The 72,089-nt window shown below is 44.1% G+C and overlaps 1 non-coding gene across 1 annotated transcript; it reads left to right on the top strand.

Moving 5' to 3' along the window:
• The first annotated feature begins 21,744 nt into the window (after positions 1-21,744).
• On the top strand, positions 21,745-21,826 carry trnas-uga (transfer RNA serine (anticodon UGA)). Its single transcript has one exon. It is a non-coding gene; the product is annotated as a tRNA-Ser (tRNA).
• The last annotated feature ends 50,263 nt before the right edge of the window (positions 21,827-72,089 follow it).

Genomic DNA, 72,089 nt, shown 5'->3' on the forward strand with positions numbered 1-72,089 from the left:
CACATGTTTTCCCCTTCTGCTGTAGTTGTCATGTTCCCCTCCAGCTCGAAAGTCCACCAGCATAATACGCGACTCAAAAGCAGGCTGCGCCAAGTCCTCATATTCCAGACAATTTGCACTTTTCACCGTTTCTCTGAAAGTGAATGGAGATATTTATTTTCCTGTTGATGTGAAATTAGGTTCTACATTGAATCTGCTCGCAGTTTTCTGTTGTTGTTGCGAAAAGTAGGAAAATTGCGATATGAAACTTGGTTACTTTTCCCTAATTTCCATAATTTCTGTCCTGATGAGAGAGGCTGGTGATTGGTCCTCTCGATCCGGTGGAGACATCAGCCCAATTGTTAACCTCATCTAATCGAGACTGTAACTGGTAATCTTCACTTTTCATGGTTCATTGTTAGTCAGTTCTGATTCATGTTACTTGAGCACTTTCCTGGGAGTATTGATGCACTAAGGCACGAGTGCATTGAAAGCACCATTTGGAATTGCCTCGCTGCAATTTGTGTGAGCAGCTCATGACCCAGACGACTCGCTCTGCCTCACAGGCAGCATTCATGAGTCCGTGTGTCTGAAAATAGGTTCTCTTTGTCAGTTCTGCTTCTGTTCATGAGTTGTCAGTTTTCGGTTTCGCTGGAGAGCTGCAGGGGCAACATGATTTGTGAGTATTTTCCACAGCCAAAATCTCCCACTGAGAAGTTGGGAATGTGTCAAGAAGAATGGTCATTGGCAGCCTAAGACCAGAAAAAAATGATTCGTTGCTAGTTTTAAACGAAGCAGCCTGAGGGAGTTATCTCAAATGGGAGAGTACTGACTTTGCATGCGAAAGATTGCGGAGTTGCTAGCTCCGTTCTCCATCCCCTTTTATGGCGGCACCGTGGCTCAGTGGTTTGCACTGCCGCCTCACAGCACGAGTGTTCCATGCTTGATTCCTGTGCGTAGTTTGCACATTCTCCCTGCATCTGCGTGGGTTTCTTCCCACACTCCAAAGATGTGCAAGGCAGGTGAATTTGACATGCTAATTTGCCCATAATGATCGGTGCATTAGTTGGTGGGAAATTTGTCTGGGTGGGTTACTCTTTGGAGGGTCGGTGTGGACTAGTTGCGCTAAAGGGCCTGTTTCCATACTGTAGGGAATCTAATCTAACCATGTTCCAGAAAACCAGCCCAACGCCCTGACCAAGTGATGAGTGCCTATTCAAACTGGTGATCGCCACTGCAGCATCTCAGAGGGTCTGAGCCCGTAAACAACCGCTCTATTTGCCAAATTTTCACGTTTATTCTTTTTCAACTTTCCTGTCTGTATACAGATCAATATGCCTTTGAAATGTTGAGAGTATACCAGACTCCAATACTAAATCTGACAATTCATTCCAAACACGCAAAACAATGTCCTTCAGATCCCTTTTAAGTTTTACCACTCTCCCCTTAAAACATTGTTCCCTTGTTTTGAACTTGCCTGCCTTGGGAAGAAATGTTCATTGACCATTTACTCTACCGTCTCCTTCATATTGATATAAACCTCTGTAAGCCCATCCCTCAGCTCCCAAGCTCCATGGAAAATTTTCACATCCAATTCAGCTTTACGCTACAGTCCAAACACTATAAGCCTTGCAACATCCTCATAAATATTATTGAACTTACGCCAAGTTCGCGATTGAACGGGCGTATGGGTAAGTACCTGAAGTGAGGCGATGCCGAAACACTAATCATGAAAAACGTGGTTACGGGGGTTTGTGTGGCAGCGTGGCAGAGGTGTTCAAGGAGCTGTCTTTAAACTATAACCTCAATCTAGTCATTGATTTGAATTCCCACCACGACCAGAACCACAGGTGAAGTCGAGAACTCTGTTTTTCATGAAAGACCTATAAACATTGAGATGTCAGGATTTGATCTCATATTAGGCTGTTTTTTGACAGGAACTTTCATTAACTAAGGCTGAGGGACTGCTCAAGCTCAACGATTCAAAACTATGCGTGCATTTACTTGACTATTCGAACACAGGAACTCGGACTCATTTTTGTGTGTTTCACAGTTACTCGGTGTAAATTTAAAACAACCTCTGGTTATGCAGAAGAGTTCAAAGCTGGATATTCTCCACTGAAAATGCACAGGAAGAGGCAATGTCTTATTGCTTTTGCTTCGAACTGATAACTTAGCCTCTTCAAACTGACAGGATAACGCGGATCCATCCATCCTCTTGGGCACCTTTAATCGCGTTAATATCCGCAAAGGTAAACTCACACTAAGAGTAATGGGCTCATTGTGGTGAATTGTTAAGGAGTGGTGAGTGCTTCTGAGTGAATAGCGGTCAGTAAATACTGACACTAACATTGAACGTTGCAACACCAGCTCCTCACTCACTTGCTGTCTCATGCCTCCCAGTCATCATTGCCTTTCACATTTTCCCCTCGTCCGTTCCACTTCTCAATTTATTCCCGACCGTTTGCAAGTGTTCCCTTAGAAACTTCAGCTTTAGGAAACGTATTACTGGGATAAAGTCATTACTCAATGTGATGGGATGCACCATCAATCCCTAATTACCCGAGAGATTGAGATTTTGAGTTACTCCGCAGAACCATGGATATCCTCAGTACCGGGGTACAGGCATGATGCCATGAGGCAAGGATTTAGGCCTAGTGACATTGAAGGAACCGCGAGATATTTTCAAGTGTGAAACGCTAGATCCTTGGAGGGGTCATTGCGGTGATAGCATTCACGGGTATTTGGTGCCATTGTCCTTCCAGACAGATGCTGATCGATCACTGAATTGTTCTGGCAGGATCCGTGTGTGTGTTCTGTGTGCAACCAGGATTTAGTTTTCATTCGGATAATTCTCAAGAAGAGAATTAAATCTTCACTTCCTGACTGGAAATTAAAGCCTGTTCTGGGCAATTTAAACTCAGACCCGTATGCAGGGATGTCCATTGATACTGAAGTCGGATTTGGGACCTGACCTGTACAAATTCTTGTGCCTGCTCTTCACGTCATAATCGTCTTCGTCAGCAGTGTGTCTCTCTCCAAGTTTCCAAGTCGGTTCATATTATCATCCTGGGTTTCAATGTAAAGAAGGCAATGCTTGATAATCTGATGTTGTCCAGCAGATATACTGCAGCAAGTTAAGTAAAGACTGATGCTAACACGAGCTCGTTTTGAGCTGTGCTGATGTTGTGGCAGCAAGAAAGGCATCGTTAAACTCGCCTCATTCCGGATGACGGGCTCGAAATGACCAGTGGTTTCTCGCTGAATTAGTTCAAGCTCTGGAATGTAAAAGACTTCAAATATGAAAGTACAGTGAAAGGAAATGGTTCACAGAGTGGGGAATTCCAAGTGAAACAGAGCAGCAATTGTGTTTGCTGATTTTTCACCATGTGAATGCTGTTTCCCTGATGTGGACGTTTACATTACCTATAGACAAACTGTCACAGCGCGAAACCTGGTCTTTGGGTCAGTGACGGAATTGGTAACACGCCTGACATCGAGTTAGGGGATTGTCGGTTCGCATTTAAAATCACGAGGATGCAGCGTGCTAGTCCATTCCTGTTGTCTGTCAGGAAAGGAAGGGTTTGGTTTTGTTGAATTTGCAGTTTCTTTCGTCCACTTCAAATTCTAGCTCAGAGCAACGTCTCTCTTTGTCTGTAGAACTGGCTTTGGTTTAACCAAAATCTGCCTTTTGGCGGTTGAACTTGCATGTTGGAGCGGACAGCTGAAGTGAAGCACAAGGAGCTGGTCAAATCCTGAGAACTCTGCCACTCTCGGGGAATGTGTCTGTGTGTCTCTTTCTGTGGGAGACACGACGTGGGTAATAATGTGTGACTATGTCAAACTTCAATCCCATTGTTGTGTCATCTAAGATCAAAGCGAGAACCTCACTGCCATTTGCACTGGAAACATCAGAAGACATAAGGTTATGGACCAAAGCTGGAAACTGGGAATAGAATAGATGAATGTCTTTCAACCAGACTGCACCATGGGCCAAATGGGATTTTCCATACTGCAAAACTTGAAGACGAGTAGAAAACAATCTGCAGTGAAACTGATCAGAAATGAAAGGGAAAAGCCATTTCATTGAGAGTAAGTGCAAGAGCGTCTGTCTTCATTCCGTGTAATTTCATAGTTAGGATTTGGAACTCTAACCGCCATAGTGTTGGTTCTATTCTCGGACAGGGAATAAACGTTTTATTGTGCACATATATCGTGGTACCAGTATTTCTTACCACTGGTCCGTACCTGGTAATGCTGGGTTTTGTGCTACGTTATCAAAAATCAAAAAGATGCAGGTTTTGGAAATCTGAACTAAAAACGAGAATTGATAGAAAAACCCGCTACACTTGGCAACATCTGTGCAGAAAAGCCGATTTTCTTTTTAGATGGACAGGAAACAAGTTAGTTATAGATTTCTAGATTATACTGTTGGGAAAATGATAATTTTACCTGTCGAATTAGGATATTTATCAAAATCACTCTTGAGCTTACAAACGTCGAATTTACAATCTTAAAAGGACTTAATCAGCTGTCATGCTACTTTCATTTTCCTGAGGTGGTGGAAGGCTATGTTTTAATGGCTACATTTCCTTTTGCTTTCTGTTATTTAGCAGTCACGCCGAATGGAGAATTGTTTCTTTCAGTGTCTACCTCAATATGTGTCTTTGTTTTTTTCTATACGTGTCTCTGTATCCTCCTGGGCCTTTTTCACATTCTCCGACTCTCTGGCTCTCCATATCCCTCATTTCCCATTTCTGCTCATGAAAAGCCTGACATTCAGAGACAGTTTGAGATTCGTGCTGCTGAGAGGCTTTCTGACTCCTGGCTGGAGTCGGTCGAAGTTGTCTCACATTCTCTGGATAATGCGCCTGTCACTTCGACCTGAGGCAAGGAGACATTTCTTCCTCAAAATCTAAAGCCCCTTTCGAAGTTAAAGTTGAATTCCTTATCCAACTGATAGTTGAAGAAGAACAAGGATGCATTTACTGTTGGTGTACAACGAATGAATGGTGACAGCAGAGAATGAGGGTGATCACGTCGTGGTGTCAGTGCCATTACAACAACATTCCCCGGGAATGCTGCACTGTTTCCTGCCTCACCAATTAATTTCCACAAAACTGGGAATGAAGGAATGAGAATAAGAGGATGAGAAGCAGAAGTGCTTGTGGAACTGCGGGAAGAATCTCCAGGTTAAAATAGTAGTTAAAAAGAGCAACATACACTACTGGATTTAAACCTGGAAAATGAAGCCGGAACGCGAAATCAAAATATACAGCAATTCAAACAGGACACAGAGTTTCTCGATGAGCAACACAATACTTGCGAGAAATAACGAGCTTTCAATACAATGAGCAGGCATCAGTGTGATGGGAGGTGCTTTCACCAGCTAAGCCACGGCGCCACGTTAAAAGCCAGATTTGTCGTCCATATGTGCAATGTCTGAACCACTTGATCACAGGAATTCGAAAACGCGTTTTCTGTGTTAGCGTTGCTCAGTATGAATGGCAGTCAAACTCTGCTTGTGCAAAAGCAGACATTTCAATGCTGAGCATGCCCCACTGAAAAGGCACAGAAAAAGACAGTATTCTCTTGCCTTGGCATCCAACAGATATTTTCATCTGTTTAAACTGATAGAATAAAGAGGATGTGCTCATCTCATCTCGCGTCCCATTAACCACGTTAATACACACGCAGGGAATTTCAAACCAAGATGAACAGGCTCATTGGCAGCATTGACAGCAATGGTGTGTGAGTCATTGCGAACAGTGAGAAATAAATGCTGAACCAATAGCACTGACATTGAGCCTTGCACCATCAGTTCCACACTCACATCTTGTGTCATGTCTCCTCGGCATCAGAGCATTTGACTTTAATTATTCTACCCTGCACCTCTCCTCAAATTATTCCCGACCGCTTGCAGTGTCGAATTAGTGCATGCAATTATTAGAAATGCATTTCTGGGACACATTTGTCTTTCAATAGATAAAATTCACTGCCCATCCCTAATTATCCCAAAGATGTAGGGGACGAGTTACTTTTGTTAACTCCTCAAATCCTTAGTATGGAGGTACTGACAAGAAACCGCTAGAGATGGAGTTCCTGGATTGTGGAAAGCAGACCGACCCCAATCTGCTCACGTAACTCACCCAGGGAAGAGCAGATGGACCCCACTCTGTCAATGTAACTCAACCAGGGGACAGAAGTCTGACATCACACGATCAATGTAACTCAACGAGGTAATTATGGCCTGACTGCACTCTGTTAATGTAACTCACCCAGGGAAGAGGAGACTGACGCCACTCTGTCAATGTTAGTCATCCAGCGAATAGCAGACTGACCCAACACTTTATATGTAACCCACCCAGCAAATGGCAGACTAACACGACTCAGTCAGTATAATTTACCCAAGAAAGAGCAGACTGATGCCACTCTGTCAACGTAACTCACTCAGAGAAGAGCAGGCTGTACCCATTCTTCTCTGTCACTCATCCAAGAAAGAGCAGGCTGGTCTGATTCTGTCAATGAAACACAAGCAGGGAGACGAGCCTGACTCCACTCTGTCAAAGTAACTCACTCAGAGAAGAGAAGACTTATTCCATTCTGTCTATGTGAATCATCCAGCGAAGACAGTAATGAAACCACACTTGCTGTTAAACTCAGACAGAGAAGAGCAGACTGTCACGACTTTGAGAAAGTAACACGCCCATGGAGGAGCAGACTGACACCACTCTCTTAACGTAGCTCACCCAGGGAAGAACAGACTGAGTGTATCATTTGCGTATGTTGCTGTACAAGAGTCATTGTTCAAGTACAGCATCAAGGTACACTGGGAGATACCCAAAATGAGTCTCCCCCGATTGGTGCATATACACTTTTCTCCCCTGCAATCCACGATCTGGAATGCTGTGGTCGGTAGCGTGTCAGGCTTGGGGCTGTAGTTAGCCTGGAGTTCGGGTGGTGACACGAGATTTGCCCAAATTGCCCCCCCACTATCAGGGTCAGGCTAGTCGCCTCCCGCGGAAGCAGACAGCTGGCATTTCTCGCCAGGCTCTCAGTAATTTGCTGGGCAGACTACCTCTGGGCTGTGTGCAAACATATATAACAAGTGTAGCCAACATCTAATCTCTCATTTTGTCTAATGAACAAAGCAAATGCTCTGTTCCCTTCACATCTAGCAATGGCCCTGCGCAGCTCCCAACATACTGGCGTCGCATTTACGCCATTTATCTCCAGCAGGCAAATTCCCCTCCTGCTTTAACTTCGCTCTCTAGACACGGCCGTCTCCCTTCGGGGTTCGGGTGTGTCATTAATGACCTTTACCCGGCTTGGGGTTAGGTCCATGATCTGGTTTGATTGGTTGCCATGCCCCAGGGCTCCTATCATCTGTACTACATTCTGCATTGCATCTCGCAGGGCGGGAGTGGGGCGACTGCACCACTATATTCACCTGTCTACAGATGTCGGAGAAGGATCTTTCTATTCCACACCACGAGACTCCCTCATTGCTCTTCTGAGTCTTACTTTGCTCATAGAATATCTATTTCCCATGTCAGGTGCCCCTTTTGCCGTGGTGGCTACTACTAAGTGCAAGTCACTGGCGCGGCATGGATCCCTGCATTAATCTTAATTATCGAATTTATAGTCGTCCTTGTTACTGAACGGCTATGCGTCGCATGTAAAGATCCACTTCGTCCTATCAGTTAAGTTAACTGTCAGCTGCGACATCCCAGACGCTCCTGCCCTTATGAATAGTCCGACCAGGGCGCTTGTCAACAGTGTTAACTTGGGGCAGCCCCACATTTGCTTAAGTCTTCTCATAAATACTAAATTGGTTTTGGTGTTGTGCGATGTCTCCTCAGTCCCAGCTGCACGTTTGTAATGGCTGGCGAGTATCCACGTGGCTGTTCCGGCGATCTTAACAGCTGTCTGTGCTGTAAAGCGTACTTGAAACGGTCACCGCCACCTCTTTGCCTTCCTGCTTTCCCTCCTGAAGTCTTTTGCCACTATTCAGGCTCCTGGTTATAGATCGTACATCTTCCCTTCTGCTGATTGGGGTAGTGCTGTCTTCGCTTGATTCTGTATTTGGACAGAAGTGTAGAGAGTTTCATGCAGTAACACAACATCTCATCCTCACAGTGGCCTGTATTCTGGCTTCCCTGACGTCTCGGGACAATTCCTGTGTTTGGCTGCCTACCAAACAAAATCTCAAACGGACTAAGATTAGCTCTCCCTCTCCTCCTAGATCTCATATACATTAGCATAATTGGAAGTGCCTTTGTCCATGCCACCCCTAGTTCCTCACAGCATTTTGTCAATTTATTTTTAAGGTAGAATTTTCTCTTTCCGCTGCCCTACCGCTCGTTTGGTGGTCGGCACAGTGTTATCTCATGTTTCTTCTTAAATACTCACTAATATGCTGTTGGGCATTATGGAGAAATGGTGTCCCACTGTCACTACTAAGCCTAGAGTGTAGGTTTGCTCGCTGAGCTGTAGATTTGATATCCAGATGTTTCATTACCTGGCTAATGGAGGTTAGGGGGCGAGTGTAGGTTAGGTGGGCTTGGATCGGTGCAACATCGAGAGCAAAAGGGCCTGTACTGCGCTGTATTATTCTATGATCTTTGTTCTAGGTAACATCATCAGTGACGAACTCCAAGTGAAGAGAAACCGTTGTCTCCTGCTTTCTAGTGAAATGTTTGTCCAGGATGGAGTTCGTGGGGTTTGTGGCGATGCCATTTCCTGTTTGTTTTCTGAGGGGTTGATAGATGCTATCTAGATATATATGTCTTTTTTTATGGCGTTGCGGTTGGAGTGCTAGGCCTCAAGGAATTTTCTGGCATGTCTTTGCTTAGCCTGTCCCAGGATAGATGTGTTGTCCCAGTCGAAATGGTGTTTTTGTTTCATCCATGCGAAGGGCTACGAGGGAGAGAGGGTCGTGTCTTTTTGTGGCTAGCTGGTGTTCTGTATCCTGGTAGCTAACTTTCTTCCTGTTTGTCCTACGCAGTGTTTGTGGCAGTCCTTGCATGGAATTTTGTATATGACGTTGGTTTTATCCATGGGTTGCACTGGGTCTTTTAAATTTGTTGGTTTTGTTTGAGACTTTTGGTGGGATTCCGAGGGGTCATATTTGTCTGGCTGCCACGTTTGAGACTTCAGTGATGTATTGAAAGGTCGATAGGGTTTCTGGCTGTGTTAGGTCTACTTGTCGTGGTTTGTTCCTGAGGAATCTGTGGACTGTATTTTTTAAGTATCCGTTCTTCTTGAATACGTTGTATAGGTGCTTCTCCTCTGTTTTCCGAAGTTCGTCTGTGTTGAAATGTGTGGTGCTTCGTTGGAATAGTGTTCTGATACAGCTTCCTTTTTGCGTGTTGGAATAGTTGCTGGTGTAGTTACGTATTTGGTCAGTGTTTGTCGGTTTGCTGTATATGCAGACACACCAGAGAATTCCGAGAGGCCTCACACTCCAATCACAACGCCATAAACAAACACATTGATCGATTTACCATCTGTCAACCCCTCAGAAAACGAATAGGAAATGACATCACCACAAACCTCGAATCCCACTCTTGTCGTTGTTATCAAGGTTTTTCAATTTGTGGGTGGCACGGTGGCACAGCGGTGAGCACTGCTGCCTCGCAGCGCCAGAGATCCGGGTTCAATACCCGCCTCAGGCGACTGACTGTGTGGAGTTTGCACGTTCTCCCCGTGTCTGCGTGGGTTTCCTCCGGGTGCTCCGGTTTCCTCCCACAGTCACAAAGATGTGCAGGTCAGGTGAATTGGCCATGCTAAATTGTCCGTAGTGTTAGGTAAGAGGTAAATGTAGGGGTATGGGTGGGTTGCGCTTCGGCGGGGCGGTGTGGTGTGGACTTGTTGGGCCGAAGGGCCTGTTTCTACACTGTAAGTAATCTAATCTAATCTAAAACCCCAGGAACCCCATCCAGGACAAACATATAAATAGAAAGCAGGAGACAACATATTCGCTTCACTTGGAGGTCGCCACTGATGATGTTACCTAGCCAGGTAATAAAACGTCTGGATAATAAACGTACAGCTCAGCGAGCAAACCTACACCCTAAACCTCGACCGGAGCTATAAACGTTCACAAACCTTAGGACTACTAAGCCTCTCAGGGATGCTCCATCTCGGAATTATTTCAGTTAGGAAGACTTTGGTAACGGCACTGGCAATCTGTTTTGCCGTGGGGAACGCTTGCACCCATTTTGAAAACATATCAACTATTACCAGACAATACCTTTTCCCTTTGCAGGGTGTTAGTTCGCTTAAATCCAGTTATAAATGTTCAAATTGTTTTTGGGATTTCGGAAATGCTACATAACTCATCTGTATTCCCCTCCCCACATTATTGTGGCACAGATAAGACGTCGTTCACAATATTTCTGGAAGTAATGAGTAAATCCCTCAATGTACCACTGTGCTGAAATACTGTCATATCTCCTTTCTTTTGACACATGTTCCTTACCGTGTGTCAGTTTGGCATAGAATTTAATAATGGTCGTGGTAGAAAAGGTTTAGCATTGGGGCCAAACCATACCCCTTACCTCAAATTGCACTCTGCTTTTTCCCACTCAAACGTGTCTTCCAGCCTGGACATCGACTGTGACTCCCGTACGTCTGCTATTTGGGAAAGGATTTTTGTCATTCCCATGTCAAACTGATCATTTACCGGCTGCTGGGCTGCCGTCTTTGCCGCTGAGTCTGCCCTTGCATTTCCTTGAGAAACGGAATCATTATTTTTCGTGTAGGCATCATATTTACACACAGCGATTGATTTAGGCAATACGACCACTTCCAAGAGATCAGAAATCTGATCACGGGTGTGTGATGGGCTTTCCGGTGAAGGTCAAGAAGTCCCTGTATTTCCACAGGATTCCAACATCGTGTGCAACTCCGAATCCGTATCTGCTATTGGTTAAATATTCACTGTGTTTCCCTTAGCCAATTTACATGCCTCAGTCAAGGCGATCAGCTCCGCTGCTTGCGCTGACAGTTGAGAAGCGAGTGATCCCGCTTTGAATACCTCATGGGTAGTTACTAGAGCATGCCCAATAAAATTCTGACCTATCTCCTTGCACCTGAATGCTGTCCCATCCACACAAAAAAAACGCCATATTTAGATTCTGAATTGGTGAATTCTGCAAGTCTTGTCTCGGCAGCACAATTCATTAATTACAGCGATACAATAATGTGGGTCTCCGTCTCCTTCTCTAATGAGAGAATTAGCAGTATTAAGGACGTTACATCGTTTTATTGCAATGTTAGGCTTCTCCAATAACACAGTATTGTATCTGAGTCAACGCGCTGCCGACGTATGTATTGTCTTTTGCTCGGAAAGCAGTAAGGATACTGCATGTGTGATCAGTTTGGTTAAGTCGCCATAGCCGATTATATTCCCTGGACACTGCAACCACAGCTCACAGGCAATCTGATACGCAATCCTGCCGCTACGAGGTCTAGCTTAGCCGAAAAATAAGCTGCCAGCCTGAATTTTCCCCCATGATCCTGCAACAACACAGATGTCATGCAGCCATGTTTCTCATCTGCCGTTTGACAGAAGGCTTGTTTAGATTCGGAATCCCCAGTGTCGGTGTACTTTGAAACGTCTTTTTCAATTCAACTCGGCTGCTGGGATCCATTGCAACGGACCATGGTTCTGCTCCCCTTTTCATGGGCCATGTCACTTCAGGGCGCCTCAAGATTTGTGTAATGTGGGATAAAAGTTCTTCAGTAGGAGCGTATGCCCAAAAAGGATAGCAATTGTTTCTTCATGTGAGGCCTTGGAATTTGCTGAATGACTTGCACTCTGTCTTGACAAATGGCCTTCCCTTGTTCAGATATGAAGTGACTGAAGAACTTCACCTGTTGTTGCATAAATCGAAGCTTTGCGAGACTGACTTTGTGCCCTTCGCTCGTGTAATGCAAGGGAATCCTTCTCACATCGTTCCTCTGTCGGTGCTACTATTCAGCAATCGTCTACAGATTGCAGAAGCGCAGACCCAGGGGTTAAAACAAGAGTCTCCAGTCTCCTGCGGAGAGCCTCATTATATATGGTGGGTCACTCACAGTAACATTGACAAAGTCATGTGAACTCATAAGATTTCCCTTTGAATTAAAAAGCGAACCAGAATTGACTATCTGGATGCACCGTCACACTAAAGAATGTATTTGCTAAATCCACAGCAGGGAACCATTTACTGTCCGGTGGAAATGGAACTAATACAGTATAGGGTTTGGGAACACTTGATGCGCGCGGGACAACACTGTTATTGACTGCCTGCAGGTCTTGAACAAACCTGCATTCCTCCGGTTCACTTGGAATTTTTGTTGCCTTTTTGATCAGAAAAATGGGAGTTCTCACAAGTGAGTTTACACAGGGGATTATCTTCTAGCCTTTAGGAAGGATAGAAAAACTAGAGTAACTACTTCTATGGCCTCGGGTTTTAACTGGGAATTGTGCACTGCAAGGACGATACTCCGACTTCGTGGTTACTCGTATTGGTTCACAACCTCGTATAAGCCCCACATCATGTTTGCCTTTTACCCATAATTCAGTAGGGACCGTTATTAATCTTGGGTCTGAGAAGTTTATGTTAGGGAAACGCCAGGCCAGCCTTCTAGGCTCTTCAGGGCTCGCGGGGGTTACCTCGACTGTTCTATTGCCTGAGTTAGATAAATTAATTTCTTCCTATATGTCCGCACATCTGCATTGAACCACATACCCACATCGTCCCAGAACACTCAGCATTTCGTTCTTTATGCCTTTAGTACCCATGGCCCCAAATCCTGCCAATTGTCACTGGACACCTTTGCCAGTGACACGCGAGGAGCGCAGCCTTCCACATCAAAAATATAGAATTTACTTGCCGTCACAGGTACTTTACATAAATTCACACTGACTGCACATCTGTCATCCCTTCAATAAAATTCGCACAATAACAACTGACCTGGTTTAACCAATCTCCTGAACCAATACTTCTCTTATGGGTGCACAGGGCCATCCTGGTGTATGTGTGCTGTGCAGTGCAGCATATTCCCGCAAAAAAAAATCGATGTTGATATGATTAACATGGTTACCTGCTTCCAGGGCGAGTGAATTGCTTATTGAACTCATTGCTCTCCGGCTTAATCGCCACTCATAGACATACAGAAGGGGTCGTGGGTTGTATTTTACAGTTTACACTTGTGAATCTTCCCTTTGAATTACCTGCAAGCCCGTCGGAGTACTGAGCAAATACAACCCCAGTCTCACTATGAGATCCCGAGCCATCAAATGTAAAGGACAGAATTCCGCTTACAAAATTGAGAATTAGAATATATGCACATTACTGATTTCACACAATATGGGTGCGGTAAAACGCTCTCATATCACGAAGCCTGATGCCTCCATTGAGTTCAGAAACAATCCACTCATCTTTATTGGCGTCAACTCTCTGAACTGTCTTGATTTGAGAAGTGAATGTGCTGGCCATGTATCTACCAAAAAGGTAACTGGTGTACCTTCCACGTATAACATAGAGATAGGCATCGACATAAACGCATCATTGGTTTATTGAATATATTGTCCACACTCCGCAATCTCAATATTCAATATAGAGTTGGGATACATCTCAGTGCCCGTTAGGTTAGTAGAAGTGATTAGCATAAGGGATTCTTCTTAGCCAAATATAAAGGAAAGAGGCTTACCTGTACCTTGTGGCCTGCCCACCTCAACCTCAGTCGTACCCTGTCAGTCACTATGCCGTCCAGCCTCCAGGACCGATTGAGGCTGTCTGTGCGGGCACTGTCTCGACTAGTGGTCCATTGCTCCTCAAACAAAGCACTAGCCAGATCTATCTCTGCAAGCACACTTCCGCGATCCCTTCCTCTTTTGCGAACTCCACCTTTGCCTCTCTCTTTTCCCGCAGTTCCTCACTCCAACGGCTGAACGACCATTTGCATCATAATAAGCTGAGGTTTATGCGATTGCTGTTGCATCTTTAATTTCCGGTTATGGTTCTCTTGAGCCAGCAATTTTTCAGCATGTATCACGTATTGTTCTATCTAATTCAGCTTTCCCGTGTCCCCGGTAATACCCGTATATTTTACCTATTTTGTTGTTTCGTACTTCATTCCATTGATGAAGCTGCTCCTCAGGTCTGCCTCATATGGTGTGATGTCTGCCGTCGCTATGTCCTTGGGTGGTATCAGTCCACAATAGACGTCATCGACTTTCGTGAGGCGCTTAAGGTACTGGGACATTGTCTCAACTTCTTTAGGGATTCTTGCTTCAATTGATTGTGGGTACCTTATGCTATTGGTGATTCAGAAGACCCTGAGGCGGCGACCGTTGACTTGGATCTGATCCAGTCTTAAGACACTGTACAGCTTCATTAGGTTGTTTTCCGTGTGTGTGTGCATGTGCGTTGGTGTTTGTACGTGTACTTGATCTATCCTTTATTCGAGATTTTCTTTCCCTGAAATCAGGCTCAGCCTTCAACATGTTATAAGCACTCCAATTCACAGGTTCTATTTTACCCTTCCGTTTCTCCTTCTCTCTCTCCTCCAACGGTGACCTCAGCATTTGCAACTGCATGTTACTAAAACTTCCTTCCTCCAGAAATCCACATTCCTTGATTTACATTTTTAACTGCTTTACAGAAACTGGGCCATAATTATTTATCATATATTTTATTTTTTCTTGACCATTCCGAGTTGTCTGTCGACCCTCTTTTTGTTCGCTCTTGTTGGAGCCGATTTTCATGGATATTGGAAAAGTGAACATCTCTCTCTGTCTGTCTGTCTGTCTGTCTCTCTCTCTCACGATACCATAATCTTCTCTTTGCCAATATAACTTGTTTTTACCTGCCGAGGTCCCCTCTCATTGGTTGCGACCGCCTCATTGCCTTGGTTTTCACAAACCAAGAACCCACGAAACCGGTACAGCTTTGGCGACTCCAACGTGGCACATGGTGGCTTCAAGTCTATACCGACGTTAATCTTGCTGTCTCTTAAACTCTCTCGAGACGGCAATCCTTTCACTTGAGTTTTACTTGAATATCGCGTGAGAGTTCACTGGTCCCGCTTCCTGGTTCATTTATTCTCTTCGAACGAGTCTCCATGTCGGATTACTTTAGCCACAACTCTTACCCTGACCCTATTCGATTCGGAACGCGACTCTGGAGCGATCCACTTATCCCCAGTTCTCTCATGCAAAGGGGCCAATTCAGTGCTCGAGATGGAGTGAAAGACCTTCAAGGCAGTGGCGCGTACACCTCCTGGGAATCTTCAAAATCTTACCCAGTCGCAGGGTCCCAGGCGAGCCCCCAAGTTTACTGCCGTGGGATTTCAATCGATTCGACTCAAATGCTACCAAGAGCAAAGGAAAAGTTTAATTTTGAAATTTGCAGAGTGGACCCGACACATTTGCAAGACGCCTCATAAAATGGACGCCTGACGGTTTTCACATATTCCCTTTATACTATATATCGCCTTGCCTTATCACACCTCAAGCCAGGAACCTGGATCAGTCGAGTTCCTTTCCACACATGGAGTTGCTTTTTCTACTTCATGGACTGCAGATATAATAGATTATTGGCCTTGAGAGTCAGCTGAAAATTAGGTTGAACTTTACATTTTTTCGGTCTTTTTGCAAAGTTAGGTCCATACTTCTTTGTTTCAAACCGATTTCACAAGAAATGATAATTTTCCATTACAGGGGATCAGGCTGACAGTGACTGAATAAGTGTGATGGAGTGAGGATGACAGTGACACAATGAGGGTGAGGTGTCAGCGTGGTAGTGATGCAGACTATGTGAGTGGATCAGGCCGATATGTACGCAGTTTGGGGGGGTCAGAGTGATTGTGATGCAGTAAGTCTGAGGGATCAGACCGATAGTGACGCAGTAAGTGTGAGGTGGTCAGGGTGATAGTGAAGCACTTCGTGCGAGGGGTCAGTGTGAGAGTGAGGCAGTAAGAGTGAGTGGTCAGTTTGATAGTGACACAGTAATTGGAGAGAGATCAGGCTGATAGGGATGCAGTAAGTGTTACTATGTCAGGCTAATCCTGACGCATAACGTGGGAGAGGACAGGGTGATAGTGACGCAGTAAGTGTGCATGGGTCAGGCAGAGACTGTCGCAGTGAGTGTGAGACAGTCAGGGTGATAGGGTGTGTGCGTTCAGGCTGGCAGTGACACAGTAAGTTGTGAGCATCAGGCTGATAGTGGCCAATAAAAGTGAGGTGTTAGGGGAATAGTGACGCAGTAAGTGTGAGGTGTCAGGCTGTTAGTGATGCGTTAAGTGTGAGGGGTCAGTCTGATAGTGAAGCAGTAAGTGTGGTGGGGTCAGGCTGATAGTGTCACAGTATGTGTGCGGGGTCAGGCTGATAGTGATGCAGTAAATGTCCGTGAGTCAGAGTGATCCTAATGCAGGAAATGTGAGGGAATAGGGTGATAGTGACGCAGTGAGTATGAGGGGGTCAGCGTGATGGTGACGGAGTAAGTGTGAGTGTTCAGGCTGATATTGATGCAGTATGTTGAGGGCGTCAGGCTAATACTGGCCAGTAAGTGTTAAGTGACAGGGTGGCAGTGATGCAGGAAATGTGAGGAGTCAGACTGATAGACACGGTGAAATTGTGAGGGGTCAGGCTGATAGTGATGCAGGAAGTGTGCGAGTGTCAGGCTGATAGTGACGCAGTAAGTGTGTTGGGAGCAGAGTGATAGGAACGCAATAAGTGTGAGCGGCTCTGGATGACAGTGACAGGTCAGTATGAGGGGGAGGATGGTAGTGATCCAGTGAGTGTGAGGTGTCAGGATGACAGTGAAACAGACTGTGTGAATGTGTCATTGTGATGGTGACATGGCAAGTGTGATGGGGTCAGGGTGACAGTGACGCAGTGAGTGTGAGATGTCAGTGTGATAGTGACGCAGAACATTTGAGGGGCCAGGCTTATAGTGACGCAGTATGGGCAAGGGGTCAGGGTGACAGTGATGTAAATGCACTCACAGGGCCAGGTGGTCGTAAAGCTGTAAGTGTGAGTGTCTCAGGCTGATAGTGATGAAGTAAATGCGACGGGGTAAGGTGGATAAGGTTGCAGTAAGAGTGCAGGGGTAGTGCTAGAAGTGACGCAGTAAATCTGAGTGTTGAAGCTGATACTGACGCATTAAGTTTAAGGGGATCAGTCTGACCTTGACGAAGTATGTATGACATTGTCAGGATGATAGTTACGCTGTAAGTGTATGGGGGCACAATGATCTTGATGCAGCAAGAGTGGCGAGTCAGGGTGATAGTGACGCAGTAAGCATGAGTGGGTAAGTCTTATAGTGACGCAGTATATGTGAGGGAGTCAGCCTGGAAGTGGCGCAGTATGTGTGAGATGGTCAGGCTGATATTGATGCAGTCTGACCCCTCACACTTACTGTGTCACTATCAGCCTGACTCCATCACATTTATTGTGTCAGTATCAGACTGACGCAGTTGGGGTCAAAATGATAGTGACGCAATAGGTGTAAGCGGCTCAGGATGATAGTGACACAGTGGGTGTGAGATACCAGTGTGATAGTAACGTAGTAAGTGTAAGTTGTAGGCCCTCAGTGTGATAGTGCCACAGCAAGTGTGGGGTGTCAGGGTGTAAATGACGTCGTAAGTGAGAGAGGGGCATTGCGATAGTGAAGCAGTAAGTGTGAGGGGGTCAGGCTGATAGTGACACAGTCAATGTGACGGGGCAGTGTTTTAGTGACAAGATAAGTGTGAGGCGTCAGTCTGATACTGACACAATAAATGTGATTGAGTCAGGCTGATAGTGATACAGTAAGTGTGAGGAGTCAGACAGATAGTGACACAATAAGAGTAAGGATTCAGGGTGATAGTACATGGGAAGTGTGAGGGCGTGACTGAAAGTGACGCAATAAGTGTGTGGTGGTTAGGCTGATGGTGACGCAGTAAAAATAAGGCCGACAAGGTGAAAATGGCAAAGACTGTGTGAGTGGGTCAAGGTGATAGTGACGCAGTAAATGTGAGGAGGTCAGGGTGAAAGTGACGCAGTAAATGAGAGAGGATCAGAGTGAGAGTGACGCAGTAAGTCTGAGGGGTCAGACTGATATTGACGCACTAAGTGTGAAGGGGTCAAGCTGATAGTGACACAGTCAGTGTGAGGGGAGAGAGTTTTAGTTACACAGTAAGTGCAAGGCGTCAGACTGAAACTGATACAAAAAGTGTGAGTGGTTCAGAGTGATAGTGACGCAGTCAGTGTGATGGGGCAGAGTTTTAGTAACATGGTAAACGTGTGGCGTCAGTCTGATACTGACGCAAAAAGTGTGATGGAGGCAGGCTGATAGTGACGCAGTAGGTTTTAGGAGTGAGGGTGATATTAACATAGGAATTGCGAGGAAGTAACTGATAGTGACGCAATATTTGTGGGGCTGTCAGGCTGATAGTGACGCAGTAAAAATGAGGATGTCAAGGTGGAACTGGTGCAGTAAGTGTGAGGAAGGCAGATGGACAGTGACGCAGTAAGTGTGAGGGGTTCACGCTGATATTGAGGCATGCAAGTGTGAGGGGCTAGGTTGATAGTGACGCTGTGTGCCGGCGGGTCTGGCTGATAACGACGCAGAGAATGTGAGTGTCTCAGTGTGACAGTGACGCATTACGTGTGAGAGGGTCAGGGTGATAATGACAGAGGAAGTGTGAGGTGGTGAGTTTGATAGTGATGCTGTAATTGTGAGCTTGGTCAGCGTGATAGTGAGGGGCTCAGGCTGATAGCGACACAGCAATTGTGAGGAGGTCAGGGTAGTAGTGACGCAAAACGTGTGAGCGGGTCAGGCTAATAGTGATGCAGTGAAGGTGAGAGTGTTGGTGTGCTAGTGACGCAGTAAGTGTGAGCCGCTCAGGATGATAGTGTCACAACATGTGCGAGGTTTCAGGTAGACACCCATGCAGTAAGTGTGACGTGTTCAGGTTGAAAGAGACACAGACACATTGAGGGTGTCAGATTGAAAGTGACACAGGAAATGTGAGGGGACAGGTTGATAGTGACACAGTAAGTGTAAGAGGTCAGGCTGATAATGATATATTAATTGTGATGGAGTCAGGATAATAGTGGTGCAGTGAGTATGAGTTGTCAGGGTGATAGTGACACACACACGGTGTGAGTGGGATAGAGTTATATTGATGCAGCAAGTATGAGGAGGTTAGAGTGATAGTGTGCAGGGTCTGGCTGAAGGTGACGCAAGAAGAGTGAAAGGTTCAGGGTGATCTGGACGCACTAAGTGTGGGGGCTCAAGGTGATAGTGATGCTGTAAGTATGAGTGGGTCAGTCTGATAGTGACACAGTACATTTGAAGGGATCAGGCTGGGAGTGATGCAGTAAGCGTGAGGGGGTCAGGCTGATATTGATGCACTAAGTGAGAGGGTATCAAGGTGATGGTGACGCATGAAGTGTGAGCAGGTTAGAGAGAGAGTGACGCCGTGAGTGAGTGGGGTTTGGCTGATAGGGATGCAGTAGGTGCGCATGTGTCAGGGTGTGAGTGATGCAGGAAGTATGAGGGTGCCAGAAGTATAGTGATGCATCAAGTATGAGGGGGTCAGAGTGATTGTGACGCAGTAATTCTGAGGGGATCAGGGAGATACCAACGCAGTAAGCATGAGGGTGTCAGGCTGTTAGTGACGCTGTCAGTGTGAGTGCCTCAGCCTAATAATGATGAAATAAATTTGAGAGAGTAATTCTGCTTGTCAGGTGATAAGTGTGAGTGAGTCAGGCTGGTAGTGATGCTGTATGTGTGAGTGTTGAAGCTCATAGTGAAGCAGAAGGTGTGAGGTGGTCAGTGTGATTGTGAGGCAGTAAATGTGAGAGGGTCAAGATGATAGTGACATAGTTAGTTTGAGGAGGCAGTGTTGTAGTGACACCGTAAGTGTGAGGCGTCAGTCTGATACTTACATAATAAGTGTGATGGAGTCAGGCTGATAGTGACACAGTAAGTGTAAGGAGTCAGGGTGATAGTAACATAGGAAGTGTAAGGGTGTGACTGATAGTGACAAAGTAAGTGCTTGGCAGTCAGGCTGATAGTGACGCAGTCAAAATGATGGTCTCGAAGTGAAAGTGGCGCAGTAAATGTGAGGGCGCCAGATGGATAGTGATGTAGTAAGTTTGAGGGGTTCACGCTGATATTAAGGCGGTAAGTATGAGGGGTCAGGTCTATAGTGATGCAGTAAGTGTCGGCGGGTCAGGCTGATAGTGATGCATTCAAAGACCAAATATCCAAGGCTCACTGTAGCGCTGATTAGTGAGATTTCTCAAGGCTAAGACAAAAATCAATAGTTCTCATCCTGGTCATAAATCACAATGCTTCATTTTAAAATTCTCCTCTCCTGCTTCTAGATTCACCAATGAGGGAACAAAATTTAATTGCACCACCCTGTTTATCTCTTCAAATATTTTGCAACTCTCAATGAGATTACCTCTCTTGCTTTGAAACTGTTAAAAAAAGGCCGGATTTGCCCAATTAAAATTCAGAGGACTAACGTTCATCCATGATATCAAGGCGAAACACCATTCGTGGTATTCCTCATATGGCATCAGTATCTTTCCTAAATTGAGGATTGTAATTCCTCATACTGTCGTCCAAGTGCGGTCGAACTGAGCCACCATACATTGGAAATAATGCTTCGTTCTCGTGCCCTGAAATCCTTCTGCAGCTTTCACAACAGACTTCTACAACGGCTACTAGACTGCAATGACTTATTAAAAACTTCTCCAAGATGCATTTCTAAACATCTGTACATCAGACTTTCTACTTCAAACCTTCGACAAATAATCTCCACACATCTCCCTCCTGACAAGTATGATAAAGTCAAATCGTTGCTATTTATTAGATCATGAGGGACATGGATAGGTTGACTCGTCACGGTGTTTTCCGGCTGGTGAGGAAGTCAAAATTTAGAAAACATCGGTTTACATTTAGAGGGTAAGGATTTAAAAGGGACGTCAGGGGCAACTTTTTCAGTCGTGTCCAGAATGAGCTGCCAGAGAAATTGTTGTAGACTGGTACAACTGTAACATTTAATGGCATCTGGATGGATATAGAGTAACAAGGTTTTGAGGGATGTGGGCCAAATGTTGGCAAATGGGACCTATTAATTTAGGATAACTGTCCACCATGGTCAAGTTGGAAAGAAGGACCACTTTCCGTGTTGTATTGTTCAAGGACTTGATGACTCTAGAACAACCGCAAAAACTTTGCAAATAATTCCGTCAAGACGATTTCAAGTTCCAAATCTTTGGTTAATCTTCCCCTTTTGCGCTCACAAATTCATTACCTGATGTCAGAACTTACGGATTAGTTGCTGGATCCATTCATGTAAATTGGTTCTGCATTCTTTCTAATTCCGATATTGTTTTTACGAATGTAGCTAGTGTTTATGGACTTAGCATCAATATTTCTAATACCATATTTCGATGAATATTAAAACACAACAGCATATCTAATTTGGCACCAGATGATGAGCAATTGAGTCAAAATCGATCGGACGCAGTGACACAATGATCCTCTCTTCGTGTGGTGTACATCCGTGACTCTATAATTCTACGAAGAATCATTCCCATAACTTCAGCTGTGTCAGAATCTAGTTTGCGGTGAAAGCCTGTCAATCTGCGAAGGTACCGTTCGTCTGGGCATCTGCAAAGGATTTGGCGAAATCTTTGGGTCTTGACAATTTGTTCTTCCAACAAATGAATTCAGTTATTTTACTATGAAAATTAACAGGTGTGCCGCAGCTGTGATGGCCGAGAGGTTAAGGCGTTGGACTTGAAATCCAATGGGGTCGCCTTGCGCAGGTTCGAATCCTGTTCACAGCGTGGAATCTTTTAAAAGTCATTAATTCATTTGCAGAATTTGAATTTCGTGGAGCTTGAGCTTTGCATTCAATCGAAAGTAAATTTTCAACTGTGAAGAATCCGAAGTAATTTCAAGACTGACCCAGTCATCTAATTGAATAAATTATGTGTCGAGACACAAAAAACCACCAACTTTCAACACGAATCAGTGTCAACACATTTGTCGAACTATCATGAAATTTGGATGTTCGGTGGGTGGAATTCAGCAAAACAAGAAGCAATGCAATACATTTACCTGCAGGTGATGACATCTTTTTCAGGATCAGTTGAAAGTCAAGCTGAGAAAGTTCAACCTAATTTACAGCTGACTCTCAAGGCCAATAATCTATTATATCAGCAGTCAATGATTTAGAAAAAAGCAATTCCATGTGTGGAAAGGAACTCGACTGATTCAGGTTCCTGGCTTGCGATGTGAAAAGGCAAGGCGATATCAGCAGAGTAGAATTTTCTGGAAATATTAGAAATGGAATGTTAACGGTCTTCTGCTGTCCACATTCGTAAGAAACTGTGCATTAAGAACTGAAATTGAAAATTAACGATGAAAATCAGACTTAGCCCTCTGTTTGTGGTGTAGCATTGTTCAGAACAATTGGTTGTTGTTGAGGCTAAAATTGACCAAAATAATCGATGGGGAACTTATCCACGGCCTTCGTTGGAGCAGTTGGTGTGGAGAGGTCAGCTTGAAGAACCAAATGCCAATTATTCATCATGGCTGTCTGAATTGCTTAGTTAAACATACTCCCAGTTTAATGAAAAAAAGTTTTGCTATCGGAGCTAGATGTTTTAGTATCAGCATGTTCAGATATGAGAAGACACTCCATGGAGTAGATGTGACTTAAATATTGACTCTAACGTCAGAGATGTTGACACATTTCTGCACCAGAACAGCACTACCATTGGTATCAAATCAAACTGAACAAAGGACTAGTCACTTCGACATTTCCTGTCTGCAGACTCTGCCAATAGACCGTTCAGGCCCGATGTAGGAATAGGGCGTGGTGACATCTGTTCGCAAGTGGATCACTTCATTCTTGCTCACGATCCGTAAACCGTAATTCATTTTGAACTTCTTAGCCATCAGCATGGTAAGTGGTACATAATGCACAGGTTTGCTTCTCGAAAGAAAGAGCGAAATCTTATTCAATGCAGACGCAAATTCAAGTTGTCCCTGGTCGACCAGAAGACAGATGTCGCGAAACAAAGTGAATACAGAAAACAATCAATGTTTTCTGGGAGTCAAAAAGATGTACTGGAAGAACGGAAACATATATTTGGAACTAAAGTCACATACCACTTCCACAGACTAACGGTGTTCTTGAACCGTTATCTTAATTTGACCTTCATGTCCACCATTGCTGCAAAAATTATGTTAACAACTCAGAACTTTGTGTTCTTTGATATTCTCTCCTTCATGTTTCTCTTGATTTTAAAACTCAAACCGAGCAATAGTAATGCGCCCTACTACATTTGCAAAGATCAGAAGAAGATCAATTTATAAGAGAACAGAAATAAAGCTATGTCTGTCTTTCGAGAGAAAACACAGTTACCATTTCGACTCCAAAAAGTCTTCTTCAGAAGTCTGCGCAATGAACTCGAAATAGTAGACCGAAAATGAAAAAAAGATGCCAAAATGCCGCGAATACACCACCCGCAAGTGCCTCAAGTCCTACTCGAATATGCCGGATTACTACCATCAACATCAGTGGAGAACGGATGAACCAAATGCCAATTATTCATCATGGCTGTCTGACTTTACAAACTACGTCATAACAGGTTGACAACTGCTCATTCTGCAGTTGTCAACCTGTTATGACGTAGTTTGTAAAGTCAGAAATCTGATTCGGTAAAAAGCGGGATGAGAGCGGGATATAGGAAGTCTGAAAAAAGCAAGTGCGTGCTTTGCTTTGAAGAAGGTTGGCAGTGATGAAAATGGAAATTAACTACAGTAAGGGGGGCTGAATTAATACTCAGAATCGTTGCAACACACAGGGACGCAATTCTTTTTGCTAGGTTTCTGTTCTGCCATTTTATAATCACGACTGCTGTCGGGTTTGGTTTCCATTCCAGGCTTAGGTGACAGCCTGATGGAAGTTTGCACATTCACCCAATTTCTGTGTGGTTTCTCTGGTTTGCTGCCACATTCTAAACATTTGCAGGTTATTTGGAATCGCCATTGAACGCACACGGTTACAGAGACACTGATGTCTCTGTAATAGGAGTGTCTGGATAGGACGTACTTCAATGGATTTTTGTGAACTTAAATGGACAGAATGGGGTTAGTCTGCTGTTTTCTGGGTGAGCTACATAGATAGAGAGGGGTCAGGGTCTTCTTCCCTGAGGGAGATACGTTGACAGAGTTGGGTTAGTTGCTCTTACCTGTGTCAGTCACGCAGATACAGTAGGGTCAGTCTGCCCTTCCCTGGGCGAATTTCTTTCACAGAGTGGTGACAGTCTGCTCTTCCCTGCCTGAGTGAAATAGAAAGAGCGGGGTCAGTATTATCTTCCCTCGATAATTTATGTTGACAGTCTGGCTTCCGTCTGCTCTTCCCTGGCGAGTTACATTGGTAGTGTGGGTTTAGTGTTCATTCATTGGGTGAGTGCCATAGACAGAATCGGATCAGTCTGCTCTTCCCTGAGGGAATTATATTTATAGAGTGGGGTCAGACTGCTCTTCAGAGAATGACTTATATTGACAGTGTGGGATCAGTCTGCTGAGTTACACTGAGAGTGTGGGGTCAGTCTGCCCTTCCCTGGATGAGTAACACTGACTGAGTGGCGTCAGTTTGCTCTTCCCTCAGTGAGTTACATTGACAGAGTGGCGTCAGGAGTGGCGTTTTTGAGGAGTTGACAGAAGTAACTCGTCCCCTACATCTTTGGGATAATTAGGGATGGGCAGTGAATCTTATCTCATTGAAAGACAACTGTGTCCCAGAAATGCATTTCTAATAATTGCATGTACTAATTCGACACTGCAAGCGGTCGGGAATAATTTGAGGAGAGGTGCAGGGTAGAATAATTAAAGTCAAATGCACTGATGCCGAGGAGACATGACACAAGATGTGAGTGTGGACCTGATGGTGCAAGGCTCAGTGTCAGTGCTATTGGTTCAGCATTTATTTCTCACTGTTCGCAATGACTCACACACCACTGCTGTCAATTCACAACAATGAGCCTGTTCATCTTGGTTTGAAAATCTCTGCGTGTGTATTAACGTGGTGAATGGGAAAAAACGAAGACACATATTGAAGCAGACACTGAAAGAAACAATTCTCCATTCGGCGTGACTGCCAAATAACAGAAAGCAAAAGGAAATGTAGCCATTGAAACATAGCCTTCCACCAGCTCAGGAAAATGAAAGTAGCGTGACAGCTGATTAAGTCCTTTTAAGATTGTAAATTCGACGTTTTTAAGCTCAAGAGTGATTTTGATAAATATCCTGATTCGACAGGTAAGATTATCATTTTCCCAAAAGTATAATCTAGAAATCTATAACTAACCTGTTTCCTGTCCATCTAAAAAAAAATCTGTTTCTCTCCACAGATGTTGCCAGGTGTAGCGGGTTTCTCTATCAATTCTCGTTTTTAGTTCAGCTTTCCAAAACCTGCATCTTTTTTATTTAAGATAACCTGGCACAATACCAAGCATTACTAGGTTCGGACCAGTGGTCAGAAATACTGGTACCACGATATACTTGCACAATAAAACATTCATTCCCTGTCCGAAAATAGAACTAATGTCATGGCAGTTCTAGTTCCAAATCCTACCTACGAGATTACACTGAATGAAGACAGACGCTCTTGCACTTATTCTCAATGAAATGGCTTTTCCCTTTCATTTCTGATCAGTTTCACTGCAGCTTGTTTTCTACTCGTCTTCAAATTTTGCCGAATGGAAAAGCCCATTTGGCCCATGGTGCAGTCTGGTTTAAAGACATTCGTCTATTCCATTCCCAGTTTCCAGCTTTGGTCCATAACCTTATGTGTTCTGATGTTTCCAGTGGAAATGGCCATGAGGTTCTCGCTTTGATCTTATATGACACAACAATGGGATTGATCTTATATGACACAACAAAGTTCCTGGCTAATACGATCAAGATTGTTCTGGCCCCATTTCATAACTTGAACTTATGGACCAGGCCTGTCCTTTTCCATAGCTATTTTCAAACTAATAGTACTGTGGTCACTTTGGCAAAATGCTATCCCACTAACACCTCAGTCCCTTTCCCTAACTTGTTTCCCAAGAGGAGGTCAGGTTTTGCCCCTTTCTCTTTTCAGTCCATTTACATATTGATTGGGAGTTTTCTGGAACCCAATTACCAAATTCCTCACTTGGAAATGCTGAACTCTTGCAGTCCCAGTCTAGGTTTAGAAAGATTAAAAACCCCTACCATAACAGCCCTATCACTATGATTGATATTTGACATCTCCCGACATATTTGTTCCTCAATCTACCACGGATTATTCGGGGTCAGTAGGACACTCGTATCATAGTGATGACCCATTCTTATTTGTCAGTTCCATTAACATAGCTTCACTGGGCAATCCCACAGGAATACCCTCTCTAAGTACTCCTGTGATAATTCATGCAATCAAAACCCACCACCACACGTCCTCTCTTGCCTGCTCTTCGATGCTTCCTGCAGTCTGTCTACCTTGAAACAATGAGCTGCCTGTCCTGCCCCTCCCTCAGCTGTGTTTCTGTAATAACGGTAATATCCCAGTCTCATGTTCCAATCCATGCCCTGATTTCATCTTCCTTAGCTGTCAGGCCCCTTGCATTGAAATAAATGCAGTTTAATCATCAGTTTTCCCCCATTCCCTGCTATGTTCTTGGCTACCTTATCTGTTGAAATTGCTCTGTTTAACTTGTGTACCAGCCTCAATCTTCTTTCTTACCTTACGACTGTTTAAGGTGCAACACCTTGCCAGACTAGTTTATATCCTCTCAGGCAGCTTTAACAATTCGCCCCACCAGGATATGGGTCCCCCTCCCACTCCCAGTTCAGGTGCCTTCTCCATCCGGTCCATCTGTGCAGACACCTTCAGGGATATTTGGATTGTCCACTCAGGTCCCTGTGTTCCTCAGTACTCCGCAGCGACCAACCATTCATTATGGCTGTCCTTCGCTTATCATACCTCCCACAGGGTATTACCTCACATTGATCAGAACTGAACTCTGCTCAGATTATCGTCTTAACGTTATCAGACTGTAGATAGAGACTATCACCCTCACTGTAAACAACATTCCCACCTTTCATGTCATCTGCAAACCGACTAATGATATCTTATGCTTTCACAACAGAGTTATTATTCCACAGAATAACCAACGACGGTTCCTGTACAGATCCCTGTGGCACACTCACTGGTGAATGAGTTTCAAACACAAAGAAGACTATCCACCAATTTTGTATCCAAATTACCAACTTGCCTTGGATCCCATAGGCTCTTTCCTTTTGGACCAGTCTTCCATGTGGGACCTTGTAAAAGGCCTTAATGAACTCCATGTAACCCATATCATCTGCACTGCCTTCTTCAGTATTTTTAGACACCATTTCAAAAAACTAAACTGAATTCCTCAGACAGTATCTTACTTTACCAAATCCGTTATAACTAATCCGAGTTGATCCTTTGCATTCATCCTCAGAGTGGTATCCAATAATTTCCCTCCCCCTGCTGTCAGACTATCTGCTCTGTAATTACCTGGCCTATCCCTTCTGCCCTTCTTGAACAAAGGAAACACATTCGCGATCCTCCAGTCATTCAGCACTTCACCTGTGGCCAGCAAACTATGAAATATATCCGCCAGGGCCCAAGCAATCTCCTTTTTTACATTCCATAGCAGCCTGGGATACATTTAATTGGGCACTGGGGATTTCTCCACCTTTATACCTGTGAAAATATTTAATGCCTCCTCCTTATTGAACTTAACATGTTACAGAACCTCACCATCCCGACTGAAATCACTGGCTACAATGCCTTTCTCCTGTGTGAATGCAGATGGGAAGTATTCATTGAAGACCTCACCTACTTCCTCTGGCTCCATGCACAGATTGGCCCTTTGGTTTCTATCAGGCCCCACACTTTCCTCAGTTACCCTCTTATTCCATCTATACTGTTAAAGTTCCTTGTGGCTTTTCCTTTATCGTATCTGACAAGGATATTTGACACCAGGATGGTGTGCTGCCTCCCAGGTACCAGGGTCAAAGATGGCTCTGAGCGGTTACTGAACATTCTGAGGGGGTGGGGGGGGGGGGGGGGTGAACAGCCAGAGGTCACTGTGCACATCGGTCCACATGACAGAGGTAGACAAAGGGATGGGGTCCTGTGAAATGAGTATCAGGTGTTAGGTAAGAAGTTGAAAAGCAGGACCTCAAGGGTAGTGATCTCCAGATTACTCCCAGTCCCACATGCCAGTGAGGATAGACATGGAAAGATAGACCGGTGGAAGTGTGGCTGAGGAGCTGGTGGAGGGGGCAGCGTTTTCAGTTCTTAGAACATTCAGATCTTTTCTGGGGTAGCGGTGACCTGTACAAGGGGATGGGTTGGACATGAACCAGAGGGGCACCAGTATCCATGGGGGAAGATTTGCTAGTTTTACCCTGGTATGTATAAACTAGTTTGGCAGGAGGTTAGGATTCTGAATAAGAGAGGGACCATCGAAAATTCGGGGAAAATACATCAGTCATCAAGAGCAAGTTTCCTATTCCGTGTATCCAGGGACACAGAAAAGGGAGGGAAAAGACTTCTGGATTAAAGTTCATTTATTTCAATGCATGAGGCCTGACTGGTAAGGCAGATGCGCTCAGAGCAGGGATTGGCTCTGGGGACTGGGATATTATAGACATAACAAAGACATGGCTGAGAGAAGGGCAGGACTGGCAGCTCAGTGTTCCACGATACAAAAGCTACAGGTGTGACTGACCTAACAGTGAGGAGAGGGAGTTGTCCTTTAGATATGGGAGGACATAACAGCAGTGCTTAGAGAGGATATCGTTAAAGAGTCATCAAATGAGGGCACATGGTTAGAACTTAGAAACAAAACAGGGGTGATAACTCTGTTGGGACTGTAGTATAGACCCCCAAATAGCCAGCGGCAAGTGGAGGAGCAGAGGTGTAGAGAGATTGGCGATAACAGTCGGAATAATAGAGTAGTATTGGTTGGAGACTTTAATTTTCCAAATATTGACTGGGTCACCCAGACAGTAAAAGGTTTGGACGGAGTACAGTTTGTCAAATGTGTCAAAGAACGTTTCCTAAATCAAGATGCAACTCTAACAAGGCCTAACTGTACTCAGGCGGGTGCAACATTGGACCTCCCCTCAGAAAATGAGGTCGGGCAAGTGACTGAAGTATCAGTCAGAGAGCACTTTTGTGCCTTATGATTGTGCTCCACAACCACGTGATGAAGCAGTGCTCTGAAACCTAGTGCTTCCAAATAAACGTGTTGGACTGTAAATTGGTATTGTGTGATTTTTAACATTGTCCATCCCAGCCCAACACCAGATCCTCCACATCATGCTCCCATCAATTGGGTGAGTCTGTTTGAAGGAAATGGAATGACTGGCAAACGGGAGGGTTTTAAAAGTGTGATCTCAAGAATCCAGGGCAAATATGTCCCTGTTCGGGTGAAGGGAAAAGCGGGCAGGTTCAGGGATTTATGGCTGATGGGTAATATTGAGGTTTTGGTCTGGAAAATGAAAATGGTATACATTGGATTTAAGCTTTACATATCTACCTTACTTACCTCACCAGACTGATTGACACAATCAATCTGTGAAGACCCTACAATTCTCTCAGGTCCCTGCAGCATTCCAATCTGTAGAACCCGCTCCAATGCCTGTGACTCTCCCAATCCAGTTCCTATAAGACTCTCCAACTATGTGACATCCTCCTGTCGCCAGCACACACCCTCTCAATGTAAACTCCTCCCGTCTCTCCATCCATTCACCCATCTCTAAAATCTTCTCCAGCTCTTACACCCCTATCTGTGTAAATGTCACCCTCCCCTACAACCCTTCCCACTTTGACCCAACAGGGGGAGGTTACTAATGCTCCTTTACCTGTGAAACTGGCTCCAACCAAAATTGCTGTTCCTATCTCCTGGAAAATCTGTCCGATTCCACACCCTCCATGTCTAAATCACCCCCAAAACTAAACCTTTCGATATCTATAAACTTGTTTACGCTCGACTTGACTCCATATGTGTGTTTGTTCTTCCAGTCTGTACAACACACATTATCTCTGTAATCTGCTCCATTCCCTAAATAGTCCTTGTCTGTACAAACCAGCCCTGTCCTATCAATATCCTTATCCCTGTAAACTGCTCCATCCCACCCCCAACCTCCCCATCCCTATGAACTCCTGCAGGCCCTATAGCTCTCCACATTTCTGTAACCTCTTGTGGCTCTATGCGCTCCCTATGAAACCAACTGCAGTCCCCACAGCCCTCCCAGTCTGGGTCATCTGCTCCAGATCAGACCATTGCTGTCTCTGTTACCTCTGACAATCCGAGCAACCCTTCCTATTTGTATATCTTCATTCAGACCACATCCACTCCAGCTTTCCAAAACCTCTTCCTGTCATTGTAACTATCTCTATTTATAACACAGAACAGTACAACACGGAACAGGCCCTTCAGCCATCGATGTTCTGCTGACCTTTTATCCTACTCTAAGATTAAACTAACCTACACACTCTTCCCTTTCCTATCATCTGTGTGCCTATCCAGAGTTGGTTAAATGCCCCAAATGTATCTGACTCATGTAGCACCGCTGACAGTGTATTCCACGCACCCACCACTCTCTGTGTAAAGCAGATACCTCTGACATCTCCCCTAAACCTTCCTCCAATTCCCTTCAAATTCTGTCCCCTTGCGATAGCCATTTCTGCCATGAGAAGAAGATGGCTATCCACTCTATCTATGCCTCTCATTACCTTGTGCACCTCTATCAAATCACCATTCTTCTTTGCTCCAATGAGAAAAGCCCTCGCTCCCCCTTCCTTCCCTTCATATAGCATGCCCGCCAGTCCAGGCAACATCCTGGTATATCTCCTCTGCAGCCTTTCAAAAGCTTCCACATCCTTTGTATATTGTGGCAAACAGAACTGAAGACAATATTCCAAATGTGGTCCAACCAGGTCTCTATAGATCTGCAGCACTTCCACTCAATGTCCTGCTAATGAAAGCCAATACGTCATATGCTTTTTCAACAGCCCTATCAACTTAAGGGATCTATGGACGTGGAACCATGATCCCTCTGTTCTTGAATACTGCCAAGAATCGTGCTTTTAATCCTGTAAAGGTTTTCTGCAGAATCCTCCAGTCTTAAACCCTCCCTGTTTGGTAAATTCCTCCAGTACCTACCACACTCAAACTGTGAAACCTCTTCAAGCCCCCCAATCCTCCTTAGCGCTGTAACCTCCTTTATTAGTATCAACTCTCAAAATTACTGAAGCCTCTTTTTTGCTACTGCAATTTTCCTAATATCTGCAAAATCTTCCTGTCTTGATATCCCTCCAGATCTCTGCAAGTCCCGCTACTCTCCAGTGCCCTTTTGGGGAATATTGCAGAGGAAGGAAGAGTAATAGAGTCTGGGCCACATTACAGAGGTTAGAAGGGCTGCGGTACCTGGCGGACGGGTGGCTCAGTGGCACAGTGGTTAGCATTGTTGCCTCATAGCGCCAGAGACCTGGGTTCAATTCCCGCCTCAGGCGACTGACTGTGTGGAGTTTGCACATTTTCCCCGTGTCTACCGGTTTCCTTCCACAATCCCCAAAAAATGTGCAGGTTAGGTCATGCCAAATTGCCCATAGTGTTAGGTGAAGGGGTAAATGTAGGGGATGGGTCTGGGTGGGTTGCTCTTCGGAGGTTCGGTGTGGACTTGTTGGGCCGAAGGGCCTGTTTCCACACTGTAAGTAATTTAATCTAAATGGACGAAGGGACGTGGATTCTACAGGAGATTAGATGTAGCGGGATTCAGAGAAACTGCAGGATCGGACCGAGAGCGGGTTGTGTATCCTAAAGGATGTTGCAATTTGAACAACAGATTTTTTGATCGACCATTCGGCTGATCTTGATGGCCTAATTCTGGAGATCTTTACTAGAATGGGTGAGCGCACCTTCAGATTGCCAGGCTGGGAGATGTGAGATTCAGATGTCAATCTATTTGCCCATTCTGTCTGTGTGCCTGACAGTGACCTGGTGCTGCTCTGGTAGAAAATACTATCCTGCAACTGGTAACCTCCAGGTCTATACGACGGACCAGAGCTCACCTCGTCAAAGCATCATTTGGAAATTTTTAAAGTTTTTTTTTTAAAGTGACTGTTTCATGAGAGGCAGTAATTGGGGAGTATCCGTTTTGAGAGAATGATTTTTTTACATTTAACCCTGACCTATGCAATGGAGTTTCGTGGATTATGTTGTTGTCTGCAGACTGTCACTCAGAGTATCGTATCACCAGGGAATCTGAGTGTAGATGGTCTTTGCTTGGGAGAGTGTGAATTTACCAGTTTATGTCGGCTAGGACACCGTGTTTCTGGAGAATGTTTCACTATTTAAATACCTCACTGAATGGTTCAGGGGTGAGTGCACGGGACCTGAGCACCAGCAACTGAGTAACCTCATGCTGTTTGTATGTGGGGCTTGGCACCAGACTGGGTGAGAGCAGCTCCCTGAGTAAATGACAGGTACGGAGCTTGGGATCCTCCTGCTGTGTTTGACCTTGTGCCATATCGTTATCTCCCTCTCATGAGTGAGCGTGTCATGTTCTCCAGTCCTGACAGTGTCCACTCCCTGTAAACCCTTCCAGCTGTTGAACATCTCCCTTCTCTCTCAATCCCTCCAGCCCTTCCAACCTGGCCTTCGTCTCGTATCTCCTGAAATCCCAAACCACCTTGCTCTTTGTTATCCATTGCATTGCTTTGAGGGAACAAAGGTTTGGGCCAGTGAAGGAAAGATAACTCCCTTCTCCATTTTTTGTCAAACAGAGTCTGCTTGTTTGTCTCTCTCCCATAAGGGGAAAGAAGCATCCTTTCAGCATCCACCCTGTCCATTCCCTTGAGGATCTGTACATATTAATAAGGACAACTGTCCTCCTGATGACCCTGATTGGCACAGCATCGAAGTTTATGTTCTCTATTTTCTGCAACCATTTCCTTTTGCTCTATCCCCCCATTATTGTGAACCCTCCCCCAGTCTGGAAAGTGCTCCAACCAAATAATTACTGAGAATGCTCCAATCTCCCTATCTCTGTAAATCCTCATTTTCCTACAATTCTCCTGGTCTGTGTAAACCCCTCCAGCTTCTCCAGTCCATCCAAATTATTCCATCTCCTACAGCCATCACCATCTCTGTGTCCTCCAGTCACTACATTTTTCCAGGCCTCTACAAACCGCTCCAGCCCCTTCACATCTGCCAATCTCTGCAAGGTCCTGCAGTTCCACAAAACATACCTCTATGTGGAACTTCCATCAGAGACCACTAGCTTCCGTATCTCTGTAATCCCCTGCTGATCCCTCGATCTCTGTTTCCAGCTTCAGTCCTTACAATCCTACTTCCATGTACAACATCATCAAATCCTTGCAATCCTCCCGATCTCTGGAACCTCCTGCAGACCTTGTAACTCCTTTACAATCTCTGACTTCCTGCAGTAATTTGAAACTTCCGCAGTTCGATAGCGTCTCCAGTCTCCATGCCCCTGTCGATCATGGTGAGCTGCTCCAAACCTCTCAAACCTTCCTGCCTGTGTCAATCATCAAGTTGATACAACTCTTGTCAAGTCTGTAGTGTCCTGCAGACCCTACAATCCTCACTGTTTTTGAGAATTCTGCCTACCACTGGTACTCTCTTTATCTGTGTAAATGCCTCCAGTCATTACAACCCATTTACTGTGTGGCATCCACCAGATCCTAAAGCCATCGCTACGTGTGTAACCTCCTTAAGGTCTATATCCTCCAACTTGCTGAAACACATTCTCAGCATTGCAACCGCCATTATTTCTTAACATTGTTTAGTCTCTAAAAGTATCCCGATCAGTGTGATCTCCTCCACTGCGTTCCATACTCCCGGTTTGTGCAATGGGCGACTGTGGTTTTATAAAAGGGGAATATTTTTAAATCCCTTGGATTCTATATTTTGGTGTGACCATAAATGGCAGAATAGATAAGGGTAGGGGAGGCGAGTAGTGGTGGAGAGATATTTGAAATTTCAGAAACATTTTGACAAGTTCCATCAAGGGCTAAAGATTAGCGAGGGAGAGAATAGGGCCCGTGAAAGGTCAATGAGGCTGTCTATGTGGAATCACTGCTGATGGGCGCAGTAATATTTTGCGTTAGAATTTACTGTGGAGAAAGACATGGAAGCTCGGGAACTTGGGAAAATACATAGTGATATCGTGAACAGAGTTCACATTGGAGAACAGGAGGTACTGGATGCCTAAAAATGCAAAAAGTTACATAAAACCTTTGGACACGATCAGTGGTATCCCAGCGCCTTGTGAGAAGCTCGGGAGGAAATTACAGGGCCTCTCCCAGAGATATTTGTGTCATCGACAGCCACTACAGGCCAGTGAGACTGATGGCAGTGGTGGGTAAGATGTTCGAGGAGATTCTGAGATAAACCATCATCATGCATTTGGAAAGGCAAGGATGGATTACCGATAGTCAGCGTGTCTTTGTGCGTGGAAAATCATGTCTCACAAGTGTTGTGGAAGTAGAAAAGCGATAGATCAAGGCAGAGCAGTAGACAATGTCCGCATGAACTTCAGCAATGCCTTTGACAAGATTCTGCATGGCAGAATGGTTAGTAAGTTTAGATCATACATAACCAGGGAGCACTCACCAACTGGATCCAAAATAGGATTGCCAGTAAGAGACAGAGCGTGCTCACAGAGGTTGCTGCTCAAACTACAGGCCTTTGACCAACGGTGTGCCATGGGGTTCGGTGCTGGGTCACTGTTGTGCATCATTTATATAAACGGTTTGGATGATAATACAGGAGTCATGGTTAGCAAGTTTGTGGGTGAGACTGAAATTGGTGGTAAAGTGGACCGTAAAGAGAATTATCTGTGAGTGGGCCAGTGAGGTTAGGAATAGCAAGTAGAAAAATGCACAGTGTTGCACTCTGGTAAAGCAGACCAGGGCTGGACTTGTACAGTTAATGTTCGGGCTCTGGATTGTGTTGTCAATCAGAGACGTAGGGATGTAGGTACACAGTTCTTTGAAAGTGGTGTCACAGGCAAACAGGCTGGTGAAGCAGGCGTTTGCGATGCTTGCCTTCATTGGTCACAGCACTGAGAATAGTAGTTGGGATGTCATGTTTTTGCTGTACAGAACATTAGTGAGGCCATCATAAGAACATTGTTGATTATCTGGAAAAATCCAACGAGTTCATGTATGTCCTTGAGAGAAGGATATCTGACATTGTTACCTGGTCTACCTCACATGTGACTCCAGACCCACGGCAATATGGCTGACTCTGAGATGTTCTCTGGGTAATTAGCAGTGGGGCAAATAATGATGACTCAATCAGTGACATCCTTATCAAATGAATGAATAAATAAAATACGTATGTCCATCCCTACCTCTGCAAACCCCTCCAGCTGTAGCAATCCGTATAGGCTTTGTAACATTGGTCAGGCCCTGGGCACTCTCTGTAACACTCTCAGAACCTCCAGCACCTTCACCGCTCCCTGTACCTATCATATCATTAAACCCTGACAATGCTTAGTCTTCCTAGGCTAATTGATGCCTCTGTCAGCGCCTGTCGTTCTGACGACTGGCTCAGGATCCCAGATCAACAGAATTCTCTGCTCCAGAGAGAGGCAGCAGCACTGGCCAGTGATGGAAGCTACGGGTTTCCAGGTCTCTGTTGGAGTAAGTGCTACTGTACATGAGTCATCCTCACTGCATTAGTCTAATTTCCCATTTCGCCTATTTCGCTGTCTCATGCAGATATCAGGATGTTTCTGACTCAGCCCAATTCTTAACTCTTGTCTCGTCCATAACCACATCAGCCAAAGAGAGATGGAGGGGGAGATCTGGAGCCTTCAGTAAATCCTGCAACTGGTAAGATCACTCACAGTAAACAGCAAAGGGTGGAGGCAGTGACCTTCTGTTTTCAGACCTGGAAGACAGAGCATAGTTACACTACTGGAAAAGGAACAGCAACATTCTAGGCTTCATTCCTACCATCTGGTGAAGGTCCTGCATTCATCACCGCTGTCTTGATGTTCACTGAGAGAGCACAGGGGATCCCAGGCATCATTCCTAGCTCATGCTGTATTAGTGATCTCTGTGATATCCTCCAGTCCCGATAACTCTTCCTCTGTTTGGAATCTCCTTTAGTGCACACAATGCTCTCTGTCACTGTCAGGGTCTCCAATCCCGAACACCCTAATTCCTAAACTTCTCCAGTCGATGCTAAATTCCTTCAGCCTTGTATATTCTGACAGTCCTGACAATCCCTGTAAGCTCCTCCTACCAATGCCACCCTCCATGTCGATGTATTTCCCTTTAACCTCTCCATCCGTCCCTATCTGGGTAAACGTCTCCAGCTCCTACAAACCTACCTTATCGGTGAAAAATTCTTCAATCCATTGAGTTTTCCGCTTCTGTGTAATCTCTTCCAGTCCTGAAATACCTCCCTGTCTTTGTAACTATGTCAGGCTCCTACCTGAGAATCTCACTCCTTGTGTAAGCTCCCAAGGAACCCCTGACCTTAGGAACCCCCTCCACCTGTCAACATCCTCCATGGCTGTGGATACCATCCAGTTCTACCGCCCCTATTATCGAATTTAGTCTTTACAATCCTAATAATGACGATAAACCTTTCCTGTCTAAAACAGATTCAATCTCTGTGAACTCTGTTGGTCCCTACTATTCTCCCTGAGCATGTAATCGCCTTCAGTTACTCCACATCTTTATACCTTTAACTTCCTCCCCATATGACTACAAATTTATATCCGTTAATTTCATGAGCTGCCGTAATTCTCACTGTGACTCTCACCATGTCCCATTCCGAGATCTCTCCATTTCTCTGAAAAGTCCTCCATATTCTTAAAACCCACCCAATCTATGTAAGCTGTTCCAACCTCCACAACTCCCCTTATCTCTGCAAAAACTCTACTGTCAAAGCTGCTCCCATAATCTCAAATCCTCCTGATCTTTCTAACTTCCTTTAGTTGTGAAACTCTCCCCATCTCTGTTATATTATATCCTCCGTGTTGAAAGCCCTCCCTCTCTTTGTATGCTCCTCCAATCCCGACAACTGTCCCAGTCTTTGTAACATTGTCCTGCACCTTGAAACCTCCTGATTTCTGAACCCTCTTCAGGCACTGCACTTACTCTATTTCTGCTACTTTCCCCTGCTCTTAGAAACCTTCATCTGTATGACCCCCAGCTTTCTCTGCAGCCCTCCTTTCTCTCACCATCATCTGCCTCCACAACCCTCCCTACATGTTGGAGAAAATGCAGAGGCATGGAATTCAGGGCGATTTAGCAATTTGGATTAGAAACTGGCTTTCTGGTAAAATGCAGCGAATGGTGGTTGATGGAAAATATTCAGTCTGGAGTCCAGTTACTAATGGTGTGCCACAAAGATCTGTTTTGTGACCACTCCTGTTTGTCATTTCTATAAATGACTTAGACGCAGGCATAGGTGGATGGATTAGTAAATTTGCAGACGACATTAAAGTCGATGGAATAGTGAACAGTGTGGAAGATTGTTACAGGTTGCAGGACGACTTGGATAAACTGCAGAATTGGGCTGAGAGTTGGCAAATGGAGTTCAATGCAGCTAAATGTGAGATGATGCACTTTGGGAAGAATAACAGGAAGGCAAAATACTGGGTCAAAGGAAAGATTCTTGGTAGTGTGGATGTGCAGAGGGATCTTTGAGTCCATGTACATAGATCCCTGAAAGTTGCCACCCAGGTGGATAGTGCTGTTAAGAAGGCAAACCTTGTGTTGGGTTTCATTGGTAGAGGGATGGAGTTCTGGAGCCGCAACATCATGCTGCAACTATACAAAACGCTGGTGCGGCCATACTTGGAATATTGTGTACAGTTCTAGTCACCCCATGACAGGAAGGATGTGGAAGCTTTGGAAAAGGTGCAGAGGAGACTTACCAGGTCGTTGCCTGGCCTGGAGGGAAGGTCTTATCAGGAAAGGCTGAGAGACTTGGGTCTGTTCTCATTGGAAATAAGAAGGCAAAGAAGGGATTTGATAGAGACATACAAGATGATCAGAGGGTTAGATAGGGTAGACAGTGAAAGTCTTCTTTCCTAGGTTGATGACGTCAGCTTGTACGAGAGGCCATAACTACAAATTGAGGGGTGATAGATTTAAGACAGATGTCAGAGGCAGGTTCTTTACGCAGACAGTGATAAGGATGTGGAATGCCCTACCTGCTAATGTAGTCACCTCATCCACATTACGAAGATTTAAATAATTCTTAGATAAGCACATGGATGATTTTGGGATAGTGTGGGGGAATAGGCTGAGAATAGTTCACCGGTCAGCGCAACATCGAGGGCCGAAGGGCCTGTTCTGCGCTGTATTGTTCTATGTTCTGCATCTTTTTCCACTTCCAGCCCCTTCAGCACCTTATATAACTGCAAAGTGCCCATTTGCCAAGACTACTCCGGTTCCTACAATGTCTGTCAGAATCTGAAACCCACCCTCTCTCTAACCTGCAAGTCTCTCTATAATCCATTAACATCTGCAGCCACCAGCACTGTCTGTACCTTTCTTCACTCCTCCAGTCCCATTAAGCTTCACATTCTTGCATTAACTAAAGCCTGTGTATCTTAGTACTATCCTAAAGTTTCCATGTCTCTGCAAACTGCTCCAGTCCCGCCACTACCTCCATAAACATCTACTGCCCCGAAAACCCGCGTTTTCTGTGTAACCTCTTCCAGTCCTGACAACACCCCAATCTATGGAGCCCCTTTAATCTTCCCTTGTTGAGTAATCACTTGAAGCCCCTGCCGATTTCCCAATCTCAGCACTAACCCCGATCTTTGTGATTCTCCAGTTCCCATAAGACTCACTTTCAATGCCAGCCCTACCAATCCCTACATCCATCTGTAACCTCATTTTTCTTCACCAATTCTTCGATCTTAATCTATTTAAATCGCCCCCCAATCCCCCTGATCACAGGAGCCTCTTTCAGTTTGTGCAGCCTTCCCCATCTGTGTAACTGTCTCCAACCCAGTAACCTGGCATTCTCCATTGCCTTCCAATCTATGTAGCCTCCAGAACCTAGAAACCGCCTTATATATGTAAACGTCATCAGTCACTACAGTGTTCCATATCTCTGTTAGTATATACAATACATTTCTCGCTGAAATACCTCCTGTCTGTGCCTCTCAGCCTGCCTACATCTCCCTACATCCATCCCTTTCCCTATCTCCGGAGTATAATCCGGCTCCGTCTATCTCTGTAAATTCCTCCAATCCCCAAACCCTTTTGTCCCACTGACATTCTTGACCAGATGTAACTCTGTTTAACTCTAACATCCTCGAACCCCTATAAGCCTCCCTATCTCTGTAACCTCTATCCATCTGTTCAACCTCCCACTACTGAGGAATAACTCCCTTCATTCGGCAAAAAGCAGATGGAATGAAAGTGAACAGATGTGATGGAACTGTCATTCCGGAGATGTAGCTGCTGAATGAACATCGCTGGGAAGGGAATATTGAAGGTTTGTTGGGATCGAGGCAGACAACAAGTTGTGAGGAAAGGATGAGGTTAGTGCATTAATGAGACAGACATGTGGAACTGAAGTCCAAACTTTAGAGGCTATTTGGCTGGAGCTGAGAATAAGCAAGCAGCAGCAACCGTTAGCAGGAATTCTTTTGTAGGCACCAGACAGTGATGGTAATGTCATTCTGGTTACAGTCAGGACACTGAATATACTTGTAGCAAGGGAAGGACAGTAACTGTGTGTGACAGTAGTCTCCATCCCGACTGGATAACAAATGAGTATCAGGGCTGAAATGGATGGATTCGTGGATTATATACGAGATGGTTTTTTATAACATTATATCAAGGAGCCGTCAACAGAATTGTCTATTGTCAATGAAATCCTGTGTAATATTAAATATCTAATAATCCCAATTTCAAGAGGTTTTGTGCGCGGAGACTCAAAATGTTTTCATGTCAATACTGAGTTTGAGTTCAGACCATGAGATGTAGGAGTAGAATGAGGCCATTTGGCCCATTGAGGATGCTCTGCCCTTCAATCAGTTCATGGCTGACCTGATACTCTTCAACTCTACTTTTCTGCCTTTTCCACAAAACGCTTGTTTCCCTGATTCATTAAAATCTGACCATCTTTGCTGTAAATCTTCTTAAAGACCCAAACTCGACAGCCCCTTGCAGTCAGGAGTTCCCAAAGAGTCCCTACCCTCTGAGTGAAGACATTCCTCCTCCTCTCCATCTTAAACGTGTGAGCCATTGCAGGGATTTTATGCCCTCCGGTTCCAGATTCTCACACAATTGAAAAGGAAGGAAGTGACAAAGATAATTATTGCAGAAGACATGTAAATTGGTGGAGTTGAGGTTCATAAGCATGGATATCCAAGGTTGCAGGAATTTACTAATCAGTTGCAAAGATGTTCGATGATGTGGCAAATTGAGTTTAATTTGAACAAGTGTCAGATGATGGAGTTTAGGATGTCAAATTCAAGAAGAAAGTTAGGATACTGAGGGACATTGATATACAGAAGGATCTTGGTGCAAGTCAGTGACTTCCTGAAAATGGCAACACAAGTGTTTCAGATGAGAAAGAAAACAAATGGAACACTGGTCTTCATCGGTCACAACATTGGTTATTGTGCTTGGCATCTGATGTTGTAATTGTATGAAACTTTTATTTGTCCACATTTAGAATACTGTGTGCAGTTCTCATCTCCACACAATAGGACGAATGTGGAGGCTTTGAAAATGGTGCAAAAGGAGTTTATTAGCACGTTGCCTGTGCTGGGTTTTAAAGGGTGTGTTATGTGTAAGAGGAAATTAAATAAATTTGGATTGTTTTGCGAGGGTATCAGAGGCTGACAGGCGGCCAGGTACAGGAATATAACATTAGTACAGGGACAGAAAATGTGGGTTGTTGGAATCTCTTTTCCAATGTATAAGTTTCAAATACTAGAGCGTATAGGTTTAAGGTGAGACAGAGAAAGTTTAAACAAGATGTGTGAGACAAGTTCTTTTTACATAAAGTGTGCATGTTACCCAGGGAGATCGTAGAAACAAAAATGTGAGTAAAATATTGAAGTGGAATTTAGACAGAAACATGAACAGGCAGAGAATAGAGGGATATGGACTATGTGCAGATGGGATGAGTTGAGAATAGCATCATAGACAGCACAGCCATGGTGGGCCGAAGGGCCTATTGCTGTGCTGTACTGTTCTAATTTCTAACTTCCCAGCATCTACCTGATCAAAGCCCTTCCGAATCGTTGATGTTACATTCGATTTCTATCTCATTTTTTTTTAAACTTCAATGCGTTCAACCTCAATCTACCCCAACTCTTATTAGAAAATTCACCCATTCCCAGGATCAACTGAATGACCCTTCTCTGACCTGCCTCCAATAGAAGAATGTCTTTCCTTCGGGCACTCACACTGTTCATAGTATTCTGGGTGTGATCTGACTCGTATCTTATATACTCTTAGCAAGACCTCCCTATTTTTCGACTCCATTCTCTTTATAATAAATGCCAGCATTTGATTTTCCTTCTCTATTGCCTGCTGACACTGTACGCTAACTTTTTCAGATTGATAAACAAGAAATCCCACAACCCTTTCTGCTGACAGTCTCAAACCAAACGATGTTAGCCTGACAGTAAGTCGGGAGCATGCTGAAATATGTCAATATACAATAACTGGATGTTTAGAAACGCATCTTATGCAAGAGAATTTATTTTTGAGCCTGTTGTATTTTATTTGTTGGTGTAAATATAAATGGCAGAATAGATAAGGGTGTAGGAGGAGGTGTTGGTACGGGGGATTTGGTTTATTTGAATTTTCAGAAGCCTTTATGCAAGTTTTAATAAGGGTAAAGGAACAATTTGGTAGAGAATAGGGTTCCTTATATATCAATGAGGACGCCTATGTGTGGAACCAGAGGAGATGGGTGAGATATTAAACAAAATAATCTTGTCTGAATTTGCTATGTAGAAAGACATGGAAGCTCGGGTACTTGGGGAAATAAATGGTGATGTCTTGGAAAGAATCCTCAACAGAGAAGAGAAAACGCTGGAATCTTAAAACAAATAAAGGTAGATCAATCTTCAGTAGCTTATTAGGTCTAACTTAGGTCTAACCTAGAATATTGTGTGGAGCTAGGGAAGAGGTTGCAGTGTCCCAAACAGAGATATTTATATTATCAACAGACGCAGTGAGGTGCCGATAGACTGGGGGGAGGATCATGCTGTTTCGTCACTTAAGGATTGCAGGGAAAGTGCAGGAAGTTACAGCCCAGTGATGGGTACGTTGTTGGGGGAGATTGTGTGAGAAAGGAGCTACGTATATTTGGAAAGGCAAGGACAGATTGCAGGAGGTCAGCATGGCTTTGTGAGTGGAAAACTGTGTTTCTTTGAGGAAGTGACCAAGCGATGGATGAATGCAGAACAGTCAACATTGTCTCCATGGACTTCAGCAGAGCATTTGACAAGATTCCAAGGGATGCAGAACGCCTGGTCAAGAGGAAGAAGGAAGGTTACTTAAGGTTGAGGATGTTAGGATCTTTAGACCTCTATAGGTTTATATGGGTGCAGCACGGTGGCTCAGTATTTAGCACAGCTGCCTTATAGCACCAGGAACCCGATTTCGATTCCAGTCCAGGGCGACTGTCTGTGTGGAGTTTACACGTTCTCCCGGTGTCTTCATGGGGATCCTCCAGATGCTCCAGTTTCCACCCACCGTCCAAAGATGTGCAGAATAGGTGAATCAGCCATGCTAAATTACCTTTAGTGTTCAGGGTGTGTAGGATTGACACATCAGTCAGGGTAAATGGAGAGTAATAGTGTGGGGGAATGGTTCTGGGTGGAATGCTGTTCAGACTGTCCTTATGGAGTTGTTGAGCCAAATGGCCTGTTTCCACACTCTGGAGACTGTCTGATCGTAGTCAGGAAGGAACTGAAGAATGGATTTCGGACAGCTCGAAGGGGACATGGAGAAGCTTTGTTGGGAAGGATTGAGGAAAACCTTAAGGCATGCTCCACTTATTTGAGGAACAAGAGGATGTCCAGAGTGAGGGTAGGGCCGGTCAAGGATAGTAGAGCGAACATGTGCCTGGAGTCACAGGAGGTAGGGGAGGTCCTTAATACATACTGTGCTTCTGTATTCACTCCTGAGAGGGGCCTTGTTATTTGTGAGGACAGCATGAAAAGGACTAATATATGTGAACAGGTTGATGTTAAGAAGGAGGATGTGCTGAGTATTGTGTAAAACATAAGGATGGATAAGTGTGTTGGCCTAGACGGGATGTACCCAAAGTTACTACAGGAGGCGATGGAAGGGATTGTTGCGCCTTTGGCGATGACCTTTGTACCCTCACTGTCCACTGGAGTTATTAGATGGTTGGAGGCAGGAAAATATTACTCCCTTGTTCAAGAAATGGAATAGGGATAAATCTGGGAATTACAGGCCTCACTTTCTTATGTCTGTGGTATGCAAATTATTGGAGAGGACTCGGAGAGACAGGACTTATGATTTTTGGAAAACCATAGTTTGGTTAAAGATCGTCAGCATGGCTCTGTAGGGACAGGTCGTACCTCACAAATCTTATTGAATCATTTGAGAATGTGATAAAACACCTTTATGGCTCATTAAGAAAGTACAGAGGCATGGGATACAGGAAACCTGTCTGTCTGGATAAAGAATTTCTCATAGAAGACAGAGGGTGATGATAGATGGGAAGCATTCAGCCTGGAGCTCGGTAACCAGTGGTGTTCTGCAGGGATCGGTTCCAGGACCGCTGCTCTTTGTGAATTTTTTAATAAATGACTTGGATGTGGTTGTGAAAGAATGGGTTAGTAATTTTGCCAATGACATGGAGGTTGGAGGACTGGTGGATAGTGTGGAGGGCTGTTGTAGGTTACAGCAGGATATTGACAGGATGCGGAGCTGGGCTGAGAAGTGGCAGATGGAGTTCAATCTGGAAAAGTGTGAAATGATTCATTTTGGAAGATCGAACTTGAATGCAGAATACACGGTTAAAGGCATAACACTTGGTAGTGTTGTGGAACATCGGGTCTTGTGTTCCATGGACATCGATCCCTCAAAGTTGCCATCAAGCTTATAGGTTTGTTATGAAAGAATATGTTGTGTTGGTTTTCAATTGCTAAGGGATTGGGTTTTAAAGCTGTGAGGTTATGCTGCAGCTCTATAGAACCCTGGTTAGACTACACTTGGAATATTGTGTTCAGTTCTGGTCCCCCCATTACAGGATGGATGTGGAAGCTTTAGAGAGGGTAAAGAGGAGATTTACCAGGATGCTGCCTGTACTGGAGAGCATGTCTTATGAAGAAAGGTTGAGGGAGGTAAGGCTTTTCTCACTGGAGTGAAGAAGGGTAAGGGGCGACTTGGTAGAGGTGAACAAGATGACGAGAGGCAGAGACAGTGAATAGTGAGCGAGATTTCTTGCCCTGATATAAATAACAATTGCAAGGGGGTGGTTAAGGGGAGATTTCGGAGATAGTTTCGTTACATATAGAGTGGTGGGTGAGTGGAATATACTTCCAGTGGTGGCATTAAAATTAGATGCACTTGGAACGTTTTTTATACTTCTCGGCTCATGGGTGATAGTAAAATGAAGGGTACATAGATTAGTTTGATCATACAGTCGAAAAGAAAATTGGCGTGACATCATGGCCAAAGGGTCCTGTGCTGTACTATTCTGTGTTCTACGTTCTGTATGGTAAACTGGGTAATAAGCTCAGATCAATGTAAAAGGATATGGCATTCAGGAGGAGCTAGTCAACAGGGTACAGAATTGGCTTGCTGCTCGGAGACAGAGGGTGATGGGAGACATTTTGTTTTTCTGACTGGAGGCATGTGACCAGCGGTGTAGTGGGTCCCCTGTTGTTTGTCATTTGGATAAATGGTTTGGACGGGGGTATTGGTTTCCTGGTAAGTAAGTTTTTTGGATGCTACTGAAATTGGTGGGAAAGTGGACAGTTAAGAAGATTATCTATGATACAACAGGATGAACAGTACGGCTGGGATAGTGGGCTGAAGAATAGCAGATGGAGTCTAATTAAATAAATGTGAAGTGTTCCATTTTTGTGAAACAAACCAGGGTGGGACTTGTACAGTTAAATGTTCGTGCCCTGGGTCGTGTTGTCAGTCAGTGACCGAGGGATGCAGGTACACAGTTCTTTGAAAGTGGTGTCACAGGCAGACAGGCTGGTGAAGCAGGCGTTTCTAATGCTTACCTTCATTGGTTTGAGAATTGAGATTGGGAGTTGGGATGTCATGTTGTGGTGGACATTGGTGAGGTCACCATAAAAGCATTGTTGATCAGTAGGAAAAACTCATCTGGTTCACTTACGTTCTTTAGGGAAGGACAGCTGACATTCTAACCTGGTCTGGCTAACATGTGACTCCAATACACAGCAGTATGGCAGACTCTGAGCTGCCCTCTTCGTAATTAGGAGTGGCAGCAAAGAATGCTGGTCCATTTAGAGACACCCACATCCTATGAATGAATAAATAAAAATGCATATGTCCCTCCCTACCTCTGCAAACCCCTCCAGCTGCAGCAATCCATACTAGCTTTGTAACAGTATTCAGGCTCTGACCACTCTCTGTAACACTCTCACCACCTCCAGCATCTTCTGTTCCTATTGTGACATTAAACCCTGTCAGTGATTCTCTTTCCCACTGCCCTCCTCCTGCTAGCAGACAGTTCGCAATCTCTCTAGCACTAACTGCATAAACACTCTCTCGCTTTAGAATTGTTCGGACTTTTTGGAGATCTTCTAAGCCTGATAATCTAATCTGGTCAATTTTGTCCTGAATGAGGGACAGGTGGGAATTTCTTGCTGAGGTTTTGACTGTTTCAATGGAATGTCCTTTTGTTGTGTGTTTTACACAGTTCTTCATGTGTTTTCAACTGTTAGTTTACAGACACACATTTCAGACTGTTCATCCTGTTAACCCTTGGTCAGGTCTCCTCTCAAATGCATGTAAATGGGCTAATTTGTTTCACGTTGTGTCTTGTCCATTCTGTGATTCATGTTAAAGCTTTATAATTAATTAAATGTTACTTTATCTCAATGTCTCGGAGGATCTCTCAGTGCGACATTACTCATTCACTCAGTTTCATCAGATAAAGGTCCCTCGCCAGTTGCACAATGTATTATTCAAAGAAACACTGAGGGGGAAAAAAGTTCTCCGAAGTCCTCTTCGAATATCACTGTTGTTAGTGTGATTGTCTCAGATTATGCGAATATTGAAGTTTCCCAAAATTATCACAATGCCTTTATTAAAAATTCAAACGAGTTACTGTTTAAGGTAGTGATGAGCAATGAAATGCTGTTCGGTGGCTCAAACTGCTCTGCTGCTTGTGTCCTTGGCAAGTTGTAGCCAGTATTAAAATTCAGACTGACTCTACCTCATTATCTCAGGCCAAATGCTTTCTCTGTAATGCCTTTGTTACCCATTACTGTCAGCGTTACCCAACATGCTTTCCCATTCTGCCTTTGACCCCGCAAGGTTGTGAACTATTGAATATCAATGTTCCACCTTTTGATCACCCTGTAAGCATGTCTCCCTGGTGTCTAAATCCCACTTAGCTCTGCATCACAAATCCATCGACCTTATTCATGAGACTTTGTCCATTCCAAAAAAATATTATTCTTTCCCACAATCTCCTGTCACAAACCTGTTCACTGACGTACAGTTTTAGTTAAACTCTGTCCCTTCCTGTTCCTTTCCGCTAGTCTTCAGCCACATTCCCATGCTGTTCTGATGCTCCACCTTTTCTCTATGGATTTGGAAATCTCCTTTCACCTGAACCCTGTTCCTGCATCCTCCCATCATTGTTCCATTGGGGCCCAGTGCAATGGGATTGTTTTTATTTACTTGTGGGATGTGGGTGACTCTTGCTGACCAGCCTTTCTTGCCCAGCTCTAGCTGTCCTTGAGCTGAGTGACTTGTTCGGCCATTTCAGAGAGTAATTGAGAGGCAAGCACTTTGCTGTGGTTACGTCGTGCAGACCACATGAGGATGAGCCAGATGTCTTTCTCTAAAGGACCAGTGTCTTTTTAGAACATAGAACAGTACAGCACAGAACAGGCCCTTCAGCCCACGATGTTGTGCCGACCATTGATCCTCATGTATGCACCCTCACATTTCTGTGACCATATGCATGTCCATCAGTCTTTTAAATGTCCCCAGTGACCTTGCTTCCACAACTGCTGCTGGCAACGCATTCCATGCTCTCTCAACTCTCTGTGTAAAGAACCCGCCTCTGACATCCCCTCTATTCTTTCCTCCAAACAGCTTGAAACTATGACCCCTCGTGTTAGCCATTTCTGCCCTGGGAAATAATCTCTGGCCATCGACTCTATCTATGCCTCTCCTTACCTTGTATACCTCAATTAGGTCCCCGCTCCTCCTCCTTTTTTCCAATGAAAAAAGTGCGAGCTCAGTCAACCTCTCTTCATACGATAAGCCCTCCAGTCCAGGCAGCATCCTGGTAAACCTCCTCTGAACCCTCTCCAAAGCATCCACATCTTTCTTATAATAGGGCGACCAGAACTGGCCGCAGTATTCCAAGAGCGGTCTAACAAAAGTTTTATAGAGCTGCAACAATATCTCACGACTCTTAAACTCAATCCTCCTGCTAATGAAAGCCAAAACACCATATGCTTTCTTAACAACCCTGTCCACATAGGTAGCCATTTTAAGGGATCTATGTACCTGCACACCAAGATCCCTCTGTTCCTCCACACTGTCAAGAATCCTATCCTTAATCCTGTAATCAGCTTTCAAATTCGACATTCCAAAATGCATCACCTCGCATTTACCCAGGTTGAACTCCATCTGCCACCTCTCAGCCTAACTCTGCATCCTGTCAATGTCCCGCTACAGCCTACAACAGCCTGTCAACGACACCTCCAACCTTTGTCTCATCTGCAAACGTGCTGATCCATCCTTCAATCCCCTCATCCAAGTCATTATAAAAATTACAAAGACTAGAGGCCCAAGGAGAGAGCCCTGTGGAACACTACTCACCACACACTTCCAGGCAGAATATTTTCCTTCTACTACCACTCGCTGTCTTCTGTTGGCCAGCCAATTCTGTACCTAAACAGCTAAGGTCCCCTGAACCTCATTCCTCCTGACCTTCTGAATGAGCTTACCATGGGGAACCTTATCAAATGCCTTGGTGAAGTCCATATACACCACATCCACAGCTCGACCCTCATCAACCTTTCTAGTCACATCCTCAAATAACTCGATAAGGTTTGTGAGGCATGACCTGCCCCTCACAAAGCCACGTTGACTGCATTTAATCAAACCATGCTCTTCTAGATGGCCATAAGTCCTATCCCTCAGAATCCTTTCTAACATCCTGCAGACGACAGAAGTGAGAATTACTGGTCTGTAATTGCTGGAGATTTCCCTATTTCCTTTCTTGAAGAGAGGAATTACAGTTGCCTCTCTCCAGTCCTCAGGTACGACTTCGGTGAAGAGCGAGGATGCAAAGATCCTCGCAATTGCATTTCTCTTTTCACAAAGCAGCCGAGGACAAATCTGGTCTGGGACTGGAGAATTGTCGATCGTAATGTTTGACGAACAAAGATTATTTTGGACATCAGCAATGGTTTCACACTTATTCATGAATTGTTAATTGCAAGTCTTTCTTTGATTATTGATTTAAAATGCCCCCAATTCTGATGGTGGAATTCAAACCTGTCTCCCCTGAACATTAGCTGAAATTTTTGATACATGCTCTAGCAATAATACTACAAGGCCATCACTTCACTTGCTCACAGGTTGCTCATTCCTGACCGGTTATACCAGTGCATACTGAGTCACATGTAGGATAAACCAGGTAGGGATGGCAGATTGTTTCCTTAAAGGAAATTTGTGAACCAGATGGATTTTGCTGACAGATGCGGATCATTAGCTGTCTTCCTATTTGTCCTATGTAGTGTTTTGTGCAATCCTTGCAGTGGATTTTGTACACTACATTGGTTTTTCTCATGCTGGGTATTGAGTCCTGCGTTCCACAAAAGAAGTTGCATCAAGACACTATTCAAAAGGGCCACAACACACTGCAGTACACCAGAACTGCAAAAAGAGGAAGAAGAACACCTGTACAATGTGTTCGCCAAAAATGGATGCCCATGCAATTTCATCAACAGATGCCGAAGGGAAAGCCAACGGAATGAGGACATGCCGCAACCCAAAGGACTAGCCACACTACCATACATCAAGAGCATTTCCGAACTGACAGCCAGACTACTGTGACCATTAGGACTCATAACAGCACACAAACCAACAGCTAATCTCAGACAACAACTCACCAGAACGAAGGACCCAATACCCAGCATGAGCAAAACCAATGTAGTGTACAAAATCCCATGCAAGGACTGCACAAAACACTACGTAGGACAAACAGGAAGACAGCTAACGATCCCTATCCATGAACACCAAATGGCCACGAAACGACACGACCAGCTATACTTAGTAGCCACACACGCAGATGACAAGTAACATGAATTCGACTGGGACAACACTACTATTATAGGACAAGCCAAACAGAGAACAGCCAGGGAATTCCTCGAGGCATGGCACTGATCCACAGATTCAATCAATAAGCACATCGACCTGGACCCAATATACTGACCACTGCAGCGGACAGCTGGAACTGACAACTGGAAGCAGCAGAGACAGGCCATTATAAATGCCGGAGGAAACATCACAGAAGCGCTTCACAGGAGGCTCCCAAGCACTGAGGATATCACCTAGACAGGGGATTAAACGTCTCCAACACAAATTCCTAGCTCGGCGAACAGAACCACAACAACGCACACCCGACCTACAAATCTTCTCACTGACTTTGAATTCTAACTTCTTCCCTTTCTATATCCTCTACATTCCCTTTCAATTCCTGTGTAACAGGCACAAAGCAATAAAAGATCTGCTCCAATCATTGCGTAAGAGGCATGAGTGGCTCATTGAACTCATTCTGTTCTTGGTTACACATTCAATGCTCTGAATGACCTCCTGGTGTTCCCACATCATTGTCTCAATGGGCTGAATGTCGTGCTGGTGTTCCTACATTATAATCTCGATGGACTAAATGTTGCTCTGGTGTTCCTACATTATAGTCTCAAAGAGCTGAACGTCCTCCTGGTGTTCCCACATTATAGTCTCGATTGTTTGTATGTCCTGCTCCTGTTCCTGACCAAGCCGTTCAAGATCTCAATGTCCTCCTCCTGTTGCTCAATGACAGGTTGGGGGATTTATGGAATCACACTGCCGTTATGTCACATTTTGAGGGCTGAATTGTGCAGGCAAGTTGAGTTGCCCACACGGGTAGCTCAGTGGTTAGCACTGCTGCCTCATACGAGTTCAATTCCAGCTTCTGGTGATTGTGTGGAGTTCGCACGTTCTCCCCCTGTCCGCATGGGTTTCCGGTGTGTACTCCAGTTTCATCCCACAGCCCAAGATGTGCAGGTTAGGTGGATTGGCCAAGCTAAATTACCCGCAATAGCCAGGTATGTGTAGGCTAGGTGCATCAGTCATGAGAAATACCAGGTTACAGGGGTTGGGTTGGGGTGGGGGGCACGGCGGGGGGGGGGGGGGGGGTGGGGGGGGAAGGTAGGATTTGTTCAGGATGGTCTTTAGAGGATCAGTGTGTTGTTGCTGGGTCAAATGGCTAAATTCCACACTGAAGGTATACTATGATTAACAGTTTGTTGCAGAATCAGTTCAGGGAATAATCTCTGAGTTAATTAAAATATCCTTTCCTCAGTGATGATACTAAATCGGTGCACACTACCCCAGATGTGATCTCACTAAGACCCTATACAGCAGCTGCAACACTTTACCAGCCTGCTGTAAGGTTCCCGCCCAGGTTAGAGCAGTCTCAGCTGTCTGGGGGAATACACAGCAATGCTGAAAGACCATTGTCTTTCTCTACTCTCCGAGCATAACGGGAGATCTAGTGAAAATGTCATAATGATGCTTGAGAAGAAGAGGGAAGATGTGCTAAGATGATATCAATGTTGAGATATGCCTCACCAAATATCTCATATGAATCTACCATTAATATTGGATGTAATGGAGCTTTTGGGAATAGTATTCTTGATATATTGAAATTTACATGATGTTTCAATACAAAACATTTTTTTCTTAATTTACGTGTATATTCCTGAGTCATACAAGCCATGGGGAATAAGTTGGCTTCAGTGAATTTGAAAAGTCCATGAAAAAGATTTAATGAAAGATAGGCAACGTTTGTTAGTTATAGAAACACTGTAAGGCGTACAAGATCCGCAGGTCCCTCCAAGGTATAAATAGCAAAAGAGAAAGGTGACTCAACCATGGTTAACAAAAGAAGTTCAAAATGTATTATATCAAATAAACTGGCTCAGAAAAATGCCAGATATTGTGGATTCTCTGAAATTTAGGACTCGAAAAAGAGGACTAACAAACTGATAAGTTAATCAAAAAGAGAACAAGAATAGAAACTAATCAGAAATAAAAAGAGAGACGAAAATCCTCTATCAATATTTGACAGGAAAAGAAAGGTCAAATGTGGTAAAGTAATTGTGCAGACAGGATAATTTGTTGGAGAGAACAGAAAACTGACAGGAAACTAAACAGTTACTTTATGTCTGTCTTCATGGAGGAAGATCCCGAAAATCTCGCTGAAAAATCAAGTGACCGTGGACTTGCATAATTAAGACTAAAATCATTCATATCCGTAATGAAGCATTATTTCAAAACACAGCTGGATTGAGCATTGATACATCTGACGGATCAGATGTACGTCATATCAGAATTTCAGAGAAAGCAGCAATAGACAGATTGGTTGCATTGAGGATAACTGTGTTTTTCCATATTCAATTTGGAAACTTATGAATGCATTCCAAGGATTTAAGAAGGGAAGAAGAGGGAGAGTGGAGAAATACCGAACAGTTAACTTGTCATTCACAGCAAGGAATCTGCTGGAATTGATAGTTAAGAATGTGATATTGGATACTTAAAAAGTAATAGCAAAGATCAATAGAATGATTCCAGATTTCTGAAAAGGAAACCAAAATTTACCAACTTTTTGCTTTGAGATTTTCCTTATAGGTATAAACGATGGAGAACCAGTGGATATGCTATAGTTGGATATTCAGGAGGAATTTTAGGAATTCATACGGATGTTAGCAGAGAAAAAATAAAGCAAAGTGGGAGGAACATATGTAAATGAGGTAAGGTAGAAGTTAGGTTTGTATTCATTTAAAGGGAATCAGTACGTAGACGGTGTATACCTCCATGCTCTCTCTCCATGGATGCTGTCTGACTCACTGTGATCTCCAGCATGTATTGGTTATAGTACAAACTCCAGGTTCTGCAGTAATTTGCTCCTACTAGAAGTAAAGATGTTCTGCACCAGTTGCACAGAGTGGTGGTGAGTCTGTACCTAGAGTATTGTGTACAGGTTTGATGTCCTAATCTAAGTAAAACATACTGAATACTGAATGGACATTCGCCATAATAATCCATCATATGACAAGATTAGCTGCTGAGGAAACTCAGCCTGTGTTCTCGAGAGTTTCAGAGAATGATAGGTGATCGCAGTGAAACTTAAAATAAATGAGGGGTCTGAAGAAAATAGGGACATGGAAAAGTGCGAGCAAATTTATCGAGAATTTCAAGATATTCTACAAGGACATCAAGCAGAACAGAACAACCAGGGAATAATCAGGGCCCATTAGATACCAAGGGGGCAATTTGTTTGTGACGCTGGGAAACATTGACAGATTGCTACATGAGAACTTCACATCTGTTTTACTTGGGAGAAGGAGTAGACAAGTATAAAATACAAGAAGATGGACTGGGATGTTCATGAGCGGATTGATGCAAGATGTGAGCAGGAGATGAACATTTTGTCTGGTATAAAATTGGACAAGTCCACACGTCTGGATGAGTTGTATACCTACTGCTGTTGGAAAAAAGGTAGGAAAGGCAATAACTCAAATGTTTAAGTAGAATCTCGTCACACGGGAAGTGCCAAAGGACTGGGGGGAGGGGCGCGGGGGGCACGCTTTACCGGAATGTGGGTGGAGATAGACCAGGGAACTGTAGATCAGTGAATATCAGAACAGTGTCAGGGAAACTATTGGAGAAAATAGGGAAGGAGAAAATTGATCTTCATTTAGAGATGCAATTTTGATCGGGGTAGTCAGCATGAAGTCATTAGGGGGCACTCGTACCAAACGAATTTTATTGACTTTTTTCGAAGAGGTCATTTATGTGGTTTTTCAGTCAGGCCTTTGATAAAGCCCCACGTGCGAAACTGATAAAGAAAGTACTTGCTAAGGGTTGCTTGCTAAGTGACATTCAAATTATTTTAGTGGCAGGAGACATAGGGTGGTGGTAGCAGCCTGTTTGTGTGACTTGAGACCAATATTCCCGGGTGTACCCCAGGGATCAATTCTGTGTTCATAGAACATAGAACATTACATCACAGAACAGGCCCTTCAGCCCACGATGTTGTGCCGACCACTGATCCTCATGTATGCACCCTTAAATATCTGTGACCATATGCATGTCCAGGAGTTTTTTAAATGTCCCCAATGATCCTGCCTCCATAACTGCTGCTGGCAACGCATTCCATGCTCTCACAACTCTCTGTGTAAAGAATCCACCTCTGACATTCCCTCCATACTTTCCTCCAACCAGCTAAAAACTATGACCCCTCATATTCGTCATTTCTGCCGTGGGAAATAGTCTCTGGCTAGCGAATGCAATGTTGTCTCTTATCTCAAGAGGGTTGGAATATAAAAGCAGAGATGTACTACTAAGACTTTATAAAGCTCTGGTTAGGCCCCATTTGGAGTACTGTGTCCAGTTTTGGTCCCCACACCTCAGGAAGGACATACTGGCACTGGAACGTGTCCAGCGGAGATTCACACGGATGATCCCTGGAATGACAGGTCTAGCATATGAGGAACGGCTGAGGATACTGGGATTGTATTCGTTGGAGTTTAGAAGATTAAGGGGAGACTTAATAGAGACGTACAAAATAATACATGGCTTGGAAAAGGTGGATGCTAGGAAATTGTTTCAGTTAAACGAGGAGACTAGGACCCGTGGACACAGCCTTAGAATTAGAGGGGGTAATTTCAGAACAGAAATGCGGAGACATTTCTTCAGCCAGAGAGTGGTGGGCCTTTGGAATTCATTGCCACGGAGTGCAGTGGAAGCCGGGACGCTAAATGTCTTCAAGGCCGAGATTGATAGATTCTTGTTGTCTAGAGGAATTAAAGGCTACGGGGAGAACGCTGGTAAGTGGAGCTGAAATGCGCATCAGCCATGATTGAATGGCGGAGTGGACTCGATGGGCCGAATGGCCTTACTTCCACTCCTATGTCTTATGGTCTTATGGTCTTATGGAGTCTATCTATGCCTCTCATTATCTTGTATACCTGAATTAGGTCCCCTCTCCTCCTTCTTTTCTCCAATGAAAAAGGTCCGAGCTCAGTCAACCTCTCCTCATAAGATAAGCCCTCCAGTCCAGGCAGCATCCTGGTAAGCCTCCTCTGAACCCTCTCCAAAGCATCCACATGCGGTCTAACCAAAGTTTTATAGAGCTGCAAGAAGATCTCACGACTCTTAAACTCAATACCACTGTTAATGAAAGCAAAAACACCATATGTTTTCGTAACAACCCTGTCCACTTGGGTAGCCATTTTAAGGGATCTATGTACCTGCACCCCAAGATCCCTCTGTTCCTCCAAAAATCCTATCCTTCATCCTGTACTCAGCTTTCAAATTCGATATTCCAAAACGCATCACCTCGCATTTATCCAGGTTGAACTCCATCTGCCACCTCTCAGCCAATCTCTGCATCCTGTCAATGTCCCGCTACAGACTACAACAGCCCTCTACACTGTCAACGACATCTCCAACCTTTGTGTCATCTGCAAACTTGTTGACCCATCATTCAATCCCCTCATCCAAGTCATTAATAAAAATTGCAAACAGTAGAGGCCCAAGGACAGAGCCCTGTGGAACACCACTCACCACAGACTTCCAGGCAGAATATTTTCCTTCTACTATCTCTCGCTGTCTTCTGTTGGCCAGCCAATTCTGTATCCAGACAGCTATGTTCCCCTGAACCCCATTCCTCCTGACCTTCTGAATGAGCCTACCATGGGGAACCTTATCAAATCTGAATATGTGTTGCTGGAAAAGCGCAGCAGGTCAGGCAGCATCCAAGGAACAGGAGAATCGACGTTTCGGGCATAAGCCCTTCTTCAAATGCCTTGCTGAAGTCCATATACACCACATCGACAGCTCGACCCTCATCAACCTTTCTAGTCGCATCCTCAAATAACTCGATAAGGTTTGTGAGGCATTACCTGACCCTCACAAAGCCGTGTTGACTGCATTTAATCAAGCCATGCTCTTCCAGAGGGTCATAAATCCTATACCTCAGAATCCTTTCTAACACCTTGCAGACGACAGACCTGGTCTGTAATTGCTGGGGATTTCCCTTTTTCCCTTCTTGAAAAGAGGAATTACAGTTGCCTCTCTCCAGTCCTCAGGTACGACTCCAGTGGAGAGCGAGGAGAAAAAGATCCTCGCAAGTGGCGAAGCAATTACATTTCTTGTTTCCCAAAGCAGCCGAGGACAAATCTGGTCCGGGCCTGGCGACTTGTCAATCTTAATTTTGACAAAAGTTTCATCACATCAGCTTCCTCTATCTCTATCCATTTCAGCATGCACACCAGCTCTTCAATGGTTTCATTCACTACAAAGTTTCTTTCTTTCGTAAAGACAGAAGCAAAAAACTCATTTAGGGCTTCCACTACCTCCTCAGACTCCACACACAAATTCCCTATGCTATCCCTGATCGGCCCTACTCTTTCTTTGACCATTCTCTTATTCCTCACATAAGTGTAAAATGCCTTTGCGTTCTCCCTAATCCGTTCTGCCAAGCCTTTCTCGTGCCCCCTCCTGGCTCTCCTCAGACCATTTTTAAGCTCCTTCCTTGACTGCCTGTAATCCTGTAGAGCTGAGCTTGACCCTAGCTTCCTCCACCTTATGTCAGCTATCTTTTTTCTTTTTGACGAGAAGCTCCACCGTTCCTTATTATTTGTGGTATATATAAATGATGTAGATGTGAATGTGGAGGGGTGGGGGTGGGGGTTGTAAAGAATAAGATTGTGTTTGATACAGAGATTGGCTGGGTGGTTGGCAGTGAGGAGGAAGGCCTTATGTTAAAGGTAGATACAGATGGATTGGTCAGATGGACAGATCAATAGCAAATGGAATGTAACCCTGATAAATATGAGGTGATGCACTTTGGAAGAAGGACCCAGACAGGGGAGGACTCAGTGACTAGCAGGAAGCTCAGAGAGTGCTTCTCCACACATCCCTGAATGTGACTGGACAGTGTAATAGGTTAGTTGAGAAAGCACTGTGGATAGTAAGCATAGTGTTTACTCATCGAAACATAGATTATTATAGCTATACATGACTTTGGTTTGACCAGGATGGAATACTGTGCGAAGTTCTGGGAGTCACATTGCAGGAAGGATATGTTTGCACTGGACGGGGTGCAGAGGAGATTCACCAGAATGTTCCCTGGAATGGAGCATACCTGCTGTGGAGAGAGGCTGGATAAGATCAGGTTCTTTATTTTGGAGCAGGGAAGGCTAAGGGGGATGTGATTCAGAAGGATAAGATTGCGAGGAGCATGGACAGGGTGGATAGACAGCAGCTGTTCCTTTTAGTCAAAGGGTCAGAAACAAGACAGCAGACTTTTAAAGTGAAAGTTTGAGATTTGCAGAGGATTTGAAAATGGATTTTCACCCAGAGGGTGTTGTGGTCAGGAATAAATGCCCTCAGAGGGGAGTTGTAACGGGTAACTTCACAACTGTTAAAAACTAATTGGGCCAGCACTTAGAGTATCATTAACATTTATGGCTTCGCATCTCATCTCAGACAGTGGAACGAATGTAGATCGTGCTGCTTTTCTGAAGGTAAAGAGTCTTTGCTTCTGCAATTGTTTGATGGTGGATGCTGAAAGCAGTTAGGGAGATAAATGGTATGTTGAACTTCATTTCCGGGGGATTTGAGTCCTGGAGTAAGTGTGCCTGACTGCATCTGTACAGAACCTTGGTGAGACATCATCTCGAACATTGTGCAGTATTGTGTTCAGTTTTAGTTTGCTGACAAATTAAAGGACAAACCTGACATTGAGGGAGAGCAGCAAAGGATGACCAGACTGATCTCTGGGATGACAGGCTTGTTGTGGGAGCAGAGTTTGGGGCGACCGGGCCTGTATTCCATGGGCTTTAGGAAAATGAGTGGAGATGTCAGTGAGATATATAAAACACTGACAGCGTGAGACAGATTGGAAGCGCAGATTATATTTCTCCAGGTGGGAAGTCTCAAACAAGGGGACACATTATTAGGTACAGGCAGGCCACTCTGCATTGAGATGAAAATAAATGTCTGCACTCAGAGTCTGGTGAACATGGGGAATTCTCTACCACATAATATAAATAAAGATTTCAAGACACAAAAGATATGGGGAGAGAGAAGAGTATGGTGAGGAGTTGGAGAATCGGCGATCATTACAGGTAATTCTGCAATATTGCAGCAGCTGTGTCCGATGAAACACCGTATTGTAGAAAACGTTGCAATGTAAATAATGGGGCCTAGGGGAAAAAGAGAATAAGGGCCGAATCCCCAATAAAATCAGGAAAAATCAAAACAAAACTAATAGTCAGTCTAACACAAACTATAGCACAGTGTGTGTAAATCTTCAAATCATACAGTGCCATGAAATAGTTCAGTAAATGTAATGCTTTAACATTACAGTGAGTGACTACAGCACTGCAAATTTCACCAAGCTCTTCACCAGAAAGCGTGCAGAGCTGACTGACCACGTGATGCCAAAGCGGGATTCCTGTTCTCCTCAAGATTCTCCCCCTGGTTTGAAATAAAGTTCCTTCTAACTGGAGAGTACAATTCCCAGTTTCAGGCGTTGTTTTAAGGCTTTCAGAGTGGATTACATTCCTGTTTTATCTGAACACACTGAAGGGCCATTTTGCAGACAGAGGATCCTGAGGTTGCGATTTGCTCTTCAGCTATTGCTGGGAATGGAATCGTGTCACAGTGAATGGGAACTTTCTTTATAAATAAAGGTGCGCAATTCACAAATCATATGGTAACAAAATCATGTTTAATATGATACCCGTTATCAGAAAACTGCCTATATATTGAATGGAGGAGCAAAATTGATGAACCAAAGGGACTACACCAGTTCCTATTATTTATGTGTCGATGTTAAAACATGTTAAGGGATATGAACACTTTGGGGAAAACTGCATTGAAGAGGGTTTCTTCACGAATGAGAATGGGGAAGGCTCAATGTGTCTAAGGCCTACTTATTTCTGGATATTTCTGTATAGCCTGTGGAAAGCTCTGTAAAAGCTGTCACAAGCTCTCAGATATTCGGAAGAAGACCTCTGCAGGATTGAGTTTCCCTCTCCCTTTTTCCGATATCGAGGCAGGTGTCGTGTGTTTGGTCTGGGTTTATCCTATAAGACCTCGGAGCAGTTTGATACAATAGGGTGTCTTGCTTGGCCGTTTCAGAGATCACTGAAGTGTTTATCACATGTCTGTGTATCTGGAGTCACTTTTAGTCCAGACCAGGAAAGCACGGGAGATTTTCTTCTTGCAAGTACATTGGGGAAGGAAATTGATGTTTACAATCGACATTGACTTCAAGGTCACTGTTACTCACACCAGGTTTTAGATCTCGATACTTTATTAAATGTTTTTAACTTCCACAAGCTGCCAGAACATTAGCCTGGTCTGGATTATTAATCCAGTGATATTTCTACAACAGCACCATCTCCACGTGGGGACCTATCAGAAATTACAGTGAGCTGGTTATTTCTGCGCTGCTTGACAGCGCTGTCAAAAGGAACTCCCACCAATTTGACTTTTGTGATGGGATTGAGGGAATGGTAATTTGTCAGATTGTAATATTCCCCTCTTAGGGGACTGGTCTTAGCTGAGTAAGTTTCCATATTGCCAGGGAATGAAACAGCTTCTCCAGGAGCACAACTTGTTGTGCAGCACAAGTCTTCAGTCCTATTGCAGGAATGGCGTCAGGGCCCATTGCTTTTGTCGTATCCACTGTGTTCAGCTGTTTATTCATGTCACGTGCAGCGAATCAAATTGGTTGAAAACTTGAATATGTGATTCTGTGGGCATCATGTTGAGGGTAATGTGGATCATCCACTCAACACCTCTGGCTGAGGATGGTGCAGATACTACATCCTTATCTTTTACACTGATGTACAGGGCTGTTCCATTATTGGGATGAAGACATTTGTGGCGTCCTCTTCTCCAGTGAGTTGCTTAATCGTCCATTGACATTGATAACTGGATGTGGCGGGACTGCAGAATTTAGATCTGATCTGTTGGTCTTGTTAGATATTAGTTCTGCTGTTTAGAATATAACTAGTCAAGTTCAGAAGCTTTAATTAGTTGCTATCAGGTTCAGGTAGACATGGTTCTGACCCTGGCATGTTCACCCACACTAGTCACTGAACCATAGATCGGCTTGATGGCATTGGTAGACTAGGGAGTTGTCCCAGGAAAAAAAAGCTACAGGTTGTGATTAAATGCATTTCTGCAGCAACTGCTGCTGCTGTGATCTACGGCATCACATGAATGACTAGTTTGAGCTGCAATATCTAAAATTCAATTATACTGACTCTCCCCTAGTTCACACCGAGACCCATTCACCCACCATCCCTGTACTCAGTGACGTAACCTTGGTTTCTGATGTGGGAACACATTCATTTTCATACTCTCATTCTATTAGTTTCTCTCCCTGGTGTCACACCTCCAATTTAATACATTACCCAAACTCTTTAACATATTCATCTGAATACTTTCCATTGCCGCAATGTCGTCATCTGTGTTTGATCTGAATGTGTTTCCCTCTGTTTCTCTCCCTGACCTTGATTAACAGCTTTGTAGTGTCAGTGATGCCAGCCTTATGCAGCTGTAGAACAAATAAATGTGTTATCGTTCACTTCTCTGTGTATGGTTTTCCATGTTGGACATGGCATTTGAGCAACTTTGATACATACTTGTGGTACTTGTACAAAAACAGAAATAGCTGAAGAAACTAAGCAGGTCTGGCAGCATTTTGGCATGAAAGTAGAATTAATCTTTCGGGTCCAGTGACCCTTATACAATGCTTCGAGTTTCTCCAAAAATATTTGTGTTTTTATTTCCAGTATCCGCAATTATTTGTTTAATTGAAAATTTGTGCTGTGCCTGTGCAGTTATGGAGAAATTCAACAGGTGTGGATGCATCTGCAGAGACAGAGAAACAGAGTTAGCGTTTCAAGTCCAGTGTGACACTTTTTCAGAATTGAGAAGGATTGGAAACTGAGATTTTTAATCCCTTGCCAGAGTTGGGGGATGGGTGACAGGGAAAAGAACGCGTGGCAAAAGATAAACGGGCTTTTAGTAATGGTGAACTAGAAGATGATGTAAAATGTCTTTAAATTAAAATGCGAATGGGGGAAAGGGATTCTCTCTATTTAGTGGAAATAAAGAAGATACAAACACACAAGGTCATGGCGAGACCAGGAGGGAGAATGTATGAGAAATGGAGAATGGTGTCCAAAACGGTGTCAGGCTATGGAATTGAATATTAACTCCTACAGGCTGTAACGTACCAAAGTGTAAAGTGAGGTGTTACTCGATCTTGGGTTGTGCTTCATTGGAACATTGCAGCAGCGCAGGACCGAAATGTTAGCATGAGAGCAAGGTTTGTTATTCAAATGGGAATCAATGAGAAGGTCAGGTTTATTCCGATAGACAGAGTAGAAGTGTTCCTCAAAGCAGTCTCTGTTTGTTCTCCTCGGTGTAAGGGAGATTGCATTGACAGCAGGAATGACAGGAGACTGGATTGAAGCAGTACAAGTGAAGGGGGAACGGAGTGAAGGCAGCAGCGTGGGAGATGGGGCCGTCACAGCTGAATGCCCTGACCACCAGAGTTAGGGGATTTCTGGTTTGAGGGGAAAGGAGGTCACGTCAGAGGCCGCTCACTGGAATGTGGCATCATCGAACAGAAATGGTGGAGATGGAGAAACTGGGAGAATGGAGTCAGTCTCCGCTGATCATGTGCTCAGCCACATGCAGAAGCTCCCCCTGAACGATTGAAAAGAACCAAACATCTAAATTGAGATTTTATGTCTGGCATCTGGTCTGAAGCATGATGTGGATATAGATCCAGAGGAAGTTCAGTGGGTATACACAGGAAGACATTCAAACAGATAACCCATAAAGCTGAGCAATTATTGTTTCTGATCAAAAAGAAGGACTCGATAAGAAGGTGAACCACCCATGGTTGACAAAAGCTGTCAAGTTTACTATTGATGAGCATGAGTGTACGGCCAGATTTATTATGCTTATTTCAGAGACCATAAGCAGATGCTCGGAATGAATTTCAGCTGTGTTTCCTGAATTACCGCCCAGAAAACCCTGCCATTGCTGTTCCATTCTCTTCCCTGCTTGTCTCCCCTTCCTGATTTCAGGTTCTCCCTCTGCAATTACAGAGCACATTCTCACCTTATCGTCCCTACCCACTTCAACTAAAGCTCTTTGATCGAGTCTACCTTCCCTGCACTAGCATCAAGTTACGTTTTGTGCTGCCATTTTGCCTCTGGTCTCTGTCTGGCTCAGCCTCTTCATTCATGCTGTTTTACACCTCCCACTTACATCTCACTCTGGAAAGTTTTCTTCTTGTAGTAAACCTTATTGAAAATACCTCTCCCCCATGCACTGAGTTCACACTGTGATCCAAATTTCAAAAAAGTATACTTAGCCTTCATCTCAGTGTGCTAAAGGTAACTGCATGCTGCCCGTATGGTATAAGAATTCCCTTTCTGACATCGATCTGGGCAGAGATGCATTTTCACTGGAGAGATCATCACCCAATACAGACGAAGGAATTCAGGTGTTTGACTTCTTATTGGCACAAGTAAGAGTTCCATGCTGCCTCAGTATTGTAACATGGAGAAAAACAAATCATATTATGAAGTTTGGGCTGAGTGTTGTTTACTTGTCATTTTGAATATTGTTTCAAATTTGTAGTGCTTATGTTTAAATGCTTGTTCTTGAAATTGGTATCAGATGGAGTGCAGGAGGTTGAGGGTTGACATTATAGAAGTTTGTAAAATCATGAGAGGCATGAATAGGGTGAATAGCCAAGGTATTTTCGACAGGAAGGGAGTATTAATACATAGAGGACATAGCTTTAAGGTGAAATGGGGAAGATTTAAAACGGACGAAGCAGCAACATTTTCACACAGACAGTGATGTGTGTATGAAATAAGCTGCCAGAGGAAGAGTGGTAGAAGCAAGTACAGCTCCAACATTTCAAAGACGTTTGGACAAACATATGAATGGGAAACGTTTAGAGGCATATGGAACAAATGCAATCAGATATGACTAGGTTAGTTTGAAAAAAACTGGTCAGCATGGACAGGTTGGAGCAAATGGTATGTTCGTATTCGATATGACTGCATGAATCTAGAAAGCAGTGAAAAGGGAAGAAAAGATTTGATGTAAGCACATTGGCAGGAAACATAAAAACACGCATTATAAACTTTCCTGTGTATATAAAAACAGTTCAAGATGCGTGTGTGACCTTTAGTAGAAATGAAGTCAGGAAGGTATATTGAGGACATTTGGAGGATGTGACTGGGAAATTGGCTCAAGGGAACAGGCAGATAATTTACACCAGTATTTTACATCATTCCTCACAGGGGAAGGCACTGTAAGTATATCAATGATATAGACAAAATGGTAATCGGAAGGAAGTTCTTGAACCATGCCTAATGAAAGGAACCAGGTTTCTAAAAAGCAGATAAGAGTAAGGGTAGACAATTCAGCAGCAATTCTGAGTTTGTTTTAAAAGAAGTGGTCACAGTCTTGGGATCATTGCTCCCCGTCTATCAGATGTTAGTTCTGCTGTTTCTTTAAGTAAGCGGTAAGTGCAGTAGCTTTAATGGGTTGTCATCAGTTATTGTTACACATGGTTCTGACCCTGGCATGTTCACCCACGCTCGTCACTGAACCATAGATCAGCTTCATGGTAATGGTAGATTGCAGGATTATCCTGGGAAAAAGTTACAGATTGTGGTTGAATATAATTCTACTGCTGCTGCTTCTGTTATGATTTGCACCATCACATGAATGCCCAGTTTGCACCGCAATATCTGCAATACAATTCTGCTGCCTGTCCCCATTTCATACCGGGACCCGTTCACCCATCACCCCTATACACAGTGACCCCCACCATCGATTCTGATGTAGGAACACTTTGTTCATCCTGTTAGGGTCTCTTAATGATGTCATGATGCAATTTATTACATTCCTCAAAACGATGTAACGTTTTCATCTGAATATTTTCCCCTCCAGTAATACCATCTTCTGCTTGAAATGATTGTGTTTCCCTCTGTTTCTCTCCCTGAGCATGATTAAGAGCTCCGTAGTGTCAGTGATGCCAGCCTTACGTAGTTTCAGAACAAATGAATTTGTGCCCATTGCGTTATTGTTCACTTCCCGACGCGTGTGAGCAGCTTTGAGAAACATATTTGAAATACTGAGCAGGTCTGGCAGCATCTGTGGAGTGAAAGCTGAGTTAATCGTTCAGGGCCTGTGATTGTTCTTCAAAGCTCCTAGTGTCTGCAACATTTTTTGCTTTCGTTTCAGATTTCATGTATCCAATGATCTTTGCTATATTGAAAATATGTTCTGTGACTTTTCATTTTTGAAGATACTTCGTGGGTCTGGCAACATCTGCAGAGACAGAGAAACAATGTTAATGTTTCAAGTCCAGTGTAAAACTTCTTCGGAAGAGTAAAGTATTGTAAAGTGAGCATTTTAGTATCTTGGCAGAAGTGGGGATGAGTGTTTGCAGGCCCAGTGCAAAAGCCAAATGAGCTTTAAATTGTGGTGGAAGAGACACAGATGTAAAATGGGTGTAAATTAATGTGTAAATATTATAAATTGATTTTGTCTGTTGACTGCAAGATAAACAAAAACAGTCGTAGGGAGCCCAGGAGGCTGTATGAAAATGGAGAACAGCCATAATGGGGTCAGGTTGTGAAGTTATGGAATTGAATATTAACTACTACAGGCTGCAACATACCAAAATGGAAAGTGTGGTGTTACTTGATCTTGGGTTGTGCTTCACTGGAATATTTCAACAGCCTGCATTTTCTTAGAATCCCTACAGTGTGGAAACAGGCCCATACTGACCCTCTAAAGTCTATGCAAACCAAACTCATTCTCTTCCCTATGGTACATTGACCCTTGACTATTGCACCAAACCTCCACATCTCTGAGCACCAAGGGCAACTTAGCATGGACAATTCACCTAATCTGCACAACTTTGAACTGTGGGAGGAAACCGGAGCACCCAGAGGAAATCCACGCAGACACGGCGAGAATGTGCAAACTCCACGCAGGCAGTCTCCCGAAGCTGTAATCGACCCCAGTCCCTGCTGCTGTGAGACAGCAGTGTTAACCACTGAGCAAACGTGCCGCCCAGGACCGAGATATTATAAGGCCACAAGACTATACGTGCAGAAATGAAGCCATTCGGTCCATCGACCCTGCTCCACCATTCGATCATGACTGATAGATTTTTCAACCTCATTTTCCTGCTAGCTTTTCGTAACCTTTGATCCCCTTGGCAATCAAGAAATTAGCTGTCTCTGTTTTGAATATACTCAACGATCTGTTTTCCACAGCCTTTGGTGGTAAGGAATTCCACAGTTTCACCACTCTCTGGCTAAAGAAGTTCCATCTTATATCAAATCGAAAGGGTCTTTCCTTTGCTCTAAGCCAGTGCCCTCAGGTCCTTGTCTCTCCTGCCAGTGCAAACGTCCTCCCAATTTCCTCTGTGTCCAGGCTATTCAGTATTCTGTCAGTTTCAATCAGAAACCCCTCATCCTTCTAATCTCCATCGAGTATAAACCCAGATTCCTCAAACATTCCTCTTTTGTTAAGCTTTTCATTTCTGGGATTATTCTCGTGAACCACCTCTCGACACCCACCAATGCCAATGCATGCTTCCTGAGATATGAGCCACAAAACATTGAAAATGTGGTCTGACCAGAGCTGTAGAAAGCCTTAGAGTCCCCACATTTATACTCTAGTCCTCTCGAGATGAATGGCAACTTCGTATTAGCCTTTTAACGACTGACTCAACCGGCAAGTTTCCCTTCGGCGAATCCTGGACTTGGAATCATAAGTCCCTTTGCACTTCAGATTTCTGAATTTCCATCCCAGTTAGTAATAGTCCATGCCTTTATTCTTCATACCAAAGTGCATGACCTCACACTCTCCCACATTATATTTCATCCACAACTCTTTTTCCCACTCTCCTAAACTGTCGAAATTTTTCAGTAGGCTCCCTGCTTCCTCAATACTACCTGCCCCTACACTTATTTTTGCATCATCTGTAAACGTAGCCAGAATGCCCTCAGTTCTGCCATCCAGATCATTAACTAATAAAGTGAAATGTCGTGGTCCCAGCACTGACCCTTGTGGAACAATACAAGTCACTGGCTGCCATCCTGAAGGACCATTTTATCCTCGCTCTGCCTCCTCATAGACAGCCAACCTTTTATCCATGTTAATACCTGACCGATAACAACATGGGTCCTTAATTTGCTCTGCAGTCTCCTGTGCAGAACCTTATCACAGGCCTTCTGGAAGTCCACATCGATAACTCCCATTGGCTTTCCTTGATCTAACCTACTTGTTACCTCCTCAAAGAATTCTCATTAGCTTGTAAGCAAGGTAGATTATCGAAATGGGAGGTGGGTGGGGGGGGGGGGGGGGGGGGTTCAGAATTTCAGGGTCATTCCTACAGACAGAATGGAAATGTTCCTCAAAACAGTTTTTGTTTTGTCCGCTAATGTAAAGGAGACTGCATTTTGAGCAGCAAAGACAGGAGACTGGATTGAAAGCGTAAAAGTGAAATGCTGCTCCACCTAGAAGGTGTGATTGGTGCCTTGGTCAGTGAGGAGGGAAGAGGTGAATGAGCAAGTGTTGCAGCTTCTGAAATCACATGGAAAGGTGTCATGGGGGAGTGGGGAAGTGTACGAGGTGATGGAGGGTGTCACAGAGGGGATTGTCCCTGTGAAATACTGACAGTGGACGGGAGGGGAAGATTAGATTACTTTACAGTGTGGAAACAGGCCCTTCGGCCCAACAAGTCCACACCGCCCCGCCGAAGCGCAAACCATCCATACCCCTAACCCTACATTTACCCCTTACCTAACACTATGGGCAATTTAGCATGGCCAATTCACCTGACCTGCACATCTTTGGCCTGTGGGAGGAAACCGGAGCACCCGGAGGAAACCCACGCAGACACGGGGAGAATGTGCAAACTCCACACAGTCAGTCGCCTGAGGCGGGAATTGAACCCGGATCTCTGGCGCTGCGAGGCAGCAGTGCTAACCACTGTGCCACCGTGCCGCCCCAGATGTGTTTGATGGTGCTGTCCTGCTGGAGGTGTTGGAAGTGGCGGAGGATGATTCTGTGAATGTAGATTCTAGTGCACTCGGAAGTGAGGACAAGGGGAGATCTATCATTGTTGTGGGAAGGAGTGGATCGAGTGAGGGCAGAAGTGAGGGAGATGGGGCAGTTACAACTGAAGGCTCAGTCCACCCGAGTTAGCGGATTCCTCAGTTGACAGAAAAGGTGATCATGCAGGAATCTTTCTACTGGAATGTGGCATCATCAAACAGAAATCACAGAGCCAGAGAAACTGTGAGGATGGAGTCACCCGCAGCTGATGATGTGTTCTTACACATATGCAGGTTCCCCCGAGTGATTGAAATGAGCCAGGTATTTCAGTTGCAGATTTATGCCTTATATCTGTTATAAAACGAAATGTGAAAATGGACCCAGGTGAAGATCAGTAGATATGTGGTGTAGAAATGTAAGCACATATTTCATAATGCTCTGCAATGATTGACTCTGGTCAGAAAGAAGATGATATGACGATGTGAAGATGAACCACCCATGATGCACAAACGCTGTGAAGGATCCTAATCAATCACAAACGATAGAACTCAGATTCGGGAACACTCGTGTCGGCCAACTTTGAAATGTGTATTTTTGGAACCAGAAGCAGATTGTATAAAGCAAGATACAAAGAATAATATTCCAAAACTGACAAGAAATATAAAAAACAATCTAACCACAAGACCTTTACCATATCGATTAAAAAAAACGTTCATGATGTGTGTGTGAGACTTTGGAACAAAGGCAGGAAAGTATATGTGGAACACCTGGAGGATGTGACTGGGGAATTGGTTTCAGAGAACAGGCAGAGAATTTAAAACAGTATTTTACATCGTTCATCACAGGGGAAGTCACAAAGCGTTTCAATAATATAATCAAAATTGTAGTCAGATGAAATTTCTTGCAATGTCTCTAACAAAACGAAAAAGGCTTTTCTCAAACAGATATGACCAATGGTAAACAGGTCATCAGCTATTCATAGCTGGTTTTAATAGAAGTTGTTACGGAGTTCTGTTGGTACTGTGTGAAATATTCCACAACTCTCCAGATTACAGAAGTGTTCCAGCAAAACTGGAGACCCTCCAATGTGGTGCCTATCTTCAAGATGAGAGTGAGTCTTCAAGAGTTTAGGTGCTCCCTTTGTCTGAATTTTGGAGTATATTTGAGAGGCCTAATGGCCTCATGACGCACTTTCATTCTGAGTGATTTAAAGAAAATAAAACTCTGCACGTTCCCCTGATTTGTTGCACACTGGGGAACGAACATTTTCCTGAACTTGGGAAATATTTGGAACATTGTACAAACGACTTCGTTTAGATAATTCTAGAAACAGCACTCAACAGGCCATTTTATAATAATGTGGGGGTATTGCGTAGGTGAGAGAGGGAGAATTTGCTGCATGCAGTACTGAGAGTGATGGAGCCTCATTCTGGAGAAGGCGCTGGAACAGATATACAGTGAGTGTGAGGGAGCAGAGAGAATATGGTGACCCTTATCCTGACAGAGCGGGAAGGTAATTGGTGCTTGTCCTGTATTGCTGAACATTTCTTCAGACTGCAGATACTGCACTGAACTGGGTGGTGAGCTCAGACCATCCTCGGTGGGTCTGGTGGTGTGGCCACCTCTGGGAAGAGAATGGCCCTCCTCTATACTAGCCCATTCATCAGGACGTCCGTGACCCTGTCTACAAACCGTGGTGTAATTTCCACTTATCTCCATGCACAGGGTAAACTGTGCAGGGCAACACCAAGCTGAGAAAGCTTACCTGTGTGACCATTGGCCGTTTAAATATTGAACCAGGGAATCACGGAATACCCAGGGGCATCCGGGCAATGGCGAGTACCTGCAGCCATGATGGGTGGGAGAATCGGGCTGGTATTGAATGAGAGGGACACCTTGGGGTGGGGTGGGTAGTTAATGAGGTGAGTTCGATAAGATAACACCAGGAAACTAGCTCGGCCTCGTGCAGAGAATCCCTCTGTCACACTCAATGAAAATAGTACTGACCCAAATTATTGTTTGATTCAGCCCAATGAGCCAAAGACTCTGCTGACCCTGCTCCCAGTTAAAAAAAAACTGCAGAACAAATGCTATCCAAAACTCTCTATCATCTTAACTCTCCAACATTTTATAAATATCCTGTTCACCAATCATTCCTGGAAACAGTCGCCTTTTTTGCAAGATGTTTTCATTTCACAATTTTTAAACCTACGATCAGGTCCTTCTCTGAAATTGTCTCGCAAACTCCCCGTCTTTTTTAACCAAGCTCCTCCCATTTGGTGGTATTTCAACGGATTCATGGCCTCTCTCTGGCAGTGATTTTCACATCCACATCACCCCCTTGTCAAGGTACAGTGTAAATGGACGGGAGCTGCACAGCCTGTCACTTCCAGCATGAGCCGCCCGCAAGTCTCCCCACACTGGACAGTGATCTAACACAGTGTTACTCAGCAATGCGGTGGTTGTTGCACACAGTTGTATATGCTGGGAAGGTAACTGCTCCAGATTAACAGATAACTTCACTGCTATTCACTGCACACTTTCCCATGCTGGACAGATACCCAGTCCGCATTTAGAGATCAATGCACTTGTGTGTTCTGCACAGCGCCCTGTGCGGAACAGATTATTTAGCCCAGGTTTATAACTCAGTGCACTTATCGACAGATATGTAGTGGACTGGTGATCCCTGAACAGTGTTCGATCCTGGACGGATTGCTGAGAGGTACACTAGCTTGGTCTTCGCAGTTCTTCATGATAAATAGATATCTCATATTGGCTTATATGTGTCCGGGCTGGATCTGTGAGGTGGAATGAGTATCCGACATAACTCCTTACATAAATATCATTCCTACATCTCGGCCCATTCCGCTGTTTAACCCCATATGTCTGCAGCATGTTGTCCATTAAGTAATTACCCAAGTAAAATCTGAATCTCTGTCGCCCTTGTTATGGACCAAAGCACCCCCTCAAAATACACACATCCCCTCGGACCGAACGTGCTTTTTGTTATATTTTAAAGGTAAATGTGAGGTGCTGTGTTTCAGATACGATTCGCTTGGTCAAAATATTCAACATTAAGCAAAGCACAATTTGTTCAAACACTGCTGACAAAATACAACAAAAGGAAGTGGAACTTGGAATATATTAATTCTGTTGAAAAACTTAACAGAATAATAGGTTACTTAACTACTAAACAGTAACAGCTCCAATTTGGCAACATCCTATAAGTACAAACTTGTCAAAAAATAAGTTCAGGAAACAAATTTTCTGACATGCCATTCTCCAGTCCAGGAGGAAAAAAGCATCAAAAGACAATTCTGAGCGAAATCTCAGAAAGAGTGTAGAAACCTGGAGAGATTTACCGCCTTCCAGCTCTGCTGCGACCCCAGCAATAACTGGCGAAAGGTAAAACTAAGTATCCTGTTTCGAGGAGAATTTTACTATCACATCACAGGACGAGGCCGCAGCTGCAAGGACAACAAGGAATGGACTGTATCTACACAGTCTATGGTGCTGTAGGAACTTGGCAAAAATGCCTAACCCCACCTAAACCGTTAAATGACTGTCAGATAAATGTCAAAGTGAAACATAAATAAATAAAACAAAAGGATACAGCAGGCTTGGCCATCAGACACAGACGGTCTCAGGAGCCCAGCAATTCCTACCCTGCCAAAACACAATAGAATCATCGAGCTTGTGAACAGAAAGCATCATCTCTCTCCCTCACCCCTATCTTTATAGTTGGAGATGTGTCAGTAACCCAATAGTCAGCAATATCAACATCCCACCTGCACCAAGTACTATTGTGACATATGAGCGTTGTTATGAAAGGGGTTTGCTAGAGCTGTTTGTTCAATGACTGCGTTTAATATCAGGCTTCCTGGACCTAACTGTGTCATTGGAAGGTTTCCCTTTTCAATAATTATGGGCTTCTTTCAACTTATTATGCCATAGTATTCGGCGCAGATTCAACCTCAACAAGATTCGGATCAGCAGCTACAGAGAGAGGGAGAGATCAGAATTTTGAGAACATTAGACTGGAATGATCCAACAATGGATCAGAATCTGAGAACATTGAACTGGGATGTTCCAACTTTAGACAGGAGTTTACCCTTGGGTCTTTACTATCTTTCTGAGGATTGGACATGGTTAGAGTTGCGGATACAAGCTGTATTGATTATTATTCAAGTAGGCGCTATCCCATCCTCTCTATTATCGGTGTTCCTGGTAAGCCTATATCTATCAATTCTATAAACGATGCTGAAGGTTATTTCTAATCCGGTTAATTACGTTTCGCAAATACATAAACTATCAGTCTCAAACTCCACTTTCTTTTCATGCATTTCCAAACTATTTACCCATAAACATGTCACAAGGAAGAAGACTGTTTGGAACCTTGATCTCCTTTTTACCCTAGACTGTTTTATTTTCCGCATTCTCTCTGTAATCAACTCTGTCGACATCCAGTCTGCAGCTCTGCCGCAGTGCTGTTGCTGAATTGCCATCATCTACCTCTTCGTTAACGATAGATTATATAGCTCCAGTTCACTTCTGACCTCTCTTCCAGTTACAAATATTTTGACCACAAACTTGTTCTTGTATCTGCAGTTACTTCACAACAGGCACTCGGTATAAGAGTAATAATGTCACTGACCCATATCATTCAATGGCACAGGTTATGACTCTCAAACCATTGTTTGAAATTCTACCACAGCTGATTACTAAACTTAATTCATAGAACATAGAACAGTACAGCACAGTACAGGCCCTTCAGCCAACGATGTTGTGCCGACCATTGATCCTCATGTATGCACCCTCACATTTCTGTGACCATATGCATGTCCAGGAGTCTCTTAAATGTCCCCAATGACCCTGTCTCCACAACTGTTGCTGGCAACGCATTCCATGCTCTCACGACTCTCTGTGTAAAGAATCCGCCTCTGACATCCCCTCTCCACTTTCTTACAACCAGCTTAAAACTATGACCCCTCGTGTTAGTCATTTCTGCCCTGGGAAATAGTCTCTGGCAATCGACTCTGTCTATGCCTCTCATTATCTTGTATACCTCAGTTAGGTCCCCTCTTCTCCTCCTTTTCTCCAATGGGAAAAAATTCCGAGCTCAGTCAACCTCTCCTCATAAGGTAAGCCCTCCAGTCCAGGCAGCATCCTGGTAATCCTCCTCTGAACCCGCTCCAAAACATCCACATCTTTCTTATAATAGGGCGACCAGAACTGGACGCAGTATTCCAAGTGCGGTCTAACCAAAGTTTTATAGAGCTTCCATAAGATCTCACGACGCTTAAACTCAATACCTCTTTTAATGAAAGCCAAAACACCATATGCTTTCTTAACAACCCTGTTCACTTGGGTGGCCATTTTAAGGG

Source organism: Chiloscyllium plagiosum, unplaced genomic scaffold, assembly GCF_037043375.1.
Source record: "Chiloscyllium plagiosum isolate Xiang-an unplaced genomic scaffold, Cpla_swu_hap1 HiC_scaffold_14, whole genome shotgun sequence".
Taxonomy (NCBI): domain Eukaryota; kingdom Metazoa; phylum Chordata; class Chondrichthyes; order Orectolobiformes; family Hemiscylliidae; genus Chiloscyllium; species Chiloscyllium plagiosum.